Source organism: Pezoporus occidentalis, unplaced genomic scaffold (genome assembly GCF_034315485.1).
Source record: "Pezoporus occidentalis ecotype Australia unplaced genomic scaffold, CSIRO_AGI_Poc_V1 ctg45, whole genome shotgun sequence".
NCBI lineage: Eukaryota > Metazoa > Chordata > Aves > Psittaciformes > Psittacidae > Pezoporus > Pezoporus occidentalis.
Window position 1 is genome coordinate 6,219,519 of NW_026915780.1, and position 71,146 is coordinate 6,290,664.

Sequence of the window (71,146 nt, forward strand, 5' to 3'; positions counted from 1 at the left end):
TCACAGCAGCACAACAGTGGTAGAATTTGCTTGATCTTATCCATGCTGAGGTTCCAGTATGAAATACATCCTTATTGTTAGACAACACCATGACTCACTTCTTCAGTGTCTCTAAGGAGCTTTATTCTGGCACAATTTAAGAGGGGGAAAAAAAGGCATTGAGTGGAGATTTGGTGATATTCATGTACTCGTACAGAACGTGTCAGGCTTTTTGCCTGAGCAGTAAGGTGGTGTTTAAACTGTTTGAATAATAGCCATTAATTACTGTATAACTTACATTGTACAGTACGAGCTGGTTTCCAGAGGCTGCCCTGCCACTAATACCACCTGCAGGACTGGTTTAACAAGGGTGGGTTAAGCAGTGAAACATTAAACCAGCACAGAGATGGAAGAGTCCAGAAACACTGCGCTGTGCTTGTGGAGGCAACCTGCAGGAGTCAGTGCTGGAGCTGATTCTACATCTTGCTTCAATTCATCCTTTTACCAACAAGGACAAAGGCTCCTGCCCAATTGGGAGGAAGCCAAATTCCCTCTCACTTGGTGCTGTCTCATGACTGAGATTGTGTGAACAGGAACTGCCTTTTTCACTGCAGTTCTAGTCTAAATATGACACTGGTTGTTGCAGCACAGCCACCCTGGCCCTGTCCTTTTCATCTCTGCACACTCACAGTAATTCAGGTGTTTATACTATAAACAGGTTTTGTCTATCTTAAACTAGCCCAGCTTGATGCCCTTTCAGATAACCTTTATTTGAACACTAAGCTGAGTATTCCTGGTTTCATCTGCCTTGTGCTACATTAATATGAAGTTAAGGAACTGAACAGGAGAAAATGAAGTCTCTGATCAAAAGGCAGCCTGGCTGGAGCACAGCTGGTTTGTAATGTCATCTCAGTGCTGCTTACAGCATGGGTCGAGGCACAGTGCCATGTGAGACCATCTTTGGTATTTCATAACTATTGGGCAATGCCTAAGCTGGAAGGACACAGCATGCTTGGGTCCCCAAGCAGAAGGCAGGGAACCAGTGCCCCAGGTCAGCAATTCATTTCCAGGGGGATCTGTCCTGAGTGTTGCAACACTGGTTTTGTAATACGAGTGATTTTACAGCTATTGGTATCCTGCCTCACAGGACTCTCAGGCTGTCAAAGTCACTGCACGTATGTGATGTTTGTACAGACCAGTTTCTCTTTTTCCTACCTAAATAATGGCAAAGATTTGGAATTTCCTGTCCCTCCTCCAGCCCTTCACAAGTCCCAAAGCTTTTAAGGAGTCCTCTCATCACGTCTATGACTAGCCTCCTTGAGGCCAGTGTTGCATCAGGGCAATGATAGAAGGATAGAGGATCAAGTCATGTATGTGTCCCTTGCTTGGCAGGGGATCTTATGTCTATAACATCACTAATATGCCTATATTAAGAAGTCTGTCATACAGTATTAGTATAGAACATTAATAAGATGGGGAGGGTGCAAGGCAGGCAGAGCCCAGCTGCTCCCAGTGGTGCCTGGTGCAAGAACAGGAAGCCATAGCCACAAACCAAAACACAGAAGAGTCCCCTCTGAGCATCAGGAACCACTTTTTACCATTAGGGTGACTGAGCATTAGAAGCAGGTGCCCAGAGAGGTGGTGAAGCCTCCCATCCTTGGAGATACCTGGGACATAGTCCTGACCAAATGAGTCCAACCCCTTCCAACCTCAACGCTGCTGTGATTTTGTGACTCTCAAGATGACCTCCCCATCTCTGAAACCTACCCCCCCCCAGCCCCAGGGTCCCACATCCTTTCACATCACAGCCAAAAGCCACCTTTTGATTCCACTTTTTTATTAAAATAGCTCCTGTATATTGCTCACATTAAAATACAGCAGTAGTTTAATTTTAAATAGAGCCACAAGTAGAGACACTCAAAAAACCCAAACCCACAGCACTGTCATAAAATAAATAAACCAGATCTGTTTATTAAAGTCTCAGACGGTCAGGGACAGGGGAGAACCATTTCAGACGCACCCAGAAGCTCTAAGACACTGTTACTACCCTACCCCTATGACACTATTTTCTCTGAACACCACGTGCAGCCTACCTACAGTACATGGACAAGAACACCAAGGCACCGGGGTCTGCAACGGTGGGTACAGTCACAAACCACAGCATAGCAAGGTCCTGCTGTACAGGAGCTGTTGGGTGATGTCCTACACTAGAACAGCATGGCAAGGCATTGCTGGGAAAGGGTGGTTAAGGTAGATGTAAATCTTTTGACACACATAGATAAGGGTTGGGGGGGCGGGGGGCTTAATCCCATTCCCAGCACGAGCGGATGCTTAGCCTGCTTTATCCTGCCAGTATGCAAAGCTTGAGGTGGTAATGAATTTGGTTTTGATTGGATGCTGTAATGCAACACTGATTCCATGGAACAGTACATTTGCCTTCTCTTCTAGAAGTTACTTGGACTTTTGCATCTGAACAGTTAGAATATAAGCACAGAGAGGGACACAATGCCTGAAGGGCAGGTACTGGCCTTGTCTTGCTTTATACAGTGATAAAAAATAAGAGCAAATTGCCAGTGTTTGAAATTTAGGAGAAAAGAAAGAAATCGGAATCTCTTCAGCATGGGCAAGACAATGAGAGGACGTCTGCTCCATCTCCCCTCACCTCAAAACAAGCGAGAGGCCAAAGAGATCTACGGAGTGGATGTGCCCCGCAGGACGGTGGGTGTTTCAGGTGGCATCGATACGCTTTACGTGGACTGAACGTGGCCCAAGAGGTGCGGAAAGGAAAAGACAGCAAAAAAGGAATCTTCATTTCTGGTTAACATAATGCAATGGAACAGAAACTCATCCATTCCCATTGGAGAGGCACAATTCATAGAAAGCTGCATCTAAAACTTCAATGGAAACAAGTAAAAACACTAGTCCAAAAATAAATAAAGTGTAATTTACCGGTTAAGTTCTTTTGCTGGTGTAGTGCAAGGTAAGTAGTAAGGTCACAGAAGTGCAGTTTCACCTTTTGAGTATAAATACTTTCTACAAGAAGTCAGAAGAGCTACAAAATTAGTCTCCAAAAATAACTGTGCAACACATATAAGACGGACAGCATGCTTAATACATCCCAGTGTCTAAGCTACCTGTTTAAATAGGGGCTTTACCGTGCTCATCTCACCTGCCTATGCTTGGTCAGAACCAAATTCATTCACATCTCTCACTGCCTGTAAACAAGTTACCTGTATTATTGATCCCAGTATTCAGTAGCACTTCATGCCACAGTGAGTCCTGATGTCATATTCTCTACTATTGTATTAAAAGCCACAACTAAAGGAACACTTCCTAAAGGAGCAACTAGATCTGAATGATCCGCGTCTGGCATTGGGTGAACATCGCTCTCAGTTCTTTCTGTTTAATTTCATTGAGAGCTTCTTGTTCTGCAGGGCTCTTCTGGACCTTTGCCACAGCAAAGTTAATCCCTTGAGTCAATCCTGCTTGTGTGATGTTAGCAACCTGGACCATGGAACTGCGGATCTTAGCGAAGGGAGACACAGCTCTGCTGCTGCTGCTCTCGGCTGGAGAGGGAGTCATGTGGAGTCCTGTCTCGGGGTTACCAGATGCAGATCCTGGGCTCTTATGAGATCTGGTGAAGTCAGACCCACCAACAGCTAAGAGCTGAGGATTTGGCTCAGAAGACTGTACATCCAACTTGGATGGCCTGGAAGGAGCATCTCCGATAGCTTCAGCCTTGCTTTCTGCTGCCTTAGATGTATTATTGCTGCTTTGATTTACTGTGTGATGGGGCTCTTGAGAACCAGCCTCAGCCTCCAAAACATCGGACACCTTGTTTTGAGCATCGTGCACAAACCTCTGGCAGTACTCATCCATAGGTTTAGCAAACTCCATCTCCACGTTGTCAGCAGAAGGCATGGCTACATCTTCACAGTCAGAGCGGTCACCCTGAGACACGTGGATCTCGGAAGGAACGTGAATGCTGATGTTCATGTCAGTGCTGCTGATGGACTGGGAGCGGCTGCCCAGCCGTGGTGCTGAGGCAATGATCCCACAGCTGGGCAGCACATAGTCTGCCTGCCCTATGTTCTCCAAGGAGTCAGTCAGCTGGTTGTCCTCATCGGATTTAGAATTGGTCAGGAAGTCATCCGAGTGGAAAGAATCATTATCTGACCCTTCTGTATCAGATTCCGTGTGGACTTTAGCATCTCCCACCGGGTTCTCTAACGTTTCAAGGCTACTGTCTGATTTCCAGAGATTCACTTTCAGATTTGGTTTTAAGAAATTGACTTTCACCTCCGGCTTGGTAAAGCTGCCCAGCTTCCGCAGGTTACTGATGTTCACGTTGGATTTGGTTTGCTTCACTTTTTGATTGAGAGATGAGAACTTGCTCAGTAAATAGTTCTTGCCCTGGGCCAGGGACCCTCTGTTCCGAGACCGGATGCCAATGATGTCTTCATGGGGTTTACTGCTCTTCCTGGAAGAAAAAGAAGGAAATCTCTAATGCAAAAAATCAAGGCAGTCTCATAAACAGCAACTATTTATCATCTTCCAGTCTGTTTCCATAATACAGATGGACATTTTCATTGAATTCCAGACTGGTTTGGGTCGGAAGGGAGCTTAAAGCTCATCCAGTTCCAACAACCCTGCTACAGGCAGGGACACCTTCCACTAGAGCAGCTTGCTCCAAGCCCCATCCAACTTGGCAAATTTGCCCTTTCTAGTTTTGCTCCTGAAAAAAGGCCCAGAGTGGAAAGGGAGCAGAAAAACCCTGACATTTCAGAAACTAATATGTAAATGATTTCCTCACTGTTAACACCTCATCAGTATTTGTACATACAGGTTACTTCTGTTGATATACAGACAACTGAGTTATTAGTGAAAACTAAACCAGACTAGTAAGTATTTCTCAAGTACTGTTAAGCTTTCGTGTGCCCTCTTGTCTGAACAGGCTTGCAAAACAAGAACTGCTCCCCTCTGACTAACACTGAGGGGTTCAGAAGTTTAACTTCAGCCATCTCCTTACACAAGACCTGTAACGTGATCTTGATTTGTTAAACACTCAGCTGCAGTGGCATCCAAACCAGATTCACCCTTCAGTTTGTCTTCTTACTACAGAAGCAGACATCAAGTTCAGACAGGAAAAATGAAATTTGACATATTAACCATGGTTTGCAGTGTGTTATTTACATTTGGAAGTGTCTATAAGCACACAAGTATAAACCAGTGTTCTTGCTTATACTTCTAGATAAGCACCTGCAGGCTGTTATCATTGGAAGCAGCACATGGAGGAATTAACTCCCAGCACAGTAGCTGGATCTGAATGTTCCTTTCATGTATCCCATGCATGGCTGTTACCAGGTACTGTTAGTCACTGAGAAGAGAGTGAAAGCAGGGCACAGAAGATTCACATCATTGTAGTACTCACCTCTCCAGCTTCTTTTCAATAATGGGCACATCTAATCCCATCGCTTGCTTTGTGATTCTCAGCATTTCTGCAATGCACTGAAGAGTGTCTGAAATTCAAGTAGCAGTCTGTCAGACCCTTAATAAACCCTCAACACACCATATTCCAAAAAGCCACAGAGAAATAAGTCTGGTTTTAATGTAATTAAATTTGTTTGGTTTTTTTCTTTCACCCTACAAGTTGTAACTGTGATTTACAGATTACAAAGTAAGCTTGGAGAATAGACTCTCCTTAAGCTCTAAATACTGGGTGTAAGTGAATCACTGCCACGATCCATCATTTGTGGAAGGAAGAGAAGCAATTATACCCATTCTAATCCTTGTTGACAAAATTCAGTGCTCCAGGTCAGAAGTGCTATTTTTTCCTTATTAGTTTTCATGTAATTCACTTAAACAACAAGCAAGAACATTTTCAGCCATTGATTTCATTAAACAAATCAATTCCTTCCGCTCTTTAGGAGCTAATTTTAAGTTCATTTAATCAGGTTTTGGAGCAGTAAAGATCTGGACATGGAAATGTCTCCATCCTAGAGAGACATGTTTCTTTAAATCCGTATCTAAACCATCTTCCTTTGTATTAAAAGCCACATACAGTGTGTTTGTGGATTCCCCTCCCCATACAGTTGGATTATATTAAAATATATCCTTTAGAAGTTATTCTAAGAGCAGTGGAAAGTGTTTCCTAGAGAACACTTGAATATGCTTCTATGTATAAAGCTTTCCCATATGAAACAAACCTTTTCCATCTTCTTCTGGGCTGCGTACCACAGCTCTAAGAGTGTGAAAATAGCCACTCATTTCTTTGTATTTGTAATGCAGCCTCATGCAAGAGAACTTGGGTTTGCCAAAGAGAGTAGGCTCAGGCCCTGAGAAATAAACCAGGAGGTTAGAAACCTTTAACCAAACAGGGAGATATTGCAAAGACTGTACGTAAATGTAGGTGTTGAGAGTCTTTTTCAGCATAAAATGCTTTGATTTGTCTTTGGAGTAGGATAGACAATTTTGAATGAAAGATTATCACAATAGCCAAACAAGCACTTACACAAAGTAATCAGAGCCTCTCCATATGTCTATTATATTCAGCCTGATTGTTTATTACAGATCACCCTTTCAAATAGAAGAGAAAGAAAGTACACCTATTATATCCTGTATTTTAGGGTATGCTCCTGCATGGATTAAAGGGAAAGCCAATAAATTTTTACCAAATGAAGTGCTTCCACTCTTCAGTGCACTGTATTATATCTTTGTTTGCTTTTATAAGGTATTTAGATGTTTCACCTATATTCTGTACACCAGGATGTGTTACAGATCTCCACGATACACAAGTGAGACCCCTTTCACTGAACTGTTAGCAATTGCACAAAGACAGTGAAAGCTACAATAAGGAGATGATGAAATCACTATGCATTGTGTAATGAAGGAGTAAACTATCAAAGGGAGGGGGGCAAACACTGGGAGCCACAGAAATATCCCTTCATTCTCTCCAACAGGAGCACCCCTTTCATCTAGAAAGCCAAAAAATATTACATCTTTAATACTTTCAGCTTAAAATGCTGGATTTAGCCTGCAGATGTTAGTCTTTAGCCAGTAAGTTAAATTGGGATAACAAGGCGATTTCATAACAGCATGTTTCTTACAAGATCTTGAGAAAGAAGAGTTTTAGAAAGCTATGAACCAGATCTAAAGTACAATTCAGAACCAGCTGCTGTATTTGGATCAAAGAGTGCACAAACCTGTGATTTATTCTAGAAGCTGATCCAGTTATTACTGTCATTTGATAAACTGTGAAGTCTGTTTTGATGAATCCATGGGTTTAAGAGTTTGAAAGAGGGAAACTATCAGATCCCCCCTATTGATCAAAGCTTCTATTTCAAGCAGTAGCAAAGACAGGACTGAGAGAGAACACGAGCTCAACTCTCACATCCATTATCAGCAAGAAAGCATCTTTCTAGCTGTGGTGGACCACACAGGGTATACAGTGAGGCTGGCTGTTTCAATACGTTTGTAAGATGCTCTGATAAGAGCTCAAGCTATTGTTAAGAGCATTCAAGAAAGGTATCTGGTGACTACATTCTTACCTATTTCTATTTTTTCCAGCGCTTCAAGACTTAACCTTTGGTACTGATTCACCTTGTCGATTTCATCATCATAACTAGAAGAAAAAAGAATCAGAATTTAATGCCTTTACCGTTCTAAAACAGAGCTACTAGAAATAAACTGCACATAGTAAGGCAAAGCGGTAACTTACTAGGCCACGTAGTAAGCAGAATTAGAAAGTAACAGCAGAACATCCACATCCTTATGAGTGGCATCAATGAGACTAAGGAAGGGGAAGAAGAAAAGGAATGAATACAGAGAAGTGTATTTGCAAAGCTGTAACCCACCCCTAGTGTATTTTAGGGAGGCTCTTACACTTGAGGGCACTTTACAACAAGAGGTTTCAATTATGGTAGGGTAGCTATGTGATGCTGCTGCCTCTTCAGAGCCACTGGAAAAACCAAGGCTTGTGAAGTGCCTCACCTAACAAGTTGTGATGTGTCATTAGACTGCCATAGAATAAGTGAATCCACATAAGCAACACTCCCTCTTAAACCTGGAGTTACCCAATAGCTCAGATAGGTCAGTAGCAGGTCCAAAACTAAATAGGAAGCCCACAAGCTATTGCAAATGCTAACAGAGAAATGGAAAAATGCCTCAGACTTTGTTAAGGTGACGAGTGTGTGCTTTGAATAGCTGCCATAACGTCCTGCTTTGCTATTTTTAGATGCTACAGCATAACCTGCTGAAGATCTAATCACTACCTTTCTTCTACAAGTTAGAGAACTCTGAACTTGATAAGGAGACTTCTGAGTGAAGTTCGAGTTCACGCTCACTACTCTTAATGAAGAGAAACCTAGGCTTTCCTACTACTGACTCATTACACAAGAATCTAATCTGATCAGATATGGCTTTGAAGTTAAGTTACACTTTCCCTGTAAAGCAATAAGGAACAACAGCTCCTCAAACAGCCTCTGTGAGAGCAAAGGGGAGTTTAGAAGTTCTCTTCATGATGCCTACCACATTTTGGCAGTATCAACTGAATGCATGCATTTCCAGGTGTTGTCTCCAAGGTAATGCAGGTAATTCCAGCATGCACCATTCTTAAGGCATTTGGGAAAAGTAAATGTTTAGGTAACCTTTACTTCTACAATTACAAGGATTCAATCCCTTCAAGAACTCTTGTCATTCCACCAAACTGCCCACTTGTATTGTGTTAACTCATCAGCTACCAAAATCATTTAACACCAGTAGCATTTAACAGAGGTGCCATAGTGGCAGCTGAACAATTACGACCTTATTTGACAAACCTTGGATCACAGTCAATAAGAGCCCATCCTCCATGGAATTTTTCATCATCTGGTAAGAGCAGTTTCATGTAGCTCTGCAAAAGCTGGCTGATCAACTCCTGATGGCTCCTCAGGTTCTCCTTATGCAGAGCTTCATGCTCTTTCTCTTTTGTAAATATGGAGTAAAGATCCTCTGTCACAGGGATACCCTGCATCAAATCTAAATGAATCCCACAAGGGACCAAACAAAAGACCAACAGTTAAAAGTGATGCACACCAACAGTCTGTTGAGTACTTTGTAAATTCCTCCCAATGTTCCATAGTTAAAGATACTGTTGGGAAATTGCTATTCTTTCTGAATAGAATGTTGCCTGACACTGAACACTCAGTAGGTAGAACACTATTTTCTCTCAGTGAAAAGCAAGGGCTAACTTATCATTTTAAGAAACACTTGCTACATAAATTTAACTTTGTCTAAAGGAGCAGTGTTACAAGACAGTTAATGCTAAAATGGAGTTAGGAGTAAATTCTAAGGTGTATTAACTGCATGTAATCCTTGTGAATTGAGTGCTGTTTAATCTCCAAATGGAGAGTGACTGCTCAATGCGTCCACTACAGAGACCTACTGAATGTCTCTCTCTATATATATTGAACAATACATACACTCACTGAATGTCTCCGTGTATATACAGAACAATATATACACATACTGAATGTCTCTGTATATATATATATATTGAATACATGCACATACTGAATGTCTCTGTGTTTATATATTGAACAATACATACACTGAATGTCTCTGTACATATATATTGAACAATATATACATTCACTGAATGTCTCTGTACACATATATTAAACAATATATACACTCACTGAATGTCTCTGTACATATATATTGAACAACATATACACTCAAGGTGCTTTTAATCTTCAGGAAAATTAAGTCAGTGAAAAAGATAAGCCAAGATGATTTTAATAAACTTTGCTAAATTGGATAGTTCAGCAGAGTTGAAATTCTGTTCTTACCTATGACTGCTTGCCTGTAAGCATCCCTGAAACGATTCAAGTAGTATCTGTTTGCAGAATTAACTCCATCCTTCATGACCCCTGCCAGCTTTCTTTCACCGGTCCTTGTGAAGTCACCCTGTCACACAGAACATGGGAGTCACGCACATAAGCGGCTGTGAAGGAGCAGCCTCAGCTCAAAAGCTTTGGCATTCTGAAATTTAGGGTGGTGAGGCACTGGAATGGGTTGCCCAGGGAGGCTGTGAATGCTCCATCCCTGGCAGTGTTCAAGGCCAGGCTGGACAGAGCCTTGGGTGACATGGTTTGGTGTGAGGTGTCCCTGCCCATGGCAGGGGGGTTGGAACTGGATGATCTTAAGGTCCTTTCCAACCCTAACTATTCTATGATTCTATGAAACTCTGAATAGATGACAGCTCAGAAGTTACGTTCAAGTAACTATTTTATACAAAAAAATACTGATTTTCAAAGAGCATCTACTTCTTACGGCGTTGTTTGACTCTGCTGAGAATCTTAGGCTTGTGACGGACATGATTCTATATGAAGTCCTAATAGAAAACAGTAATATGGGCATAAATGCCAGCTAACATGAAGGCAGAACTTTCAAGATATCAGTCACTGCAATACTTGAATACCTCAAAAAGAATTATGTTTTGGCCTTTAACGTAAAAGGAACAGTATTTGAGCAATGAAGAAGACTGGAACCTACTGAAAACAGTTTATCATCTCTGCTTCTGCTACCAAAACAAGACAAGCATAACATACTAAAATACAGAACATATCCTCATGAGCTCAGAAACAGGAGTTTCTAAATCATGGAAGGCTTAGAAAGGGAATAAAAAGCAGTTTTGGTAGTTGCACTTCATTAGAGGATTCTATTTTCAGAGATGCTCTGAACACTGGCACAGTGCAGTTCTAAAAGCCACAACAACCACTATGAAGAACATTTCCAGTGTTTCACTTTCAAATTAAAAAGAAATATCACAAGTTGGAAACAAATTTAATCCATGAACCTCAAGAGGGAGTAGAGAAATCTTCAAGCAGAATGGCTGAAAATTTAGATGTATAAATAGAGTTCTATGATTCAGATTTAAATACTCATAGTCAAGACAAGTCCCCACTGCAGGGGGGTTGGAAAGCGATGATCTCAAGGTCTTTTACAACCGAAACCATTCTATGATTCTATGCCAGGCTGGGGTTTATTATATTTTCTTTTAAATATTAATGTAATAGACTAATCAGTTCAGTAGAGAGATTTTTAAAAGATATTTAAGTGTAAGCATTTCCACTGTAAAGGTTTTTCCAATGCCAAATACCAGGAACACTAAAAATTGTTCCATCAACCATTAAGATCATCCAGTTCCAACCCCCCTGCCATGGGCAGGGTCATCTCACACTAAACCATGTCACCCAAGGCTCTGTCCATCCTGGCCTTGAACACTGCCAGGGATGGAGCGTTTACCACTTCTTTGGGCAACCTATTCCAGCACCTCACCACCCTCACAGGAAAGAACTCCTTCCTTATATCTAACCAGCTTTGCATCTCTATGTAACACTAACAGAATGAAGTTAAAACTACAGCCAGCACTGCCTGGACACCCAATTCTTCTCCAATTCACACCAAGTGTGATACAAAATACCCCTCTATTGAAAGGTCTCATGTCTCTCCAAAACAAAACCATGCAGAGTATTTGGCTAACTTTGTTACATATCTTTGTTCTCCATGGGACATAAAACCAGGAAGATAAGATACTACTCATCATCAGAACAGATCACACTGTTCACTCCTTACCTTTAAGGCTGCTGTGCCAGCATACTGCCGGCTTATGGCATCTCCATTGTTTGCCCACATTATCTGGTAGATTCTATTGCATTTCACTGGCAAAGGCTGCTCTGGCGGCATCACACCCAGTTTTTTGAGCTGGAATTTGACAGACACATTAATATAAGGTTCAAGATAAAAATCATTCTCAATAGCAGAGCTTGATAAAGACAATGGGAACACTGCCAAGCAGTTCATTGTTAAATTTTATGAGATCTGAAACAGAAACCCATTCTGCTAATTTGTCAGATTAATTGTTAGCAAGGAATCCCTAATTCGTTGTTAAACATCCCATCACTGGATGCAGCAGTAATATATTCATTATAAATGTGGGAGTTAATCTTCAAAAAGACTTGCTCAGGTAAAACAAGTTGCTCTAAATTACTCAAGACAGGAAATGTTCCTGTTCTCTATAGAGAGCTATCAAAAGAACACACATCACAAAACTAGCATGGATAAACAAATTAATGTCTTCTATTGCAAAGGCATTTATGACCTCAAAGGTCTGAAGATAAAGAAATGGAATCTTTTTCCAGTACAAGGAAAAACACACTGGAATCTTTTGCTTCTAGACACTAAATCAAATGTAGCAGCTCCATCTTCAAACTTACTCCTCCTCCTAAATAAGCCTTAAAGCAATTTTATATGTTGTGTTTGTTATTAATGCTTGTGCAGTTTGGACAGTTAGTGTTTGACACCACAACTAAGATATTTTACTCTTCAGAAGAACCAGTACTTCAGTTTTCCCAGGATAAGGCTTGGGTACAATGCAAACTTTAGTCTTCTTACACATACTAAATTGATAAAGCAACACATATGTAACTGCAATGTAGTCACTAAATGTTAGGCAAACTGCACAGATAATTTGGACTAAATCATAGGCAAACCCCAATTTACAGCCAAGAAAACAACATTCAAGCACTCTTTGCAAGTAAGATGAAAACTGATACACATCTGTTGATTGACTCTGAAAACCCTATCAAGTTTCCAGCTGAGAGAAAACAAGTCCTGTGGTTCCAAGGAAGTGCAAAGGTAAGGTACATGTGACCCTCAGTCTTCCACTTTGTGTCAGTCACCTTCCAATGCTTAGGACATTTCCCAGTTATGAATTGATTCTGAAGTACTTCAGCTATGAGAATGATGTAACCCAACACAAGATAGTACTATAGCCATGATTACTGAAGTCCTCTTCACAACAATCTATGCAACTCTTGAACTCCTGGAGTTCATATATATAGAAATCCTATTCTAAAATAACAACCACAGAATCTCTGGTCCCACCCCTTGTCCCCATTACTCTTTCTGTATCAGGAACTCAAAAGCAGATGACAAACAGGAACTGCCAGATATAATGGATGGAGCCATTCACTCTTCATCCTATCAAGGACCCACTTCATTCTTTATCCTTCACTCCAGGCATAGTCAGGTTTGCTCATTTTGGGCTGAGCTGTAACTGATGCTTCAAAGTTTCAGTTACAGTACTATTTAAGTCTTCACAAGGGAAGATATACTGAGCTTCTATATCAAAAAGTAGCTAGGGAAGCTAGTAGTAGGGAAGCTAGTAGTAGGGAAGCTAGTAGTAGGGAAGCTAGTAGTAGGGAAGCTAGTAGTAGGGAAGCTAGTAGTAGGGAAGCTAGTAGTAGGGAAGCTAGTAGTAGGGAAGCTAGTAGTAGGGAAGCTAGTAGTAGGGAAGCTAGTAGTAGGGAAGCTAGTAGTAGGGAAGCTAGTAGTAGGGAAGCTAGTAGTAGGGAAGCTAGTAGTAGGGAAGCTAGTAGTAGGGAAGCAGGGCAAAGAGGAGGAAGACTAAAGGAAGGACCCTCAGTCTTTTTGGAAATGCCTTTTCTATACAGGGAAAACTCTTCCCGAGCATAGTAGTCACAGCCATTTGGGATATTTACACCATGAGTTAATTACTTCCCTACACAAAGAAGCGACAACCAATCTCCCTAACTGCTGCACCACAGTATATCACTTCAGAGCAGCTAAAATTGCATCCAGAGTTTAGACCTTTAACATGTTGTTTGGGCCAGGGATTCACTGGGGATGGGAGGATGGTGTCTGTTTTCAAACTCTGCATTACTGCATAACTTAAATTGACCAAATCAAAAGAAGAATATTCTCTCCAAGATGTGGACAGACACCAGTCATTACCTCTCTGAAGCATGACATCGGGCATCACTGGCGTGGAATGATTCCAAGTTTAGTTGTACATACTACTTCCAGTTTCTTAGCTCTCCGAGTAGTTTGCAAAGATCCTTTGCAGTGGAGGTTACTTTAGCATTGTCAAACACGCAGAATTGCCAGTGAATAACAATGAATTGAAAAAGTACATTATTTATACATGCCTGCTGTTCCATGACCACTCTTGCAATAGCCGCCTGTACAACATTGGTACGATCCAGACAGTCCATGCAGTTAACTCGAAAAATTCCTTCCTGCTTACAAATCACGCCAGCTTGGTCAACCCTTGCAACAGAAAACATAGAGCAAAAGCATACTGAGACACTTGAAATCCAGTGCAATTTATCAGCTCCTACAAACAGCAGAAAACTCTACACATGAGGTACTATTTATAGTTGCATCTATCACCCCAGCAGAACCTCATTCTGAATGAGCTACTCTTGTTCCCACCTACCCTCCTCTTCAGTCTATACTAGATATCCAAAGTGCATCCTGCTGGGGCCATAAACTTGATATATAATTGGATGCTGAATTCAATTCATACATATATAATATGAGCTTTCAAGAGAAAAAGCATTTAATTTCAAGAACACAGAAGCCAACAGTAACGACAGCAACACCTCACTCACAAAATGCATTGAACTATATATATATGGTAATTGAAAACTGCAGCCATACTCACTACTGAAATGCATGAACTTCAATCATCAGAAACTAAAGGTCAAACGTGCCTACAGTTTTCAATAGGAAGATTGGAGTTCTAGGGTTTGTGGGTCAAATGCAAAGTGTTTTATACTAAATATAAGAAACCCTAACAGCGTTAAGTGCAGTAAGCCCCAGGCAGAACATAGCATCTGAGAACTTTTGCTGTTACTTCTGTAGAACATCACTGCTTCAGACCACAGAAACTCTGACACAGGCTGGGCATCAAGAGAAGAAGATAAAACAGACCAGTTATGACAAAAATCAAGGCCTCTGAATACGTACTGGTTTATTTTTTAATACAAATATTCCATACTACTCTAAAACCAGTCAGTACCTACCAGCACCACTTCATGTCAAGAATAATATCATGAATGGCATCAGTCAGTGTTTGAACGTTTTCAAACTTCATTCCTCGGCTAAAACACAGAATTTGACAGGAGTTAGTTTGTACTACAGCAGTGGTTTTTTTTCTTACTTATATTACTTGTAACGTTAACCAAGTTACACAGACATTCCCCTTTAAATCACAGCCAATATTCTGAACTATTTTAAAGCACCATTCAATATCTAAATCCAAGGAAAGAAATTAAGCTGTTTAAACTCACAAGAATTTGCATTCTTGAATGCTGCTTCCATAAGGAAGACAAAGTGCACAGCTCTTCAAGCATGTGCAACATTCTGTTCTCATTTTAGGCAGTCTCAACAAAAGCAACCACTATAGAAACTGGGATGGCTTGCGCTGCTTCACCGCTGTTTCTACAGGAAAATCACCTACAGACACAACATTCTCTCCTCTTCCCACCCAACCAGGGGGTTTTCAGCATTGCTCTCAATTCACTTATGCTAACAGTGCAAAAAGAAAGAGTCCTGGTCACTACAGCAGTTCTTAGGAGAAAAGCAAACAAACAAAAATGAAAGCTTATTTGAACAAAAGTATCAAATCAATTCAGGATGCCAACAGTCATCTAGAAAAGGCATCTCAAAGGCCATCACTATTTTGATGGGGTTTTTGCACTTCCCTCCCCCTCTTGGACAGTATCTACTACTGACATACTGATCCAGGCAGTAATGCCTTCCCAGGCCAGATGCAATCCCTAGATTAAGTCAGGAATTGAAGATTAAAACATTTTTTAGACCCCATATCAGTGCACAAATGGAGCCTGCTGGAGGGAAGCATGAGAAATACATGCCCGTGTGAGAGGTCACATGCCTGGGCATGTGAACACTGCACGAGAACATGTCAACATCAGAGTGGAGTTACTAAAACAGCAGCTAGCTCTAATAGATTAAAGTAAAATCCAGTGTGTAACAGAAAAACAGCATCAGGGTCCTGAAAGAAACCAAACTTGAACTTTCATGGTGATTTGGTTTACAAAATATATTTGTCCTATCTGAAAGAAGTGTTTCATGCAGAAATAGAATAATAATAATAATGCTTCTCCTCTTTCCTACTCTCCCTTTATGCTAACAAAAAAAGATGCAAAGCGACCTCTGTAAAAGGCTTCTTACCAGTGTTCATGGAAGTCAAACGAAACGTAAGTCAGATTTGCATTATTGTACAAAAGCACTTGTTTAAGGTAAGCATCTCCAATAATCTTCTCTCTGCCTGTCTGATCCACCAGATTAATAATAACCTGTTCAAAAGTTTAAATGATTAACACTTGTCATCTGCTACACGACTTGCTTAGATAGATATCATGGAATAACAAATAGCTCAAGAGGTTTGTAAGCAGTCCCCCTGAAGTTACAATCTTTACTAGGTTGTACTCAATAAGCTCCAACAGCTACCTGCCTACCCGAAGTTTCATGCAGAGAAGCTATGAATTCACGAGACAGGTACACAAAGTTGGTCTTGCATATCTGTAAGTTATTGCTGGTTCTAGCAATTACTTACAAGGATACTTGAAAGTCTAGTAAAATTCAGTCTATGTAGCAATTTTCCTATGTGAACAGCTTCGAAACCATAATACGGATACATAACGTATCAGCAACAAGAAAAACAAACTAAACCATTAACTTTCATCCCTTACATTTCCATTAGAAGACTATTTTACCATGTAGCACTCACCTGCTTCTTGTAATTTTTCAGCTGCTCTTCAAAATGTGCACGAAAACAGGACACTGTCTCATTTTCACCTACAAGGCAGAGAGAATTGTTAGAAGCAGCCTGTTGAGCAACAAGTCCCCTTTGAAGTATGGCATCATGCCCAAATCTATACTTTAAAGAAACTAAGATACCTTCACTTCAATTACTCGTACACACAACACATTGTACAGAATTACTTTTAAGGGTCTTTCATCAATTTGCTCCACACTGTTGTTCTACTACTACAGCGTAAAGGAAATACCAGTCTTAAATTTTGCTTTATTTGGAGGTTTTCTGCAGATAGGACAAAAATCTAACTGTTAATAAGCCTGTTTAATCCTTCTATATATGCACCATACACCCACATGAACATCACTTCCAAACGAAGAGTGCTTGTATGTGTTTTGCATCTTTTGGCAAAGCAAACTGAAGTACAAGGAAGGTTTGCAATTTGCAAAGGGGGATATGCAGGACAGGGGGTAATACTGAAAGTGTTATCCAGCTCTAGAGGATGAAACTACTTGTAACTAAAACCAACCATCCAGTTGATTTGAGGCATCACTGACGCCTCGAGGTCTTAATTCCTACTTGTAAATCTATCAAATTTAATGCAATTCCTCAGTATTTTTTTGAAACTATTCCTATTAGAAAACAATAATAATGATAACAAAAAGATGGTCAAAAGGAACCCCTCAGCTCTACAAATGGATGTCGTGGTACAACATTTCAGTTTGAACTAACCAAGTGTTGCTTCCAAATATCAGGGCAAGGGGGTGGAGGTATTTGATTTTTATCCTTTATTTTGTTTACTTATTATTTAATTTTTATTTCATTATTATTTCCCTCACTTGGCTTTTACTAAATATTTCCCTTTCTACGGTGTGGCAAAGAGGCATCCCTCTTCAGTCACCTCCAGGTTATTTGGCATGAAAATCACAAGAAGCTCAAACCTACTGATACACCTTTCTTAAGTTTGTAATGACAGTAACTGCTTGACAACTAGACTTAGGTGCTTAGTCCAAGTTCCTAAGCAAGCTGAAAGACCATTTTACTAGGTCTTACCCAAGACACAGGAAAAACAGTCCTTTAACTTCCAACATCGCAGCCCCCTCTGAAAAGTAGAATATTTTCCGCTCTAAAAATAGTCATCAATGGCAGAAGACCAGACCTGCTAGTGCTAGAGAACACAAAGCCAATACACAAGCTGGACTTGCAGAAATACATATGTATGATTCTAGGATGCCAACCAACCCAATCCAGTGGGAGATCATAAGCATACTAGATTCCTTCTGAGAAAAGTTTCTGCTTTACAATGCTAACCCTACAGAAGATTCTGTTGACCTCTCTGTTTCAAGGAAGTAAAGACTATGAATGCTTAGTTCACACAAGCACCCAGATTTGTCACTGTCTCATAAATATTCTTACATGTTTTAGCTTTTCCATTACCTTTAAGTGGAAAAGGAAGCAATTTCGATCTGAAAAACCCACTAGATAGTACTCCGTTTCAGAGAAAACAAAAGCATGTCAAAAACCAATGTCAGAGCCAGCCTTTGATGCCAGTGACTGCTAACACATTTATGCACCCAAGGCATACAGACTCTGCTGAGGGGCACTTACACTGGAAGCTTCCAGGTCAAGCAACTAAAGATCTTTCAACTTGATTTTCACTTTGTTTCTAAGTGTCCTACTGAGAATATCCAAACTAAAAAATCCTGGTATGCTGGATATGATTCCTCCAGATAGCAGGATAGGTATGTGCAAAATGATGACATAGTTCTATAAGTACAGTTTACACAATAGGGAACAAATGATTCCAAAAGTCAATGACAGTGAAGGCGAAGACCTCCCAGTGTGAAGTACCAGAGGGGAAAACTTTAAGAAGACAAAACTGGTGTTAGAGGAAATGTCTATGTTTCCCCACATTGAAATAGCAGCTCAAAACGCAGAAGGAACCTCAGCATAAGTTCCCTTTGTGGACAAAGATATTTGTAAGACACCAACGTCTAACGAGGCTTTCAAAAGAGGAAACTAGATTGTCTCAAGTCCCATCCCAGAAAGCACTACAACAAATAAGACTACACATAAACCAGGCTCTTCATTAAATATTGATGTTCAAGACCTGTTGGAATTTACAATGGACAAGAAGTCAGAGCTCTACATAATTGGAATTAGAGTAGGAGTTAACTGGAGTCAAGTCATTACTGTTACTCCTGGCTTCTAAAAGGCTACAGGTAAAATAACACTCCAATGAGCCTATTTCTAAGGGAACTCTGATCTTCAGGTATTCCACGCAATACTTACTCTTGTCCAGCCTGGGCCGCGGGTTATACCTATATCCAACTTGGCTCCAGAAAACAGGCACAGAGCCTCTTGTTTGTATAAATGAAAGAGTATGATTATGAACATGAATCAGTTGCTCTGTCTCAACATAGTTTGCCACGTTTCCATTTTTATCAACACCTCTTCGCTTATACCGCATTCCTAGGAAGAATGAGAATGAACAATTCATATTTAAGTATTAAACATTAATAACTTTTATTACCATTTCTGACAACAGAAGATAGCTCTAGCCAAAAGCCATGCTTAATGGTAAAAGTAACTCCTATCTAAGACTAATCCCCAAAAGTTATGTTGACTAGATGGACAAAGTTTATTTGCTGGCATACTATGAGCAGCAGAAAGTAAGTTCACAGGGCAAGGCAATCTACTGGCACTATAAAGTCACAAATACATTTAATCCACCCTAAAGGATACTGCTAAACTTGACAGAACAGGAAGTAATGTAAGTTTTACTCTAGGTTCATAGGAAATACCAAGCACTAAAGGCCCTTTTATTGACAGATGTTCTGCTTCTCACAATAGGAGATGCCACAAGCAGCCCAAGATGACTTGTATCTTCCACAAAACAGAGGACTTCCCCACCTTGTTTTAACCTGTATAACTAATTCTGCACATTAAGAACAGATATCACTCTTCCAAATACACAGTTTTTGCCTATCCATATCTGATTTGATCATTAAGCAGCACAGGTGTTTGCATTTTGTTTACTCAAAGGAGAGCACATCGGTATTTCAGAGAGGATGCAGGTGGTAGCAAGGGATCAGGAAGGAGTAAGTAAAACGGGTTGGAGAAAGCTTCAAGACCATGGTTTGTAGCATGGAAATTCAGTTCCACAGAATTGAAACAACTATGTTCCAAGTCCTGAAGTAGCACCTGAATCTCACAGCACTAAGGATTATGGGAAAGGGTAGAAACAAGGAAGCAAAAGGAACAAAAAAAATATCTCTCTTAGGTACCTTTATAGGGTTACAAAACATCAAAGCAGTATTACAGCCTTTAACCAGCAGAGGCTTTTAGACTAAGGCATCAGACACCCTTTACTTGTGTCCCACCACCAATAGTGGTTTTTCAGTGGGAACTGAAGTTAATGCATGAAAGGGAGCTGTGGTACAAGGCAAGTGCCATGTCAGGGTCAGCTGACCAGTTTACTTTCTCTTGGGTTCTTTTGAAGTGTTAAACACCTGACCAGGCAGGAAAGGAGTTGGAAATAGTGGAGAGTGGTTTTTTTTAACCTGATAGACTGAAAAGGCTTAGAGTTAACAGGACCTACTAAATTGTCTTTCTTTCTGTGTTCCTAAGGACAAGGAATAATTTGTTTGCCTTGCTACTATTAGAATAGATCAAACAAGGTGCAAGACCAAAGCATGGTTGTTATTTCACACCCTGTCCCTATGTAAATATCTCTTGAGATGTAAACACACACACAAACACTCATGCTTTTTCAAGTCTCTACTGAGCTGCTGTCATAGCCCACAAAGGAAGACCTATGAAAATGTAACTCCCTGCCAGCGTACTGCAAAGATGGAACTTTATCTCAGAACTGTGACCTCCAAAGATGCATTCAGTGCTCCAGAGGAGACTAGTGAAGCTCACTTAGTAACTGCTCTAAGTAACAGCTGTGTAGTGCTATATGTACTACAGCCTTTTCTTTTCCTCCTGTGAGCAGGAATGGTTGTAGTGTATACTTTGATAACAGTTGACTCTGCTGAGCAACACAACATTCTGTCAAGTTTTATCCTTTGCATCCCTCTCCAGCACTCAGGAACAACCCCAGTACCTTGAACTATGTTTGCCTACCAGCTCTGTGCCGACTCCGGCGTGAAATAAGTGCCACCAGAAATGTTGGATGAACATCATCTACACAAGTTGATTCCTGAGGAGTTTCAGGACTGCTCTTATCATCATCAGAAGATTCACTATAGTTTACTACAAGTTCTTCAATCTGCACAAATCCTTGTATGATGGGTATAATCCAGAAGTCCACTTCAGCATTCTAAAGGTTACAAAAAAAAAAACATTCACATTCCTGTTGGTTCTACATTACCTATAATAATTCTGTCATTTTGCATGTTCATAAGCAGTTACTTTGCATGTTTTTCATGTTTTAAGAAGTTTTTGCCATATCCTTGTCTTATTTCTGTAAGCATTTTATTTCCATTAGTCATAGGGGTTTTAAGTCAGGAGGAAGAAAGAGAAAGCAACTTAAGAGACTTTTCCTTGGAGATGGAGGAGTTTGCAGTGCAATGGTACATCTGATGTTTAAGAACATTAAAAGCTTAAGCAGTAACTTCTCATGTCAAAGACAAGGATAGGCAGTTCACATACAGCAGGAAATATACGTAAGTTCCTACCTAGTTTCTGCTTTAAGGTTAGTTTTATAACCTCTGTGTGGGCATACAGTATATTACATTTATACAGGTAGATAAAAAAAGTGTAATGTTGTTACCCTGACTTCAGCAAAACATACTAGCAAAAGCTTTACATGGGCCAACCCAAACCACCTGCTTCAGGGCTCTGCATATTAGGTGCTTTGTCACCCTAAAACCTCAATTTCTCAAGCAGAATCAAGACCTGAATTCCCTCCTAGTTCAAGGTTATCCCTTTATACCTTACAGCATGAAAAATACAACTAGTTAAATTCCTGCATTACACATAACTTCTCACAAAGCATCTAGGTTTACCCTGTTCTGTCTACTATAATCACTAGAGTATATAACTTTATGGGTTAAAACTTAAACAGGGGAAGTTTAGGTTGGATATAAGAAGGAAATTCTTTCCTGTTAGGGTGGTGAGGCACTGGAATGGGTTGCCCAGGGAGGTTGTGAATGCTCCATCCCTGGTGGTGTTCAAGACCAGGTTGGATGAGGCCTTGGGTGACATGGTTTAGTCTGAGGTGTCCCTGCCCATGGCAGGGGGGTTGGAACTAGATGATCTTCAGATCCTTTCCAACCCTAACTATTCTGTGATTCTATAAAATTATTAATGAAAGTTACAGGGCATAAACTAAAATGCCTTCTAATCTGAAATAATCTAAGACATGGTCTAAAGTGGCAAATACTAGTTATTAACTCAGTCCTTTATCTACAAGGTTAATTTAAAATGAAGTGAGATCATATATTGGTCTCACTTCATCAGTGAAGTGAGTGAGTGAATGAGTGAGTGAGAAGAGTGGTTGTTCTGTTTCTTCATGTGCTCATTAACCAGGAAAATGCTTTACCTGCTCTGAATAACTGCTCAGAATAACTTGTTCTATGCTATTGTTACATCAATCAGCTGCTCTGTTCAAGGAGGGAAAAAAGTAGTCTCCACATAGGAAGACGAAAATCTTAGCTCAAGAAAACTTCAGAGTTTCTTTTCTGGCTCCTCCTTATGAAGTTTAGCCTTGTCCAGGGATAACCCATTTCACAGAAGAATACATCTTAAGTATTCAGAAATCAGCACAGTTGTACCACACATAGAATCTTAGAATAAACCAGGTTGGAAAAGACCTTTAAGATCATCAAATCCAACCATTACCCCAGGACTGCCAACACCTGCATTGCTTTATAGTACTAAAATGTTTAATTCAGCTGATGTTCATTCATTAGCAGCTGGAAGGCTGGCTGGGGGGAAGAAAGTAATGCCAGCTACTCAGCTTCATAAGGCACAGTCCTAATCCTGACCCATCTGCCAAGCAGGTTTGTAAGTAAACTTCTGAGAAGCCTTAAGTAAACATTTCAACTAAAAGTAAAGGTTCTCATCATACACATGCTATTGTTCGGAATAAGACTCACATCAATGGTGATGAGATCTTCGATCATGTGCTTGTTCCAAAAGAATCTGTCATCAACCTGTTTAAAACAAAACCAGCAGATTTTGCAATATTTTCAGTAAAGTTTGGCAATATCTTTGGTAAGGACACCAGTGTTATTCACTACAACTGTACACACAAGTCTACTGTTCACTACATTTGAACGTAACAGCTCAGTTCAAGACATGCTGCTGGAGGCTTTTGTTTCATTTTCTTGCACTGAAGTGGGTTCACACAGGGCAAGATCTTCAGTTGCAGTAAACTATACCTGCAGAGAATGTGACCAGTCAAGTTTGGACCACATACATTATTGAACACCACAAATCCCAAAAGAAGGGGAATAACCAAAACAAGAAGGCACCCACACACCAAACCCAAACCATAACTTACTTTTCGCCACAGTGGTAAGTTGATTTTCTCACACGTACTCTGCCTCTGCACAGAATTTGTTAGGTCATAGGTGAGGCTGTAGTAAAAGGAGTCTGAATCCATGAACATTTTAAACAATTCCTCCAATAATCTCTTCTCCAGCTTCTCTTTCTCTTTGCTTTCTTTAATCTGAAAGAAAAGCAATGGCTTTCCTGTATCTTTCACTTTGAAAAAGACTCCAGCCATATTGCTAAATGCCATTTCTAGCCTTGTAGGTCAAACATTTTCCCACTGAGGAGCAGGATCTTAAAATTCCCAGCAGAGAGAAACGCAAGGGATGGCATCCTCAGAAATACCACGCTATTACTTTAGCAGTTAAGGCATTCAAAGCACTCAAACTTCTGGAGCTTACATTCAAGTAGCAGGTTTCAGTCTCAAGAGTTTAAGAAATCTTGCATCTACTTGTTCTGATTTTAATAATATTATTTGGACTTTCTAATCCAAACCATTATTGTGTTAAAAGTTTTTTGGTATGACTGAATGGCATTCTCTGAGGAACTGTGCACCAAATTTTGTCTCTAATTCTACATTATATGAGATGCTTATGCAGAGTGATTTTTATTGGATTAGAATCCCACTAGAACCTAATCCTGGTAAAATTTTAAAGTGCCTAAAAAAATGCACTTTATTAGTAATTCTACCCAAATTCTATAATTACAAAATGAAAGATCATACAGAGCCACAGTTAAAGTATCAAAAAATTATATGGAACTTCAAGACAGAGCAGCTCCACATCCTGCAGTTTTTCACTACTTCTTTTCTTAGGTCTTCATGCTCCATTTGATCATCCACCACAACCTTTGAATTATCAACTAAGCATTTGGGAAAGAAACAAGGAAACGGTAGGAAGCTTTACCTTCTTTTTGTTTGGAGCAGACACATTTGATTTAATTTGAGTAAGAGTCTTCAGCAGAAACTTTGTGTCATCTGGGGACTGCGTAATCTTCTCCGGCTTGTTTATCCCAAAATGGTGCTTTTTACAAAGCTAAATAATGATATTGAATTAAAGCCAGTACTTACATGCACTTTAAGAAGTTCAAGGAAGTTGTCATTAAAGCCCATAAAATGAGACTGTAATATCCACAATCCTAGGGCAGACACTTAGAAATACAGGGGGAACATTCAGATTTTCATCTCCAGTGTACTCAATAACATGGTATTTATAAAGCACAGAGTGCTTAATACGTCTACATATATCACGAGATAAGATGAATTTGTTTAACTATTACATCTCACATTCAAATTTCACTGAAGCAGAAGGGGAGAAGTCAGAGTTCATAGAAGACAGTCATACCTCTAATTCCAGATCCTGAGGTTCTGTTTCAGAAAGTGGAATCACTGCGATCTTTGTTATTTTGCAAACCTCATGGTCTCCTGGAAGTTTCCCAATCAGTGCTTTCTGACGAATTAAAAGTAGCCACCACGGTAAATCTGGGAATAAAAGATTAGCAAATACTTTGATTTGTCTTGTCAGGCATTTACATGGATTAATCTGGCAGAAGCTTCTCCCCAGTGTAAAACCCTTGCCAGGAACCATTTAACTAGAAAATGTCAGTGAATGACGATTGACTATTGCTGTGTTGTTATGCACTGTAATAAAAATACACTAAAAATGCTTATTCAGTCTCTAATATAATAAGGAAATAAACTATTTCATAGACTTATTCACTGCAGGTAAAGTTAACACTGTTTCATCTATAGCAGTTAGGCAATCCCTAGGATGATGCATACTTCCACCAATGTCACTAATGGCAGTACAGTTTGAAAAGAATAGCTAGAACTCAACAGCTAACACTTCCCCTTTGTACCTTCTGTTGTGTATAAAACAGCAAACAAGACAGACACAGGTAACATCTGATTACAAGATTCACGACTTAAAAAATACGGTGAGCAAACATGGACTATGTGATAAAGCAGCTCGTGCATGTTTAAAGCTTCACATCATTCCTGAAGCATACACATCTAAGTGGTAGGCTTTTCAAAGGCATAAAACATGGAACAATCTACTGCCATAAGAGTGAAAGCATATTTAAATCCATCATAGCAGGCTTCTAAAGCCTGTATATGATCTTAAGGCCCTTTCCAACCCTGACCATTCTATGATTCTATGATTAATGAAGATACTGCTAACAGGTATTAGCACATACAGGTGCAATCCAAAACATCTGCGAATCTAGCTTTGACACTTTAAATAGACAGGGGAACAGAACAATTGACATTCCCACTCATTGCTGAACAGTGTCTGGACATGAGCTTCCTAGATTTTAATCCCTTGGTTAGATCAGTGGTATGCTGGGCTTTTATAAGCCAAAGTGAAAGTTCTGTTAAGAGAGTTGTAAAAGGCACAGGACATCTTAGGGACACACATATACACTACTTCTCCCAGTTCAGAAGCAATCGAGTTTAACTGAAGAGGTCATATACCGGCATTACGGGCTATAACAGATTTAAATATGCTTCCACACTGATGACAGTACACTGCATCATGTATTATGCCTTTGAATATAATATACAGCCTTTGAAAAGCCTATTTATAGTCTTTATAGCAAATACATCTGTTTTCGTTGTTCGGTACATTCTAAACAGCTCTTTATCTTCTGAGTGCTTAGGAAAAATCAGGATAACTTGTTCGAAGCCCCAGGCCACCCAGAATTGTTCTCTTTCTCAGAATTTCCAATGTAGTCTCAAAAGATAATTAAAGCTCTATCAAGGTTGTGAACATCTTTCCAATAACTACAGTTAAATATCCTTGACCACATCAACCCAAATTTGACAAGATATATATAAGCAGCAGTTTATAATTATTACTTGTTTTCTTTAGGTAGAAGAAACAGACTACAGTACATTATGACATTCCACTCCTTTCTTTGATTCTATATTACTATTTTTAGAAAAGGGATGTGCTTATGTTGGGTACTAAGAAGCCTTTAAAAATTACAGATGCTCATAACTACAAATGCACTGTGATAAGCAGAGCCTGCCCCCCATAATGAGAGAAGGGGAAAGGTAATGAGGACATATTTAACATATGTGATCTTCTATAGGGAGTCCTGCACTGCTTCCTGAACACAGCATCAGGGTCTTTATCTCTCTAGGATCACAGAGACAAGTCAGGTCGGAAGGGATCTCAGGATGTCACCTTGCTCAATCAGGGTCAGCTCTCAGGTTGGACCAGGTTACTCAAAGCTGTGTCACGAGCCTAGTCTCCCAAACACTGGTCAAAGGATAACAAACAAGGGCAAGAGACTGACAGCAAATGTCATCAATACAGGTATCCTCACTGACAGCAGATGTTAGAACAGCTTTTATATAGAGGTACAAGCAACAGGATCTGACAAACACCTACCTTTGCCTTCACCATTCCAGCTAGCAACTATGAGGATAAGGGGGAAACAAGAAAAGGGAAGCTGAGGAAAACAGGGCAGATTCTATGCAACAGTGAGAAAAGCAATGAACAGGTAAGAAAAACCTTTTAAAAAGAGGAAACTGAAAGGCTACCAAATCAACCATCAACAGATGAAGATGACTACTGCTTCACTGAAAATGAAGGTCTACCATATTGCTTTCCAATAGGCCAAATCAATACAGTCTCTGGAAACCCACAGCAATCCAAGCTTAACAGAAGGGTAGTACAACAGGGCATTCAGACAGCTATTCCTAGTCCTATCATCTCATCTGTTCCCTCCTACAGAAGGTTAGCTATGCTACTTACTCCTACGAGATCACCAGTGTATGTCAACAAACTAAACAGATACTCTGTTGAGAAAGGATACCATCCAGAGCTTCAGTTAAATAATCAATATGATTTCACTGGAAAACAAAAGCATAATGTGAAGGCATTTTAAGCAAATTCACTTCAGCAAAAACTGGCAAAGAAAAAGCCTCTGGCTGCTCTTCAGTTTACCTCATATTAACAAACCCTGATAGCAGTAAGTAAGAACAAAAGAGCTTAATACAGCCAAGTGAGTTCTTTAGCCTTTTATCCTTTTTAAAAGGGAACTCAAAGTCATCTTGGTGTATACTTCAAAACTTTATTTGTATTATAGCCAGAGCCACAGAACACTGAAAGAAAACAGGAATTCCCCTGCGGATCAAAAGAGAACAGTCAGGAAGTAATTATGCAGATAAAGTATGCCCTAAAGTGAAAGCTTCAACAATAGTCACAGAAGCAGCATATTATAATTGCCAGTAATATTTAAATAATTGAACCCCTAAACAGAGTGTGTGCTTCTGCAGTTAAAAAAAAAAAAAACCACATTAATTCCATAGAATAGCTTTAAAACAAAAAAAAATTAATTATTGTCTACTCAGTGTGGGAGGTATGGGGTGTACAGCTATGTCATTCCAGAAAAGTGCACACTTTAAATCATCTCTTAACACCTGATGCTCTTTTTTAGTGTTTTATGAACTATGGCAAACAGATGACAATGAATGATTTCAAGCACTGTATCTAAAGTAAGTTATTCCCTCCCATTCCTCACTAAAACAGAAACCTAACTCCTCTTCTGCTTCAACACTGTCAGCACACCACTGCTGCTTTGCTCTAACACTTCCTAAACAATTTAGTATTTAGCTTCTCCAAATGCTGTAGCTTTTGGAGAACTACTCCAAATAGCAGTAGCTACTCCAAATGGCAGTAGCTTTTCTTAAACTGTGCTGAAGCTGACTATAAATGCTGCTTTTTGCAAGTATTTTGATTTTAGCCAAGAAATTTCATGTTACATTCTCTTATTTTTTGTTACTTGAGTAACTTAGAAATCAGTTGCATGCAAAACAGAATGTTTTAAGTTATTGACTGGATGACGTTTGAAATGGAGCAGTTACATCTCACTGAAGATATGTCAGATGCTGAACCACCACCCTTCGTTCCTATCAAGAATTAGAGGCACGCTAACAAAAAAAGCTTTCCTTTCCTAGGGATAGGGAAGGAGGAATTCCACTTCTCTTCTCTTTTCCAAGTCTACAGAACCTTGCCAGCAGCGTTTCATCTGGGTCTTAATTAACCAGCACCAGAAGAGCCCACCACACTGATACAAGTACAGATATCAAACTGCACAGGAGAGTGCTTTGACCAAGAAACAGACATGTGGTGGCAATGAATGAGTTAAGTGGAAGCTGCTGGAACTGGTTAAGAAATCCAGCTTTGGTTATAGTTAGATCTACAGTATTAACTCTGGCCATATGCTAGTTATTAACTACAGTGTTTGGTCAACTTGCTAAGTAGTCTCTGATCAAAAGTGATTCAACTTCAGCCTACCATAACTATTTAGTGGATTAAAGTATCTACTTCTCAATCTATTAATGAATAATAAAAACACCTCTTTAGTTCTTTATTGGGATTTTGATGAAAAGAAGTTGAGTGCCTACATTTGTATCTGTATGTACTGACATTCACTAAACCACAAAACAAAATATTACATAAAGGAGACACTGTTTATGTGCTTGCTTCTGCATGGGAAGATCATGCAGAGACAATCTTGACTGTCCATCTGTACCAAGAATATGTGCAATGTTCTGTTTCAGCAACATATGTCCACAACACATCCTAAAATCCTTTTCTTCCTATTCCCTTTTTTACCCCCCCATTTTGTTACAAGTCATCTTGGGATGAGCCAGAAAAAGGTAAGAGACCATCTATTTGCATCGTGACATTCAATTAAAGTTTTGTTATTTAGCTTCCCCCCCTTTTTCCCTCAAAGCATCTTAATGTTTAAGAAAATTCAGTATTGAGGAAGAAGCAGCTGATACACGAAGTAGATTTTCACCTCCAGTGTGGGTGTACAGTTAGGTCCAGATGTACAACTGACCTTCTCAAGGCAAAAAATCTTCAAAGAATTCAAAAAAAATAAGCCATGTAATATTGGCTGGCTGGTTTCTATGAGACTGCTTCTCTGCCACAGAAGCTTTCCTACAAATTCTGCTGTACTAGGCCAGCAATACAACCAGCGAGATTAAAAGTAAATTAAATCCCATCCCTACTTACAGCATTTTGGCAAGGGTAATTCAATGCAAAATTAAGGAGAGCCCAAGACCGACTATGGGACATTTCAAGGTCATTTTAGGGCTACTCCAGCATTGTTGCATTAAGCAAATCTTTCAAGAACATAAAAGGATCTATCTATGCCCAAGACATTAAAGCGCACATAGGCTTAGTGACAGCTTTATAGTGGACTGGTAGAAACTTCAGTGCTTAAAAAGGTATTGAAAGTTTCTAACATTAGTCAGTGTGTGCTAAGCATTTTAAGACATCAGTACTTCTTTCCAACAATAGCTAATAACAAGTTTCTGAGGAGGGCAAGCCCATACAGGACTCTAGTTAGCCAAAAGAGCTGAAGTTTTCTGACCCTTACAATGTGGGGGCAGGAGAGAAAAAAAAAATCAGAGCACCAGTTCTGTCTTAGATCATCTCTGGGGGGGGAAAGAAGCATTTCACCCAGCTTCTGCAGCACAGTTCTCTTACCAGGTCCAGAGATAATGGTCCAGCAATGTTAAATATTTATACAACTTCTGCTGATAAAGTTTCCAGGGGACAAAGATTGATAGAAGAATAAGTAATGAAGAGGTTACTGTTACAGTATGCTAGATGATTCAGCTAGAGGATTACATGAAACTACACTTGAATCTGATCAAGTGAGAGTTCATCAGAAATAACAGGTTCCAAGAGACCTTTGACAAACAACTCAGCCCTGTTGTTTTGACTCCAGCCCACTGGAGCACATACATCAACTGCTAGCAAACTTAACGGAGCAGTAGTTCTCAGAAGAAGAATAAGGATAAATAGCTGGTGACTGTTCCTTCAGACATTTCATGGTAGAAAATAAATGTCTGTTCACAGGACAGCTGCATCCCTAAATACCAGAACATCTACAACAAGGACAGTCTATGAACAGTTTGTGATCATGTCACCTGAACAAAGCAGAGAGGAAGCAAAATGCTTCCACCAGCCTGAGCAACAACCAAATGATGAGCAACATTGACTCAGCAGCTCTATAGGACATGTGGAAAGACGACCAGGTTTATCACCTGATGATCTTAGTTTACCTGAGAATAGCAAGCTGGCACCTGTTGAAGTATCACAGACTGCAGGAAGTTTTAACTCATGCTGTCATAAGCAGAGGAAGTGTCTCACAGTAAGCACGCATGCAAGGATATTTGGTTGCCATAACATACTCGACCTTCCAGAATGGATTTGATAAGGTCTTTCTCTTCAAAGGCTTTTATACTGGACTCCCTAGGGAGAGGCGGGGGAAAGCCACTGTGTACCCAAGTGCTTGGGTTTTTGAAAAAAGGCTAAAAACCACGCTAAAAACAATCATTGAGTATTTTCCCACAGCAGAAATAAGTCATTGCTGGAGTTTAGCCATTATTCATCACAACCAGTACAGATAACCTGGATGGGGAGAAGAGAAAGTGGGATGGCAGAGTCTGAGCCACTTCATATTATCAGATTTGAAAAGGATGGCTGAATAGGTCTGCAGAATGAGCACAGTCAAAAATATCTGGTGAAGTTCAAAGAAGATGAAGTGATACAGCTGAAAGAGGACACGATTCTAAACTTTATGGAGAGATGGGTTCTCAGCTAATACTCTCAGAAACGTGACAGTAACTATGCAGCCAAGCATTTCCCAGAACTAGATCTGTCACAAGCTCATGCAGTGGTGTACCAGTCCCTGGTTTTTTTCCTCCCCTAATGCCAATATGCCACTGCCATCTTGACTAAACTGTTTCTATTCAACAGATGAAACATCTGATCCATTTCAGCACTTAATCCATCCTGCTAGCCTGGAACACACTTGAAACTTTACCTGTATTGATCATATTGCCGGGCACTACTTTAAATGCAGGGTCTAAGCATTCACAAAAAGAACAAGCACACAGTAAGTCAAGCAGTTTATGGCCGACTTTCCTACCTGTCAGTAAATAGATATCCAGAGCTCTGCTGGCAAAAGAATCTTTCTAGACAAAGCTGGCATATATCAAAATAAATATTTGCTATGGCTACAGGACTTTGCAGCTGACTAAAGCTAAAGGAGCACTGACCTTATTTCACAGGAAACAGTTACTTGAATCAGTTAACATTAAATCACAATACATTCTATTTCTCTTTCACCTCATAGCTATGTCCTACATCTAACTACAAATAAATTCAAGTGCTCCTTTTCCTTTCAAATAGTCACCTACCAAGGGAGTAATTGTTCTTGCGGTTTCCATACAGCATTGAGAATTCACAATGTATAGCTCTGTGAAAACTTCCATCATTATTTTTTGCACTGTACCACAGTAAAACAACAAAAATCCACTTGAAAGGATTATTCAAAAAGGTGCAAGAGTTTCACACCTCTCACATGTCTCAAACACTAATTTCTACTCTATGAATGCAGCTCTCCATTTTTACAAGGCAGCGACAAACCGAAACACACACACTGGAAAGCAGAGGGGATTTGTATCTGCAGCTATTATATATTCACTTGGATATGGTTGGGGAATACTCCTCCATTGCAAAGATCACTACGTAATTGTATTTGAACTACACAGTGTTATTTGTAGTATCACCGACCTCAAAACAAAGTATATTAGCACTGTAAGGAAAACACGCAACAAAAAACCCAGCATTAACCACCTACCTGTATGGAGCTGAACTTTACCAATGACTCCCTCTACCAAGCCCAGGCAAATGGGATTCCAAGCCAGAAGAAGATCAGTGGCTGCAAAAAAGAACAAAGCACCCGGTTTTCTAAAGTAAACAGGACAGATAACCCAGTGATGGGCATTCTCTCTACTTTACCTACCTTAGAGGGTAGAAAAACACCAGTATTCTTGCAATAAGATGCATCTCCTGTTCAATGGTAGCTTATTAACAAATAGCTACGACCAAATGACTAAGTTCCTAACTAATTTATTAAGTACAAAGTACTAATTTAAAGCCCTGCCCCAGATATTTCAGCAAAAATACATGTGATTGTACTGGCCACAGGAATTCAGTTTAATGGAGGTTCAATTCTTCTAACAACCATTAAAATTTGTAGCTTAACTGAAATTTTACATGGCTATAGTGAAATTGAATACAGGTCATTAAGTTGGTAATGTAGCTTCAAAAACCTAGCAGCTGTTAACCTTCAGCCCCAGCTCTCTCCCGTACCTATCCCATTACTATTAGTTTCACGCTGTCTTTCTGTATACATGCGTACACACACATACTTCCTCTTCTGTTAAAACACTCTCAACAACTACATGGAATACCAAAGTACACAAAGTTGAGTTTTAGGTTTCTGTGAAAAGAAATTTCAGTGAACCACATAAGGAGAAGAGAAAGCAGGAAGGCAGCACTATCAACTGTCTAATCTGTGAAGCCTACTCCTCTTAGCATGCACTCAAGCCATCATTTGATTCAAGTCAGTAAGGCAGTGTAAACATGAAGAGTGAGTATCCTGTGGTCTCACAGACACACACTGTTGATACTCAGCAAGAGTTTCTAACAGTGTAGTACTACCTGTTCAAGACTATGCAAAAGAACACGTTTTGTATAGCAAATCTTTAAAGCGAAGCCAAATCCTCAGAAACAATTAACATCTGCATAGGAGAGAACAAACTCACAAAGGCAAAGGAGAAGAGAGGGGTTTTCTACACCAAGAAGGACAAGCAGCTTGTTATTATCTACCAAAACTACCTGTTCCTAGGCGGAAGAGTTTCTCCAGTTTAACTTCCAGGCACAGGGTACATAGATGAACATTTGAAAGAACAAACTCACACGACATCTTCAGACATAGAAGGGTACAAATCATCACCCGCACATGCTTTATTTACAAGACCTCAGCTTCTTCTTGGAAGTCCAAGATCCACAAGTGACACCTGATAGTCAGATAATTTTTATGTCCTTGCTCTCAAACACTGTATCCTCCATGAAACATTTGTAATTAAGACTTTGGTATTCCCAGAACATACATTTACTCCTAGCTTTCAGCATTAGACATTTAAACCAGACTCAGTTAATTTCAGCACTAAATACAAGCAATTAGATAAGATACAGTAGAAATGGTTGAAATCAAGGTAGATCTAAATTGAACTGCTTTAAATGGGATATACCACATGTGTTTGTATACAGACAAGAAAGAAATAAGAGCACATGGGAACAGAATTCAAAGCAATGTTTTCAGGAGGCAGTACAGAGCTACAATTCATGTGTGTAATCATGCTGTACAATTTAATGGACTGTATCTGCACAGAAAATCCTGGTTCTTCTCATTTCACTGTAAGAGTGCTACAGACAGTTACGTGGTCTGTAAAGAGCCCAGTATGAATGATGCCATAATGAAATGAAGTTCATGAGGAGACTAACACAGATAGATGCGCACCAGGAAACAAGCGTCTATGACAGTGGGAACAGTTTAACCTACCCTCAAACCTTGCTGAAGTACCCAAACTTATTTTGTATCAGTATGACAGAGACTTGTGCTCATATAAAACAAGTTTAGGACAGCTTGAGCTCAGAGTTTCAGTCCGGATAACATGCTGAATGGGAAATCTGCACTATCAAACTTACAGGGAAGAGGGACAAACAAGCTTCCCTCAGTCAAATCTACCACCTTCTTTCCCAGTTCATCCACACAATCCCAGAATCTTGTGTTCCTCCCCGGTTCTAAAGCTGTACTGTCTCAGACTTCATCTGCTTTTTGCCGTCTTTGCAATTGATTTCTACATTCATATTCCATTGTGAGAGCTAGAAACCAGCTAGATATATCAAGCAACCAAAAAAGCTAAGCACAGGAGGAATTTAAAGAACCAAACCACTGAAAGTTCACCATTGCTACTACAAACCCAGCTATCTAGAATACCACTGAAGTATTTTTAAACCACTGATTTCCTGCTATGATAAGAGATATTAGCAGGAAAGCTCTGCACAGTAAGTGAAGCTTTCTTCTAGGAGCTTACAAGTGATAATAAGAAAACAAGACTTTGTTTTAATTACAGATATAAGGAAATGATAGTTTCAACTTGCCTGCAAAAGGACACAAGGAAACTGGTATCAGGGACTGTAGAGCAAGAGGGTCTTACACTGTTGTTCTATTAGTTTTGTGGGTTACTCTGACATACGTAGCCCTAGACATAAGCATATAGAACATCCATAGGAATACATCTCCCTAGTAGTAAAAAGGCACAATGAGAACTGGCTCTGAACTTCGATTCCTGTGTTCACTTTAAGTACAAGTGAGCTTTGGGAAAAAACTGCATTTGGAGTTAAATGCACTTTGCACTTGGAGAGTTTAAGGACAGCAGCTATAGATCCACCAGCTGGGCAGCACTGGATTTCTTTGGTGACAGCATCATACTTTCTGTCCTGTGACAACACTGAGGCAAGCAAGTTGTTTTAACTAAATATAACACATCTGGTTCTGACCTTCTGACTAAAACTTTGTTACTGGTTACAGCTCTATTTCCTGTGTGAAAGCCTTATCTCAACTCAGAGACAACCCCCAGCCATGCTGAATATACATCACTACAGTACATACTGATGAACGTCTTGCTCTTCAAGAGTATACTCTGGAAATGGAAGATGGATGAACCAAGTTAAAAGGTTTACCATCATTCATGCATCCACCCCCAAAGATGGGCTTTCGTGTTGAGCACAGTCCTAGTTACTCTGGTTTCAAAGAAGCTGTCTCCATCTCTTGTCTAACCCTGTAAAGCTGTTCAAGCCTGTTCACTTGCAGTCATTTAGTCTGTCCGGCAATTCAGGCAGCAGCATCTTCAGCCACCATCTGTATCTTCAAAAATTATAGCCAATTAATCTTTGCTTAAGTCACAATGTTAAATATAGAGAAATCCAAAAAAGCCAACCGCAAGCCTGAAGATTAGTTTTTGACTGCAAAATATAGCAGAATTTAAGAGGCAGCATAAGTTGGTAGACAGTGAGACATGTTACAAAAGGTATTTAGGTCTTTTTAAAGCCAATGGGGAAAGTAACTATATAAGACAAACCTGAAAATCCTCAGTTGATAGTTTTTGGATAGCATATATAAGAGACCTAGCCACACTTCTGACTGCTGAATTCTGAAACAACACTTGTCAAATTTGATTTTTCTAATATAAATGTTTTTATCGATAAGAATTAACTAGCACAAGGTTCTATCAAAGGAAACACTGGCCTTTACACACAAAACAGACTGAATGCTTTGAGATACTAAGTACAACTTATCAATACAGTTATTCTTCCTTCCCCACACAAACCTACCTTCCTATAGATGTCATACTAGTCACCTAGTGATCCCTCAAAACTCAGCCAACCAGGAATAAAGACTTCTCAATCTGAAACTGCAACACGGTGTTGCTGAAACAGATTTCTTGCAGCATTGTGCTGGTGATAATGACCACTGTCAAACTATTCAAAAGCAGAAAGAGTCACTACAAGCAGTGAGCTGAGGCCCAGGAAGCATCTTCCTTGACATGGGGAGTTCTCTGGTGTCCTCAGTATGTTTTAATTTGAGAGAACTGCCAGAATCTGACATGTCTTAAACATGCCCTTAATACTCTGAGGTATGTACTTGCTTACCAAGTTGCCATTGTGACATTCAAAATTGTTCATTCTTTCCTTTATTCCAGTAACTAAATTCAAGCTATTGAAATAAGCATCGTCTCTTTCTGCCAATTCCTGTTAGAGATTAATGATCACTGATGATACATTTACCAGTCACAGTGATTGTATCAGTATTGTGGCTGCAGCACAATAGAACTTCCGTCATCAATTCAGAACAAAACCAGCTTTGATGTGATTACTTCCACCACCACCCCTCAGAGCTTACCAGCAGTGATGCAGGGCCATGCAATGCCCAATACAGTTTCTTTAATTCTCTGTGTTTACACAAATGTAACCCTGAAAAAGCAGATTCAGAAGCAGGTTGGAAGAGCATCAAAAGCCAAAAGTACTTTCTAGTTCTTTCTCCAGTCTGCCACCAGCAGAACTGATCCTAGGTCAGGCATGAATTCTGATAAGTAAACAAGCTTCTGCTTTGGGATCAGCCACTTGCTCTGCACTGAATGACTATGCAAGCCTGACGGGTTTAAGGAGGCAGGCTGTTAGGGAAAAGGCAGGAAGAATAAAAGGTTTCATCTGTAATCACTTGAATCCAGCCCTTACTAGCGAACCACTGCCTGGTTCCATTTGTCAGATAGCTTTAACTATTTATCTTCCAATGTTGCTATAGCTCAGGGAGTATACTCTTACCTTCCTCAAATGTTGTAGGCTTTCAGGAATGCACCTTGGTTAGGAAGTGTTTCCTGTCAGTGCACTTGGTACAAAAACATACAAACCATCACAGAGCTTCAAGCTCAGTTTATATGTGAGTGTATAAACACAGACATGTTATTTCTCAGGAATTCTTTCCATAGCTTTGACAGAGCAGTAACTCTCACAACATTCAACACAAGCAAGAGACATTTATATACAAAAAGTAAATCTGAGTAACTCACTGTAAATAACCAAAGTAAATCTTTCGGCTCTGCTAACATAACTTCTAACACCTGAAGCATTAACTTCAGGGGGGAGAAAAAGCTCATCTTCAATACTATTTTTAGATAGAGTGTTTTTTCTATAACTGTGTCTGCTTTAGACCAGAGACAACTTATTATTAGCACTATGTGACCCCTATGACCTCTCATGGCTTTTCAACAGAAAGCTTGCTTCCAAGTTCCAGTTCATCTTTGAACTGTGTTCTGAATTATTAGCCAGGATTAAGAGATTATCTATTAACTGGGAAGACTTAAGCATATAAACTTGAACTTCTTTCTCTAGTAGGAAATAAAGTACTACTTATCCAAATGAAACTTGGCTAATTGAGTTTTCCTTTCAGCACAGATTTCTAAGGTTATATTAGCTGCTATAATTACAGAAAGATGGAGGAGTATGAAGACATTTAGTATTACAAACTCTTGTCATGAAGTGTCCACTTGCTTGGATATTCTCCCCCAAACTTTAAACAAGTTATCCCTTCGGCTAATCACCTGTTTGAATTACCTTTGTCACTTACACAGCTTGCAGTGTGTTACAGCCTTGAGAGCCCTCAATCACTTCGAATTTAAATGCTTTGCTTTACTAGACATGTAAACAACACTGTTCTCTATTCTGCCTGCATCCTCACAACTTTAAGCAGCCTCCAGCTAGGCTACACTAGGAGGATTTCAAAACATCCCAGTTAGTCTCCTCATTGCTACTATATCCTACAGCCTTGCTAGAAAGCCTGCTTATCCTCCCATCTCCAGTATGGTAATGCAATGCAAGTTTCTTGCAGAGCGGCGGTCTCTCCTGTCAGAAGCACAGCACGCTACAAAGTACACATCCACCCACTTGTATCTAAGAAAATGAAACGGCAATTTAGTTTCTTTGGACACTTTGCTTCAGTATCTCAAAGATCGACTAGATGAACAGGAGCAGTTCAAATACAATTCAAGCACCAGATTTGAAGCAGTGGAGCTGGGAGTATACAAAACAAGTTTGTATTATTCCTGCAAAAGCAGGATGCAAGTCCCAGAGAAAGTCCCTAAGAAAAGTGAATCCTTACCATTCATTCTGATGAAGAACACTTCTTTGTATTCTGTTGCAGTCATAAAAATCCCGAGTCACCAGGCACTGCTCGGGAAACTTAAAAACATACGGAGAACGTTCAGAGAGCTCTGAACACTTGGAGAGTCTGGAGAGCTTCCAGTATTACAAGTAATTGCACAGGCAACTCCTGTACTAGAAGTGGTAGCAGACTCTGTCAGCAGCTGTTACCAGGTGAAACATCTCTCCAAATGGGATTTGACCTTCTAGGTCAGCGGTCGCCAAACTTTCTTGGCACATACCACCACATCACTAAAAATCAGTTTAACATGCATCCCAAATATACATATATTTATCTATAAATCATAGAATGGTTTGGGTTGGAAGGGACCTTAAAGCTCATCCAGTTCCAATCCCTCTGCCACATGGGACATCTTCCACAGGACCAGGTTGCTAAGTAATATACAAGTTCTACTGCACTAATATGAAATACATAACAAATACACAGAAATACAAGTTTTAAATGGATGAAATAAAGATAAAATAACACTACTTTAAAATGATTTTATTAATGCTACAAAATATTTCTTCCCACACCTCAATGCATTGCCTTGTACACTCTTTTAAGTGTGTGCACCCCACTGTGGAGGCAAAAGGTGTGCCAAACTGTGTGCAGCAAGCTGTTAAGATAGGTTTCAACCACTTGAAATTAGAATCACCTCCTCAACCCATTCAGGTAAGTGCCCAGCAGTGACTCTCTTAAAATGCTGATAGGCACTAAGCCACTGAAGTTCAGTGGTTTTGGCTTTTTTTTTTACTGTAGGATTTCCTTTTGTTCTTCTCCACTGCTGAACTTTGCTAGTAAACATAACCTCTATCACTTCTAACAAAGGAAATAATATCTTTCATCCTTCCCAAAGTAACAAGAGCTTAATAATGTTATTACAGACCAACACCACCCCTATCTTCAGCTGGTATTTCAACAAAGCTCAACTTGTTTGTTGGTAAGGATACCTTCAAGCCAGGAAAGCAGCAGGTTGTCTGCATTTTTAATCCTATTTACTTTCTAAGAAGGAAACTGTCAGAAAGGCAGGAGGAAGATTTACCTACTTCTAAAACCAACAAACACTACATTCGGTCCTTCTGCAGACATGCTGTTCTAAAACATTTACTCAACAGTTTCACCTATACTAAAAAGGTTTGAATATTAACACTAATTGAGCAGAAGGGTTTCTTGATTATGAAAAATAACCTCCTTTACTTATCACTGAAGTGACCTATGTTAACACTTCTTAAGAGCCATGAGAGCAATACTGGTACAAGCTGTGGTAAGCCAAGTCCAACCAAGGCGAGGTTTTCCCTCACTGTCACCTTTCCTTCTCACTCCATAATTAACTTCCCTGACTACACAACCAATCCAGCTCAAAGTAGATAAAGAATTATGGCTTGGGAACAACCATTTCATACACTGAATAAGGGAGTTATACTCAAGAACTTGGCACATGTGTTTCAGGAACAGAGAACAAACCATTTCATGCCACAGGCACCACATGCTTGCTTCCTTCCTTCCCTCCCTCTGGGGAACAAATTGACTATCTAATCAAATGACAACAAGCAATGTACCATAAATATGTCAGGATAGGGAAAAACATTTAAGCATCAGCCATGTGTTGCTGTTTTTCCTAAACTGAGAAACAGACAGCAAAAAAACAAACTGAAAGTTAACAATTAATGATAGAGCATCACATCTGCCATGTACGTTTTGCAACCAGCTCTCAGGCAAGGCCATATACTTTTAAATTCGGCTCAGAACTGTTTCGCACAACCCTGGCATCTTTTATGCAATTTACTTCAGCATCTCAGTATGATCTTACCTACTATCCTTTGTAAATTATTAGCGATAAAGACTTCATTACCCAAAACAGAGCATAGGCTTTTGAGCTCTAAGTGTGTTCAAGTGCCCTGTTTGCAGGTTTCCAAAGACACAATAAACACTGTTCCATGGCTTCTATTCAGGTAAGGGTTTTCCTTTTAAAGGAGAAATCTAAGTGTTCAAGTGGAATTCCGTTCATTTTGGTTCAGCTTTTCAGGAAAAGAAATCCTCTTCCAGTTCTCACTGGGGAGAAATCAGATGTTTGGAACAAGAACACGCAACCGATCACTGAGCATTAATACTCCTGTTTGCTAAAGCAGAACTTTCAAAAGGAACAGGGGTCGTACTGTTTCCAGTTCCTCCACTAGAAATCTGTCCAACGATTTCTTCTCCCCTTGATACTCAGCTCCTGTGACTTTGTTTCCTATGAAGACATGCGAAATGATTTTAACAAATAAGGATATAACTAGATCAGCTGATAGATCTAATGACCATCAGCTGGAAGCGTTAGCTCCACAGACAGGAATAAAAGCACCTCACAAAAGGTTTAAACAGATGAAAGGAGAAGAAAAACCTGCACATACCCATAAGCACACCACTTCCCAGTGGACTCCGTTTTCATATTCTACCTTACAACAAATGTTATTTCCTGGTTAAAATTCTTGCAAAGGATTCCTGCAAGAGCGATATGGCTAATTCACAACTGAAAATAAACTGGGAAAAGTTCTGTTCTTGCTGTTTAAGTCAAGAGTTAAATCATACAGATCAAGTTAAACTGCCACAGCAGGGCAGTGGGTTTTCAAGACTGACAGATTTGGTTTTGAAAGTTTCTCAACTGGAATAACCATATCCAAATTGGATATCCAATTATATATATAATATATAGAGAATCCTAGAATAGTTAGGGTTGGAAAGGACCTTAAGATCATCAAGTTCCAACCCCCCTGCCATGGGCAGGGACACCTCACACTAAACCATATCACCCAAGGCCTTGTCCAACCTGGTCTTGAACACCGCCAGGGATGGAGCATTCACAACCTCCCTGGGCAAAGGGACATAACCATATCCAATTAGAATAACAAATCCAGAATCTCAATGAACAGAACTACTTTTTAAATCACAAGTTTATAGCAAGTTTAACACTTGAGAAGCAAATTTTGAGTTATCAAGTTTGTACCTTATTCTCTAAAAACCTCCATGTGTATTAAAACTTCCTATTCTTTATAACATTAAGCATGAAACCTCTAAACAGTGTAAAAAAAATTTTTGCCCATAGTCTCAAATCTTCTAGACATTTGAAGAGAAAAAAGTAGAGTCTGCCAAACTCTGGGCCTCAAGTCTCAATAGACAGCTCTAACAGGAAGAGTTTCTGAAATACATATAATTGAATATGTAATTAAGCTATATTTGAGACCTGTTTGATATTGCACTGAAGGATTTGCTTCTAAAAGAAAATTCTAACCCACCATCTGAGAAGCCTCATAGTTCAAGGGAACTGTTTGGTGGAAGTTATTGCAGAGTCCCTTAAGAAGCTACAGCATTAACTATTCTTTCTGGGGCATAACTTCAGCAATGTAAGAGCTCTCCTGTATGCTGAATAGTATCAATTAAACACCATTAAACAAAACACATTCCAATCTACAGCAGTTGTTTTGAAAGAACATAAGCGGCATATCAAATAAATGGTCCCCTTTTACTGCAGTTCAAAATGTTAAGTCACTTAAAGTTTTAATGTTTCCTTACACATACAGCTGAAATATCACCCACACTGCTAAACTGTGAAAGAACCTAATCACAGTGTTCACAGATTGAAAAACCACAAGCCTTTGATACAGACCTTCTTAACTGAAAATATTTTAGTTGTAGTTAGTCTGTAATTTCCTATTCACCATTTAGCTCATATTAAGCCATGAGATCAAAGATGAGCCCAACCTCTGCTAAAATATGAGCACAAAAATCCACCTGAATTACAGATTTATTTTAATTGTGGTAAATATGTTTGAAAATCCTACCTCACAGTCAGAAACAAGGAAAAAAAATGGACTACTGTACATAATATTCAATCAGATGAAGGATTCACAGCAGCCCACCCCTCTACCCTAGTCCTTTCTATTCTCTTTTGCAAGAAGGAGCAAGCAGCAACAGGGAACTAAATGCTGAAGATTTTTTTAAGCATACATTCTTGCTGGGTTGCAGCTAATACAGATCAGATCTAACATCTGGTTTGTCACATACACCACAGATACGTTGTGCTGACAACTGAGAAAGGGTACAGAAAAGAAGGAACAGAATGAGCCAGCAAGGGGGAGAAACAGTTCAGTAACCACTGCAGCTAAAGAAGTGTCAAAAACCAGCTTGAGGTTCCTTAACAAGTAACTTGGAATATGGATTTATTCCTAAAGCTACAACTACCTCCTCTGGAATTCATTTTCCAGAACAGACAGGCAGTTCTTAAGACATAGTACAAAATTCAGGAAGCCAGTTTTGTATGAAATACTTAATTCAGTAGCACGAGTTCACACTCAGGCCAGCATCAGGACGATTCTGTAGGCTTACACCTACCAATCCATCTACAGGTACCTGTGGCATTATTCCTTACACCGTTCATTACACCAAGGCCTTCACTTGTGCATGTACAGGCATTAGACTTCAAACAAAGGTACCACTCTTCTCCAGCCCACAATGACGAACAGCAGCTCAGGAATTCTGACAAGCAGTTCCGACATGACTCCTGCAATGTCTCTGAGGAGTAAGGCAAGCACACATAACACACTAGATGGCCTCACTATTTGTGATTCAGGGAAGATTTCACACTATCAGACTAAGACACCTGAAATCTGTCCTCCAATACTCTGACATACTGTTTGGTGACATGCCCCTCATTAAAAGCAAAACATTTAAGAGGCATTGCTTCAGCTGCTGATTCACAACAGATGAAAGTCAGTGCTGTAACACTGATTTCCTAAGGCATTTAGAACAAACATGCTCATTTGCCTCTAGTTACAGCTCCAGAAGTAGGACACACCTTAACAGCACCTTACTCTTGCAGGCAGAGGTGATGGAGTCTTAGAGCATAAGTGCACAAAAGTTGTGTTAGGATGATTCCAAACCACATATCATTCAAAATACCTTGGAGGCTTTTTCCTGCAGGGTGGTGGGAAGCAGCATAAGAACTAGTAATAGTTTTAGTAACAACTCCAAAACTTACGGAGTCTGGCATTACTGCCCAGGGTATTATCAAGGCCAACATGATTATAATAGTGTTCACCCCATAAAACAGTCCCATTCCTTTTTCTGCTGATAAGGAGACAGCAAGAATTCAGTGTCTTCAAGACTTTCACTCTTTTCTATATGTGTATACACATGTGTCTATAAATACATAATTTATACCAACAACATCAATAAAACAATGTTTGTAAACTGCATAGAACTACCAGTCAGGAGCAGTCAAACAGAGCATAAACAGAGTAAACCAAGAGTGAAATCCCGATCAAGAGCTGATGTAAGGTGTTTAAAGCATGGTTGAACAGCACATGTTTTTCCATAACACTGATGAAAGTACACTGTAGACTGCTAAATTCCTCACCAAATCTATGATGCCAAAGTGATTCATAGATTTCCTGCAGGTGACTCATTAGTGCTTTCACTTCAGAGGGGAAAAAACCACCAGAAACATCTTGTAAACATAGGCAGAAATCCTTCAAACCAGGGCCAACCTCAGATTTTGCTTTTAGCAAATATTTACCAAGGGTTTTTTGCCTTTCTAAATTCAAGCTGTTCTCTCCATGATTCAAAGAGGTCAGAAATACAGCTTTCAAAAATCAGCACATTTCTGAACATGCCTTTGCAATTCAGGGAGCAGAGTTTTATGAGGCTTAGCATCAGCCCTTTAGATTCAGACCTATCATAGAAAGCAGTACTCTGCAAGGTTTGCCAGCGTTATCTATTTCAATCTGTGAATGTATAAAGATCACTTCAGAGCAACCTCTTCGAGACAGAATAAAACCAAGGCCTCCAAAGCTGAGCAAAGACACACAGTTAAATTACAGCCTTTTGACAGACTATTAAACATGTCAATGAACACAAGTTATGATTTTAGGATTTTTAATGCGGCAGTGACTCATCACACAATAATCCAGTTACTCACTTCCGGTCAGTGGCCTTGATTAATGAAATTAACCTGTAATAAAATTGTAAACTTGAGGATATCCAGCTTTGTCTTCATATATGCAAGAGCTACTGAGCCAAGAAAGACTTCTTGTCAGAGAACCATTTCTGTCTTGGGCTTGCTTTCAACACTTTAAGGTATTTCATTTCACAGCCCTACAGCCCACTTCCATGAAGATGATCCACAAGCATGGTTGGAAAAACAAGACTACAAACACACTGAAACAGGAAAGGGTGACTAACGTCAAGAGTTTCAAGCAGACTAAGCTACTTTGATATCATGTTACCTTTCATTCATCCGTAGGTCAGGCATCACATGTATACTGGCTGAAAACCTAAAGGAAAGCTAAGGACAGAATGCTGCTGAGCAGCAGAGGCATTACTGGGCACTGGCAAAGCCTCCATGAGGTTCATGGACTTTGAGAACACAAAAATGTATTAAAAAAAAACCACAGCAACGGCTGCATGAAACAAGTGATTTTGGTTTTGTGATTCTGATAAAATGTTAAAAACTGATAAAAAAAATAAAATTTTGTGATTTTCCATTATTTTGATAAAAGTATCAAAAAATTGATACTTTTAAAAATAAAGCTTTCAAACACCGATGGCCATAACTACAGTTCACTGTTTTGTGCTTTCATTAGCCTGGGTCAAGCAAGAGCTTTTATGCTTTTGCAGATGGCTATAACTTACAAATCTAAACCTGGAGGCTTCCCCACACACACATACACAAAACCACACATTTCGTTGACTAGCAGTATTGTTTGCTAGGTTAACATCAAGTATTCTGTAAGGTGATGTATAAGCCAAAGGATTACTGGACTTTCAACTGTAAGTGAAACTGCTGGACAAGAATAAGTCACATTAACTTGAGGCAGACTGTAATTTTATCTAAGAGATGCAAAACACTTGCACTGACAAGACATGACCCAACTATAAAACCATAACACAAGGCAGACCAGTCTGAAAAACAGCTCTTTGGATAAACACAGATAACAATGGTATTTGATGTTTATGTACAAAGTTTTTCCAGCCTTTTATGAAAGAGATCATGAAGTGTGCTCTGCTCAGATGGCCAACCTGGTCATATGCATGCTGAACTGGCTCTATCAGCGTAAATGGATCCCAAATTTAGAAGACTTTTTGTTTGGTGAAACATCCAGCTATTTAGAGTACTTTTAAGTTCTAAGCAGGTACACTGTAGTCCTTTACATCTAAGGTACATCTATTTGTCAAAGCAAGCTGATTTCACTGGCGCAGGTTGCCCAGAGAAGCTGTGGCTGCCCCATCCCTGGCAGTGTTCAAGGCCAGGCTGCTCCAGTGGAAGATGTCCCTGCCTATGGCAAGGGTTGGAACTGGATGAGCTTTAAGCTCCCTTCCAACACAAACCAGTCTGGGATTCGATGATTCTAAGGATGGTATTTCATTTTATAGACACTTTTACTGACTCACCTCCAGGATAGGGTATCACCATTACCATTGTTTCAAGATTTCTGTAAAGCAACCCTATGCAAACATTTTTGTTAACACAAATCCACAGTTTTTGATCCCACTTCCTTCTCTTCAGCCTGATACAGATACACTTAACCCCCTCTGTAACCATCACTTACACTAATGAAATCTGAGAGCAATTTAGAAGTGTAGAGCCCTGCTCAACCTCTCCTCAAAGAGGAGACACGGGGACACATTTGCCCCAAGACGCAATCACCGTTTGCCGGGAACAGTGGCCAGCATCCCTTACGTAAGGCTGACACCAGCACAAGATGGCCCTTCTGGTTTGGTGATGTTCCCCTGAGGGTGCCCAGATCCATTTCCAATATCAGGAACCACTCAGGCTCCCCACGGAGGGGGGGGGTGGCAGACGCAGCCCTACTTGATTTTACACAGAAACAAGCACATGGTACAATAAAACCCCAGTTCCTCATTGGAATTCCACGCGGGGCGAAGACACGCGTGACCTCCCGCCCCGCGGGCACGGCTGCGGGCAGCGCGGGGCCAGCAGCAGCCGGGGCTCACCCTCCGCGGGGCGGGCGATGGGGCAGAGGCGGTTCCCGAGCCCGCGGGAGGCTGAGCCCCACCGGACCCACCCGCGGCACCACTACAGAGCCCCCCGCCACTCCTCAGCGGGGCTCGGCACCGCCACTGCCCTTCCCTCAGCGACCCTCTCCCCGGCCGCTCTCAGCCACCGCCCCCCCCCCGGACGAGGGGACCCCGGCCCTTCCCCACACAGGAAGCAGCGCCAGCGGCGGGGTCTCACCGGCTCTCAGTTGCAGGCTGCCGTCCCTCCGGCTGCACCACAGCGCCCGCTCCCCGCTCTGCAGGATGTAGTGGTCCTTGGCTTGGAACAGCTCCATCTTCGCACACCGCCGGGAAGGAGGGCGAGCGGGGCGCTCCCGCCGCTCTGCACCCGTGCGCGCCGGGAGGAACGCGGCGGGGCGGGTGGGAGGGAGGTGTGGAGGGCCGGGGCGCGCTCCCGAGCAGAGCGCGGGTACGCGCACGCGCGCCACCACACTAAGCCCGCCGAGTCCCAGCGCCGCCGCCGCCGCTCCTGCCGAGGCTCGCTCCCCCGGGGTTCCGGCCCCGCCTCCTTCTCCGCACGTGACGCTCTCGCAGGGCTCTCATTGGCGCAGCCCGGAATAGGGGCGGGGTTTGCGGAGGGCGAGGGGCGGAGCTCCCGCTCCCCTCAGCCCGCTGCTCCGTTCAGCGCAGCCCCGTGGAGGGAGGCGGCCCGGGACTGCACAGCCACAGTGAGGAGCGGGCAGGGGCAGGGCTGAGGTGCTGTGGCGGGGATAGCTGGTACTGGAGCGGGTCCAGAGAAAGGTAACGGAGCCGGTGCAGGGCCTGGAGCACAAGTGTGTGAGGAAGGGCTGAGGGACCGGGGTGGGGTTTAGTATGGAGAAGGTTCAGGGGGACCTTTTCGCTCTCTGAAAGGAGGTTGTCGTGAGGTGGGGTCAGTCTCTTCTCCCAAGTAACAAGTGATAGGGCAGGAGGAAACAGCCTCAAGCTGCACCAGGGAAGGTTTAGACTGGATACTAAGAAAAGTTTCTTCACCGAAAGAGTAGTGAGACGTTGGAACAGGCTGCCCAGGGCAGTGGTGGAGTCGGCATCTCTGGAAGCGTTCACAAACTGTGTATATGAGGCCCTCAGTGATATGCTTTAGTGGTGGCCTTGGAGATCTTAACTGCCCTTCCAACGTAAATAATTCTGTGATAACCCCTGTGCCGGCAGCGCCTGGAGCTGAGTCTGAGGGAGGAGCGCTCTGCGGCCCCTCAGGGCTGCCGCGTCCGGCTCCCCGGTGGCCCTGGCTGTCCCCGGCCCCTCTGGCCCTCTCTCGATGTGTGCAGGGGTACCGGAGCCCCGCAGGGCCTGGAAGCCTTCAGCAGCACAAGCCGCAGAGCCGCAGGGGGTCATAGCCGGCCACTACAGGCGAGGTGGTAACAGCCAAGGCGGCATCCCCCGAAGTTTTCCTGCTTTCCCCAAGAGGGAGCAACTTTAATAATTGGTGGAAACAGGCAGGAGCCGATACAGTGATCATAGGAAATCTTAATACCCCAGCACTCATGATTTTAAATATTTATACGAAGAAGAGCACCTCCTGGTATAAGATATTAGTATAGTAGTTAGTTACACACTGTCTCCTCTCCAGGCGACACTGGAAAGCATACCAGCAAGCCTGTCACTGCTACAGGCTTACTGGGTGCTTGTCCACAGGTTTCCAGAGCTTTTGTTTGCTTATAGAGGCTGAAGTCCCGCTCCCTATAAAACTGAAGCAGAAATGGACATAGACAAATAGCATCCCATCGTGACTACCGCCATTTGGGTGCAGCTTGGTCTGTTGAAAAAATATGTTCAGTATATCATGAAAATTAATGGTGCACGCAAGTTTTACATCATACCAGAAAACCAATCTTCCCATATTTTCATTTATTTCCATCTGCCCTTCTTAAAAGAATTTATTTTTTAATGACTGTACTGGATTTATATTATTTTGAATGCAGTTTAAGATTTTTCTTTCAAATATAAGGTCTGAACTCTGATGTTGCTTTTTAAGTATACTTAAATAGTATAGGAACAACATGAATGGAACTGAACTCGATAATAGAGGCTCGTATCTCTTAACATTTTCCCCAGGGCAGGTATACAAAAGATGCACTGTTCTTGGCTACAGATCCTGATTTTAAACATGCTTACACATCGTGAATGCCCTATGGCTTCCAGTGTAGCACTGTCCTGCCCAGTTCTTGCATGAGGCAGTCAGTGCCATTGGCAGACTGCTAGTAATTCAGATCACTCCTGTGAGTACTGGGCAAGAAAAAAGTTTGAATGGCTTCTCAGCATTTTAATAACTAGATCTCTTTTGAATTAATTACTTCTTGACTTTGCATCAAACATACAGAGAAATGCAACACAGGGATGGATTGATCCGTGGCTTGTTTCCTACCAGAACAATGCAGTGCTGTTTCCTCACTTGTAAATCAATACATTTATAGTGCCATAAAATGAAGCCTATCCCAAGTGGAGAAGGCATTGTGAAATTTCAGGTCAAATAAGTGGAGAACAGAGCTGTGATTGCAATGGGATGTATTTTTTTGTCTCTAACTGAAAGCTCCTGGTGTGCAAAGAAATCAGTGTCCGTCTTTCAGTTTTAGCTGTCTAAAGGGAAGAATGAGGAGCAGGAAGAGCCTCAGGTTGTTCAAATGCTCAGTTCAGTACAACCCTTTGTGCATCTTCTGTTGGAGAGCAGTCCCTCTGTGACCCTGCAAGAAAGCTGGCAGTTGTCTGCTAACAGAGATTCTTGAGTTCTGCTCTTCTCTCTCTCTTCTCTGCCTTGCGCTATAAGAAGGGCAGAGGGACAGCAGTCAGTTAAATGAGTCACAGGCAGCAGGCGTCTTAGTGGCAGTAGCTGCAGCAATCCCCTTTTCACAGAGAGATGTGTGAAACCTTAAGGAAAAAAGAAATTTGAGAATTACAGTGATACAGATTTACTAACATGGGAGGTGAGGAAGATTTCTGAGACGTTCCCTTGGGCAGAAGAATCTCTTTTAGCTGTCAGTTGTACATACGTGCCTCTATACTTTGTTGTCTTTTCCTGGACAGAGTAAATAAACACATTATGCAGTGGTACCATTCCTTCATTTCATTGTGCAAATGTCAGCAGTTGACTTTAATCGAATTATCTGTGAAACCTATAAAGACTTAACTAAGGTGATTAATATTGTCCTGTAAGAACAAATGATAATCAGTATGAAAATGACATTAAGAAAGATGTCCTGCCCCTGCTACGGACTCCACCCACTCAGAGTAGTTCCATCAACAGTTCACTTGGCATTTGTCACACAACAGGCCAGTGGGAATCTCCAGCTGGGGCATGGGAACTAGCAGCTGAGGGCAGAGATTTCCAGAACGAGCCTGTTCTGTCAGTGGCAGATCAATTTAGGAATTTCATCCCCCTGCCAGAAGTTTCTGCTTCCCTTTATCATGCCAAATCAAAAGTTCCTTTGGACACAACTCTGGCTGAGAGCACTGAAGACTGCTGACAGAGAGGTATGGGTTGCTGCAGAGGTCAGCCTCTTCAAATCACAAATAGATTCACCTTTATTAAATTACCCACTACTGAACAGCACTATTTTGAAGCCATTCTTTGAAAAGATTGGTTTCTCTCTCATACAATGTTTCTCTATTAGTGTATTATTCATATATATATGAGTTATAGAATATAGAATGGTTAGGACTGGAAAAGACCTTAACATCATGTGTTGACAGGACATTAAGAAATGAGAAATGTCCTTACTAAATGTTAATATTCAGGACCCAGGCAAGAGCTTGATTTTTGAAGCATCCAGTCTAGAAAAGTGTTTTAAGTGTATGCAGTCTGCACTATCTTGCTAGAGTATTTCTCACTGCCACTTGCAATATCATCTCTATTCTGCATGCATTTTCCAAATGGTTTGGTGTTGTGTAATGCAGAGAGTTGCCATTAAAATAATTGGGAGCTCCTTGCAGAGATTTGAAGGACAGATTTTGTTTCACTCTTGTTCACCCTTTGATTGGGTTGCTGGTTTGTTTTTTTTTCCCTTAGGTAGTTTTCTGTTCACATTCTGTTTGTTCTTCACAGATTCACAGCTGGTCAGTGTGTTTGTGAGCCTGTCAGCTTCAGTTAGCATATAAAAAGAAGACTTGGAAAGGGAGCTTTTCATTTTTGCAGTTCATTGTCAATAGTTAATGGTGAGGAAATGCAGAGGCTGACGATTAGTCATGGGCTCTCACTCTCAGTATCACCTGATTTCAAGTTCAAATGTTAATGTGAAGTGCTGATTTAGCAACACTCTCTGCTTGGAAGTACAGTTGTCTGGATAGATTGAACAAATACACATCTTCCTGGGATGAATAATACCCATCTTGGGAATGATGTTGTGGAGGGTGTGAGGATCTTTATTTCTAAATGTCTATGATTGAGAAGATGTGGAGCATTTTTGTTTGTTTGGCTTTCATGCTCCTGCTAGCTTTCCATCAGAAAAATCTTCCTTGACAGTGAATACACCTATAATGTATTTGAAGCACTCCTGTCAGCCTGCACAATATCCTTATAGGTAGCTTACTCCTTTGCTATTAGCGATACTAACTCACAGGTGCAGTGGGTGGAGATTTTATACTATGAACATTTGCTGCTTTGCTTTCACCTGACTGGTTAAGCCATCTATTCCACAATGAGAGGAAAGAATTTTTGCTGCCTTGTTGCTTATTGGAGGTATATTTAGTCTAGTTATTTACAGGATTAAGTGCCATGAAGATGACAAAAACCAATCTTGCAGGGACATCAGCACTTCTGGATGCATCCCATCAGGTCCCAAGGACTATTTGATGTCAGTTTATTCAAGTAACCCCTAATTCAGTCATCTTTTACTGCTGGTAGAACTTCTGTAGCCTACCTTTGCTCTTAGACACAGAGGCAAGGGAGGCCTGAAAGCAGATCATCCAGTAAAACCTGAGGTAAAAAAGGCCTCGGCCTTTTCTGTGTCCTCACCCCGCTCAGCATTGAGCTTAAGTTTTCTTTGGTCATCTTCTTGATGCCAGGGTAACTATAGAAGCCTGCCTTGTTCCCCTTCATACTCCTTGCCAGTTTTTAATCTAGCTGTGCTTTGTCATTCCTATTTGCATCCCTGTGTGCCCAGGCAATGCATCTGTATTCCTTCTGAGTAGTCTCTACCCACTTGCACCTCCCATATGCTTCCATATGCTTCCTTTATGCTTCCTTAACTGAGCTTAGGTTTCTCCATTCAGTTGTCCCCATTCAGCCTCCTATTATGCCTGCTGGTTATCTTGCAGACAAGACAAACTGGTTTGCCTGATTCTGTAACTCAGATGGTTCTAATGTGTTCCTACTAATACAGGAATGTGAGTAATTAATTCATGATGCTATACTCTTAATATCTTAAATCACATGCATGGATCAGGGCTTCTACAATATTCCAGTCAGATTCTTTAATTTCCCTTATTCTTCATCACACAGTTACTAACCTGATAGCTCCCCAGCTGTGTGGGATGGTTGATAAATTATCATGTGAGAAGGACTCTTGGGTTACCTTCCTCTTCTGAAATAGGGTTTTTTAAGGCTTTTATGTGCTTTTAAAGAGGCTGTGTCATGTATTAACCAGACACTCTGAAAAGCCTGCTTTGAGAAGGAGCCTCCTCAGAACAAAAGTAACGCAGTAGGTTCTTCACATTGGCAGTATAGCAGATAAAAAGAGATTTGTTTGTGACAGCCAACAGTTGCCACCAGGATACTTCTGAAGTACCTGTAAATGTACTGTCAGTATTAAATACTCTGAAAAATACTTGTATGTTGTGTTTTAGAACAGAAAAATACAAAACCACTGGCATGAATATTAGCTTTTGGCAAGAAAATGACAACTTTCTCAAACCCAGGGAAAGCAGTTCAGCATACAGATTTCTGCCCAATTTTATTTTAAGCTTTCTTTCCACTGAAATAACTTTTTCATATGGCAGCTGTAGTTGTTATCTCTAAAGGAAGAGGGACATTGGTATTTCCTCCTTCCCCATGAAAACCTCTTGCTTGCCAATGAGAAATTTCCACTGACTTCACAATCTTCCCTGAGCACAGAGGAAAACAATAACATTTTCCCTTCAAAGCCATGTGTATGTGGTTACCATCTGCAACGTACTACATGGCTTGTGGGTAATGTATTGATTTCCCTCTGCTGCACTTACTGTTACAATCAAATCAATGAGACCATTTGCAAAAAGAAATGAGAATGTTTTGACTGCCTACAATTCTTTTATTCTACAATTGCAAACTTCACTTTGCAGTCTATCCACCTAACACAATGACACATGAAAAGCTTCCTTACTGTGTTATTGATCTGCCTTCATCAGTTAAAATACTGTTTATGGTATACTAAGGCCACATTTAATTCCTCATTTCTCCAAGGTAAAGGAGACTGACAAAGAAGGAGGAGGCTCCAAGCTGACAGGCTGCTCTTCATGGCCACTGTAATAAACACCACAGCTAATTTAAAACAGATTCTACCTGCTTTTCCTCCTTTGATGACCTGGGCCTACTGTTTTCAGTGGTTTTAGGAGTGGACAAAGTAGACCAGGCACAGAAAATCCTTCACCAAGTAGACTGAATTTTTTACTCCACTTTCTGTCTTTTCATTGATTAAAGGTTGATGAATCCCATTTGCTAGAAAGTATTGAGGAAATCTGTACAGCAGACTCATTTTTTCCAAGTGTGGGGTTTTTGCACATTTGCCTTACAAGAGACTTTTCCTTTCTAGAGCTATATTTGATCACAGAAAGTTTAAGTGTGGGTGGTGCTAAACCAGGCTTCCTCACAACCATATGTATCTTTATTAGGGTGGCATGAGGTCACAGTTGGGGCTCCTATGGAAATGTTCCAAAACCAACTTTGTCTTGCTGGTGGTTCCAGCTACAAATCAGTATTTAACTCCGTGTCTTGGGAGTGGAGCAGAATACATTTAGTAAAAATGGGATGGAATATTACAGAAGAAAGCCCCAGTTATCTTTATAATGCTGTTGGGGTTCATTGAATCTAGATTTTTCCAAAAGATTTAGCTTATTTTCTGTCTTATGACTACTCAGTTTCTCTGAGTATTGCAGCGATTTGGTAGTAAAATCGCGAAACAGATGTATTCCATTCTTCATATAACTAACTCCCCCTGTTGTGTATACTGTTGAGGCTGAGCATCAAGTATTGCCTGAAGAATAGCAATAGTTGCCAAGTACTGAAGTGTTATTACATTTCTCTGTCACTTTTCACCCCGTTTTTGGCTGTGCTATGAAAAAGGAATTTATTAGTTATTCACTGCAAAAATCTTTGTTGGTTGAACGTGATGGGAATAAATGCAGGATAAGCTTTACCTTCCCTGGGTTTGGTTTCTTTTAAAATTGCTTTCCTCTTGCTCCCCTTTCTCATGGCACTTACTCTTTTGTACAATAGTTATTAATTATTATGCATTGATTACATTACTCTTGTGCCCAGGAACTCTTGTTGTGGATAAGGACCTCTGATGTGCTATACTTTACAAAGCCAGTGTGGAATGCCTATTCACATTCCAGAGGTTTAGAACCATTACAAAAGACAAGGAACAAGGAGAGAATGAGAGGTTTAAAGGATGGAACACAAGCTAATGAGACATTATTGATCAGCCTGGAAGCCAGTGCTTTCAGCGCTCCAAGATTTTAAGCACTACCAAGTTGTGATGGAAAGCGTATTGTGGTACTCCAGTTATTACATTTTTAATACAAACCATTTCTATCACTCCAGTTGACTTCATTTTCTATATTGTGACTAACATGCTTCTTAAATAGCAGATGTATTTATATAGTTACAGCAAAAGTCTATGCAATAAGTGGATTTGGGGTAAAATTCTTTCCTTGCCCCAGAAGATGTTCCAGAGTGAACTTGCAGAGTAAGGTTTGCCATGCTGTGACATTCAGCAACAATTCTGCTAACGGCAGCTTAAATAATCATTTCCTCCTTCCCAGCTGTGTGTTTCTATTCCTGTACCATGCCTGCCCTGTACAGCCACAAGCATTTGTGCAGCACATTGTGAACTGAATTCGGGGAACTAATACAGATGCAGAATAACCTTCTAAAATAGTGTTTATGAAACTGGACTCCAAATAACAGTAACCAGAGTAATAGTAAACTTGCCTGGTCCTTATAGAACAGAAACAGCCTAAGTTTTTAGGCTTAGAATTTAATTCACTTGGCAATTCACTCTGAGTTTAAGGTTTGATCTAGTTTTGTCCCTTCCGCAACTGGAGCACCAGTCCTGGAGTGCATATTCCGGTTTTGTTTCAGTGGTAAGGACTCCATGTGCTCATCCAGACTTGGAGCAGCAAAACCCTGTGATAAGACGCAGAGGTGCCATCCAAAAGAGCTTTTCCAGTGACCATTATATCACCTTCCCAAATTACACAAGCTGGAATAGTGAGGATAGGCTTCTGTAAGACTTGCTGTAGCTCAGCCAGATTCACAGCACAGATAGGCTGGCTGGAGAGCCGATTATTTTTAACACTGCTAGTGAAGTTATTCTAGTAGACATCTAAAGCCATAATGAAACCTTACTGACATTCATACTCACTGCTTTCAAGTAAAACTCATCTTTACAGAACCCCAACCTCTACATAAAGCTGTATTTTTACTGCAGATAAACATATAAGTATTAAAGAGTAGGAATGTATGAAGTTCTAAGAGGGACACTGAATCCTTTTCTCCCAAGAGCAGAATCTCGAGCTGCTAAGAGATAATTCAGGTCAAAACCGACTGAATCAGCTTTTCTTCATCTGCGGCATGTGGATAAGAAAGTCCTGTATAGATTCTGCAATCCTCAAGCTCTTGATGCTCATTAAGTACTGTACCGGTAATTAGAATTCTTATGACTCTCAAAGGGCTAAACCAGAAGATTAAAAGAACTTTCTTTTCCTGTGAGAGGATATGTTTTATACTTGGATAACTAGGATAGATGATGATTGCTGATGGAGAGATGATAGAGAGGCTAGAAGTGTTTATTGCTGGCTTTGCATTTCTTGAGCAATGACACATACGTCATTGTAAAACCTAGAGAAAGAAGATAGATGTGGGACTGAAAATCAGGAAGTCTGAATCCTTGACCAATCTGCCTGGCCTTGGATAAATATCTTAAGCTCTCTGTACCTCATTCTAGCATATATGACTAAAGGTAGTATTTCCCCTACTATAGGAGGTGCTATAGCCTGATTATATTAATATGTGTAAAATGTTTTAAACTGCTATGGTGAAAGAGTTTGTGCTCATATTTATATGCAGATAAATGAAGGCAAGCTCTATATTTTATGAAAAAATTAAACTATACCTCAGACAAACCAGGGAAGTTCTGGATTGTCATTGGAGTCAGTCAGGTTTTGCATTTGATGAAGGGGAACGCCAGTGAGAATCGAAGGTGGAATCAGAGCCACATGTAACACTTGGTAGTTACTAATGTGCTTTTCATTTTGTTTGACATTTTAATTATGTTACAACATATATATACATTTGAATAATATATATACTGCATATCTGTAATAGCTTTACACCCTAGGTGTATGACTATGTGTGATAAATGAGAGAACTGTAACACTGTGACTGATAGCTACACAGATGACTCAGCTTTACCAGGAGATGTTTCTAAGAAAAGGTCAATGCCATTCCTGAACAAAACCTTAACATTTTCTAGAAACTTCATATAAATAGTCAATGACCTCTTTGTGTGAAGAGGAATACAAAATATTGCAAGACCCCATTTCATTTATTAAGGCATCATAAACTTGCCATATACACCATTACACCATACAGAATGCAGGAGGAAATAGATCTCTGAGTAATTACTGAAGGGAAGAATCACAAGCATGTGTTGTTGCTGCAGGAGCCTACACTATGTCATCTATCCAGTAGGACCAGGTGGAGACATGATAACCTTGGAGAAGTAAGTATTGATCTTTGAATACTAACAGAAGTCCCAGAAAGCAGAAAAAGTATTTGGGCTTCTAATTTGCTACTGTTTGCGCATGTCAGTGAAATCTGAACCAGTTAACACAATCAATTTAAGATGGAATCAATACCCTTTATTCTTATGCCAGTCCTGGGCAACAGTGTATGTCTGTACTTAATATGACCTTTGATCCTGTCTCTTATGGTTTCCCCATAACTATCTAAGGAAAAAGGGTCCAGTTACAACACCTCCACAGTCCCAGATAGTTGGGAAGGTTTTTTTGCAGAGTGGTTACTAATGGTTAACTCCTGAGTTAGTCTTTACCGATGGCCCCAATAATGGAATAACAAGTGTACTTATTGAGTTAGAAGGGCCTGAGAGCCCACTGGGTATCAGGATTCCATTATCAGATTATTGTGGCAAATTGAAGAAGTTATTTGAAATGAATGAAATTAGTGGCAAGAGGAATGATCGTCCTCATCAGTGTTAGCTCAGGAACAGCTGGATAATCAGGAATTCTGGGGTAATCCCAGATCATAAATTGATCAAGCAACCAGGAACAAAACCAGTCAAATAATCCAGTTATACTAAAATGAATTCACAGGAGCATTATCCAGGAGACCTATGCAGTAATCCTTTTACTGTGAGTAAGACCTCAGTGGGAAAGCTATATTCAGTTTGATACAACCATTTCAATAGCTACCAACTGAAAAACAGGCCAAAGGCCTGTTTTTATTCTGAATAATCTGAATTTTAGAAGCTATGATTTATAGTCATTACTGTGGGGATCTGTTACGTTACTGTGGGGATCTGTTACAGACCGCCTGATCAAGGAGAACCTGTGGATGAAGCACTCTATAGACAGATAGGAAAAGCCTCACACTCACAGGCCCTTGTTCTCATGGGGGACTTCAACCACCCTGACATCTGTTGGAAGGACGGTACGGCCCGGCACAAGCAATCCAGGAGGCTCCTTGATTGTGTGGAAGACAAATTCCTTCTGCAAGTAATAGAGGAGCTGACAAGGAGAGGTGCCATGCTTGACCTCGTGCTCACCAACAGGGAAGGGCCCATTGGAAATGTAACTCTCCAGGGCAGCCTTGGATGCAGCGATCACGAGATGGTTGAATTTGAGATCCTCAGGACAGTGAGAAGAGCGTGCAGCAAGCTCGCTGCCCTGGACTTCAAGAGAGCAGACTTTGGCCTCCTCAGGAACCTCCTTAGTAAGGTTCCATGGGATTTAGCCTAGAGGGCATGGAGGCCCAAGACTCTTGGTTGATATTCAAGGATCACCTGCTACAAGCTCAGGAGTGTTGCATCCCAACTAGAAGGAAGTGCAGCAGGAGGGCCAGGAGACCTCCTTGGATGGATAAGGAGCTGCTGAGGAAAATTCAAATGAAAAAAAGAGGCTTACAAAAAGTGTAAGCAAGGACAGGCAGCATGGGAAGAGTACAGGGATGTTGTCCGGGAAGCTAGGGACCAGGTTAGGAAAACTAAGGCCCAGTTAGAATTAAACTTGGCTAGGGTTATTAAGGATAACAGGAAGGGATTCTACAGGTACATAGCAAATAAAAAAACAGACTAGGGAGAATGTAGGCCCCCTCAGGAAGCTCTCAGTAGAACTGGCTACACAGGATTTGGAGAAGGCTGAGGTTCTGAATGACTTCTTTGCCTCCGTCTTCATTGGCAAAGGCTCTGACCGAACCACCCAAGTCTTGGAAGGCAGACACAGAGACTGTGAGAATGAAGACCTTGGGCTCACTGTAGGAGAGGAACTGGTTCGAGACCATCTTAAAAATCTGAACGTGCACAAGTCCATGGGTCCTGATGAGATCCATCCGCGGGTCCTGAAGGAGCTGGCGAATGAAGTTGCTAAGCCACTGGCCATCATATTTGAGAAATCATGGCAGTCAGGTGAAGTTCCCGATGACTGGAAAAAGGGAAACATAACCCCCATTTTCAAGAAGGGGAAAATGGATGACCATGGGAATTACAGAGCAGTCAGTCTCACCTGTGTGCCTGGCAAAATCTTGGAGCAGATTCTCCTGGAAGGCATGCTAAGGCACATGAAAATCAACAAGGTGCTTGGTGACAGCCAGCATGGCTTCACTAAGGGGAAATCCTGCCTCACCAATTTGGTGGCCTTCTATGATGGGGCTACAGAACTGATGGACGGGGTAGAGCAGTTGATGTCATCTACCTGGACTTGTGCAAAGCGTTCGACACTGTCCCACACAACATCCTTGTCTCTAAATTGGAGAGACATCAATTTGATGGATGGACCACTCGGTGGATAAAGAACTGGCTGGATGGCCACACGCAAAGACTTGTGGTCAATGGCTCAATGTCCGGCTGGAGACCAGCAACGAGTGGTGTCCCTCAGGGATCGGTGTTGGGACCGGTCTTGTTCAACATCTTCGTCGCTGCCATGGACAGTGGGATTGAGTGCGCCCTCAGCAAGTTTGCCGATGACACCAAGCTGTGTGGTTCGGTTGATACCCTGGAGGGAAGGAATGGCATCCAGAGGGACCTCGACACATTTGTGAGGTGGGCTGATGCCAACCTCATGAAGTTTAACCATGCCAAGTGCAAGGTCCTACACCTGGGTCGGAGCAATCCCAGGCACAGCTACAGGTTGGGCAGAGAAGAGATTCAGAGCAGCCCTGTGGAGAAGGACTTGGGGGTGTTGATTGATGAGAAAATGAACATGAGCCGGCTTCAGTGTGCGCTCGCAGCCCAGAAACCCAGGCGTATCCTGGGCTGCATCAAAAGGAGCGTGACCAGCAGGTCGAAGGAGGTGATCCTGCCTCTCTACTCTGCTCTTGTGAGACCTCACCTGGAGTATTGTGTGCAGTTCTGGTGTCCTCAACATAAAAAGGACATGGAACTGTTGGAACAAGTCCAGAGAAGGCCACGAGGATGATCAGGGGACTGGAGCACCTCCTGTATGGAGACAGGCTGAGGAAGTTGGGGCTGTTCAGCCTGGAGAAGAGAAGGCTGCGTGGAGACCTCATAGCAGCCTTCCAGTATCTGAAGGGGGCCTATAGGGATGCTGGGGAGGGACACTTCATTAGGGACTGTAGTGATAGGACCAGGGGTAATGGGTTAAAACTTAAAGAGGGGAAGTTTAGACTGGATATAAGGAGGAAATTCTTTCCTGTGAGGGTGGTGAGGCACTGGAATGGGTTGCCCAGTGAGGTTGTGAATGCTCCACCCCTGGCAGTGTTCAAGACCAGGTTGGACAAGGCCTTGGGTGAGATGGTTTAGTGTGAGGTGTCCCTGCCCATGGTAGGGGAGTTGGAACTTGATGATCTTAAGGTCCTTTCCAACCCTAACTATTCTATGAGTCTATTCTATGATTCTATGATTTGAAGAATTAAGATTCTTTTGACTAGTTTCTCATGGGAAACAGGAAAACAGTCTGGAAGTACATGAAAATTGCTGGAAAGAGGACAAAAATAATTTGCTTCTTTGTTCACTGTCACTGAATCATAGAATGGTTGAGGTTGAAAGGAACCTGTGGTACAACCTTTCTGCTCACTGCAGGCTCAATTACATCCGGTTGCTCAGGATTATGTCCAGTGGGGTTTTGTCTGTCTCCAAAGATGATGACTCCACAGCCACTCTGGGCGGCCTGTGCCAGTATTTGACCTCCCTCACAGTGAAAAAGCTTTTTCTTAACTTCAAGTGGATTTCCTTTATTTCTGTTTGTGCCCATTTCCTCTTGTCCTGTCACTGAATACTACTGAGAAGAGTCTGGCCCCATCTTGTTTTCATCCTCCCATCAGGCGTTTACACACACTGATAAGATTTCCCCTTAGCCTTTTCTTTTTGAGGCTAAACAATCCCAGGTCTTATCCCAAATAAGACATAGTGAGCATAATTGACAGCAACTAAGAATTTGGATAAATAAGCATGGGAATAGACTGCTCACTGACATTAGCTGGCCAATATCCACTAGTGATTTTAAGGACAGTTTAAGCAAGGCAGGAATGAGGTAATGTTATCTCTTCCTAGTCACAATTTGTGGCACCCTTATTTCTTTGAATTTCAGTCTCTTTGCCCATCTCCACATTGCCTTAACTTTTTTTCCATCCATCACACTCTGTCTTCTCTTGTGCATGTGTCAGTGTCAGTGCATGTGTCATCAAGCAGTGTCAGAAGCTCCTGTCAAGGCATCACACCACCACAGAACTACAAACACTTCCTAGGGAATCAGAAATTGCAAGATTCATCCTGCTTACCTCTCTTTGCTTGCTGCCCTTCCAGCTGGGTTCTGAGTCTTCAGAGTGATGGCCTTAGTGTCATGTCCTGTGCTCAGGTCTTGTAAGGTTATTCAGTTTAAACCTGCCTCATTGTAAATAACAAACTGAACTTAAGTTCCAGATCCACCTGAGAAGCAGTAGGATCCATAGTGTCCCAATTTCTTGTTTTAATTAAGAAAAACTACCTCCTTCACAGGAATTTTGTTTCTTTCTGTGCTGTTTACTGATGATTTTTTCCTTTGTATCTGTTGTCCAAATGTACTTTCAAACTTGAGGAAGTTATTGTCAATTTTTACCCAAAAAAGGCAATGAAAGAGCAAAGTAAAGAAAAAGGTTCACACACAGAACAGGAAAAAAGAGAAAAAAGGCTGGCATTCCATTTTTCTCCACTCAGCCATGCTTACTTCTTTACAGAAGCAGTAACTTTGAATGTGCCAAAAAACTCCAAACCCCTAAAAAATCATAGAATCACAGGATGGTTTAGGTTGGAAAGGACCTTAAGATCATCCAGTTCTAATCCCCTGCCATGGGCAGGGACGCCTCACGCTAGACCATGACACCCAAGGCTCTGCCCAACCTGGCCTTGAACACTGCCAGGGATGGAGCATTTACCACGTTTTTGGGCAACCCATTCCAGTGCCTCAACACCCTCACAGTAAAGAACTTCTTCCTCATATCTAACTTGAACTTCCCCTGTTTAAGTCTGAACCCATCACCCCTTGCCCTGTCACTACAGTCTCTGATAAAGAGTCCCTCTCTGGCATCGTTGTAGGTGCCCTTCAGATACCAGAAGGCTGCTCTGAGGTCCTCACACAGCTTCTCCAGGCTGAACAGCTCCAACTTTCTCAGCCTGTCTCCATATGGGAGGTGCTCCAGCCCCTGATCATTCTCATGGCCCCCTCTGGACTTCGCCAACAGCTCTGCGTCCTTCTTATGTTGAGGGCACTATTATTTCAAAAATAAGAAAACAAATGTGAGCAAGACCCCTTTCCTGCTCAACTAAAATGGTTTGAAATCAGGTTTCTGAGACCAGCTAGTGCATTATGCATGGGGTTGTTCTGTTTGGCTGATTTGATTTGCCTCAAGCCTCAATGTTAATTACAGTGAAAAGCTAAATACAGACTCGATTTAAATTTGCTAACAATCTTAAAAATAGATGCTTCTGCCCTACTCTGAATCCAGCACAGCATCCACAGGCAAATGCAATTTAACACTACCAAACCCAGCTGTGGTCACAGATTTCATTCTCAGCTGGAGTATGTCATTTTAAGTAGTCATGTAACATTCAGTTTTCTTCAATGTATTTGGATTCAGCTTATGGGAGATAAAAATTGATCTCCTGTCACAGCAGTATAAAGCCTATGGGAAAATGATTTGGGAAGGACTGGGAATTAAAACTCATGGACTGTGTTACTGATACTGGAAATAATTTACCGTACCACTTGTAAACTCAAATAGTAGGTGTATGACCTATCCCTGTGGAGTATTTTATGACTGGAAAGCACTTTGGTATCATATAATTGAAATATTAGATAAGTACACGTAAGAGCGAATTTCCTTGAGATGGAAACTAGGTGAAAAATAATCCCCAACCATTGTGATAATAGGAGGAATCTATGTGGATGGTGCTCCATTATGCAAAGACCACTTTTCACTCTGTGCTTTACATGATCTCTTCTTAGAGCCCTATGTGTTAAAGATAAGGCTACATTAGCTATTGGATCAAAAAGGTTGGAGCAATTCTTACAGTCAGATGGTTGTTCATTTCTTGGCAGCTTGTGTTGCTCATCGTTCCATGCACAAACCTCTGTCCTTCATCAAAAGTATACTTCACCTGGGTGTTGGGGCAATCCCAAGGACAAACACAGGCTGGGCAGAGACTGGATTGAGAACAGCCCTGAGGAGAAGGTCTTGGGGGTGTTGGTTCATCTGTGTGCACTTGAGCCCAGAACCTCCCTCCTCCTCCCCCGTGTGCTGGGCTGCATCCCCAGAGCGTGAGCAGCAGTCGAGGGAAGGGATCCTGCCCCACTGCTGCGCTCTGGGGAGACCCCCCCCTGCAGCCCTGATCCAGCTCTGGGGCAACAGCACAAGAGCGATGCGGAGCTGTTGGAGCGAGTGCAGAGGAGGCCATGGAGATGCTGCGAGGGCTGGAGCAGCTCTGCTCTGGAGCCAGGCTGAGAGAGCTGGGCTGGGGCAGCCTGGAGAAGAGAAGGCTCCTTAAGAAGCCTTAGGAACCTTAGCGTAGCTCCAGTGCCCAAAGGGGCGGACAAGAAATCTTCCTTGTGAGGGTGCTGAGGCGCTGGCGCAGGTTGCCTGGAGAAGCTGTGGCTGTCCCATCCCTGGCAGAGTTTAAGGTCAGGTTGGATGGGGTTGGAGCAACCTGCTCTAGTGGAAGGTGTCCCTGCCCGGCATGAGCTTTAATGTCCCTTCCAGTACAAGCCGTTCGATGATTCTATGACTCAAAGCGGCTGCTTTAGAAAGACGCCGGGTCCCTGAGGCCCCCCGGCCCCAGGTCCAGCGGCAGCACCCGGCAGCGAGCCCCCGGCTTTGCCCCAGGCAGGATGCGGCGGCAGCAGCCCCATCCCCGGCGCTCTGCTGCCCTCTGCTGCTCGACAGGGACCCTGCTCGTCCCTTGTTCGACACCACGTTGGTACTAACGTCATAAACGAAGCTGTATCGGCGACATTCGGGCGGAATGAGCAGTTGGGCCGTATTTGCCACTTGTAGTAATGCAAGTGTATCAGAACGATAATTTGTGACCTTATAAAATTACACAATATATGCCAGTTTTAATACTAATGCCGTTAAACAGCCCATTTTCTGTAGGTTCCTGTTGGCTGTACCATGAATCCTAAATTACTGCTTACTGCCATTGTCATTTTCTTCCACTGACTGGATTTTGCCTTTACCAGAGCACCATATAGCAAATAAACTTAATTAGAATCATGTTTCTTGGCTCAAACCCAAGTAACTTTTGGATTTTTAGGGTTTTAGATTCTAAATTTGAAAGATTCTCCGAGGTTGGTTGTGCCAAGATGCCCCTTCTGCACATGACCTGCTCGAATCACACCTGAAATATCCATATGAACTCATAAAAAATTGTTCTTTTCTTCCTCCATCATTTACATAAATGTACTCAGATTTTGATCCAACTTCTGGCAACAACAGAAGCTTCGGTTGTGCAATCCATGGGACAGAAAATCCACCAGGGAGAACAGAGAAAATTACAAGCACACAGAGCTCCCTGACATTCCTGCCTCTGGATGCAGGAGAAAGAATGCTTCAGGAGTAGGCTGATGGATCAGGCTCTGTCAACAACTACTGGAGACTCACACATAGTTCCCAGTGGAAAACTTATGGATGAAAAGCAAAAATATCACCAGGGGTCACTGGAAGAATGACACTGGAACATCCCTCTTGGATGGTGCAAAATCTGAATCATTGAATCTGATACCATCCATTTTAAAATAAGTGCTTTGAGCCTCCCTGTAAGAATCTGAGAATACGTTTTATTTGAATGGAATTACAACAATCTAAGGTGATTTCTTAGAGTGGTGAGCATAAGGAACACATCGTTCTCTAAGCAACCAGGACCAGCATCATGTTTTCTTCTTCCATAACCCTTCTCTGCATGCCATTTACATACAGATCCTAAAGGTCAGTGTGTCCTAAAGGTAACAAAGCACAGGCAGAAGAGAGGCAGTTTGTACCTCCCAGCTGAGCCAAGAATCTAAAACACCCTTGTGAGTTATGCAGTAGTGCATCTTTCAAAAACTACTACCAAAAAAAAAGTACTGGTTTATCACAGGAAATCTGAAATGATTTACAAATAATAAAGACATGGCTGAATTCCATGTTGCTCATTGAATAAAAGCACAAATTCAAGTGAATGAATAAAAGCTGTCAGCCTTTTCTAGATGAACATAGGGCCTGCTTTTATAATGGGCTGACTCATTCCCTCCTATTGAAAAGCCAGACCTACCATACAAAAACAAACCTGTTAAATCTCAAAAGTAGGTGTTGCTGAGGAGAAGGTACTCGAAACTGCACCTTTGCTCAGTGTTTTTTCCACTTTAATTTAGCACCTTTGCCCTTAGCTGGGTTGTGTTCAGTTCTAAGCCTGCAGGAGCTGAAGAACTGCTGCTAGTGTTCAGCCCAGTGCTGCTGGAAGCATCCAAGGCTTGTGCTGCCCGGGGCTACAGGCTTGTATTTCTTTTGAGGCAGGTAGAGATTGATGGATTGTTGTTAGTATTCAGATTCGGAATGAGAATTAGAGTTGTGGATATGGAATAAAGAGGTGCAGGTATGAGCCAACGGTTTTCTATTTGGTTTACAAACAGAAAACCAAACTCTAATCCCTCTGCTAAGAGACTGATGTCTTCAGCACTCGGCACTGGTAAGGCTGCACCTGGAATCCTGTGTTCAGTTCTGGGCCCCTCACTATAAGACACTGAGGTGCTGGAGCGGGGCCAGAGAAGGGCAATGGAGCTGGAGCAGGGCCTGGAGCACAAGTGTGATGGGGAACAGCTGAGGGACCTGGGGGGTTTAGTCTGGAGAAGAGGGACCTTAGTCTGGCACAGGGGGGACCTTACTGCTTTCTACAACTGCCTGACAGGAGGTTGTAGAGAGGTGGGGGTCGGTCTCTGCTCCCAGGTAACAAGTGATAGGACAAGAGGAAACAGCCTTAAGCTGTGCCAGGGGAGGTTTAGGTTGGATAGCAGGACCAATTTCTTCATCGAGAGTATGGTCAGGCACTGGAACAGGCTGCCCAGAGCAATGGTGGAGTCACTGTCCCTGGAAGTGTTCACAAACCATGTAGTTCAGGTCCTCAGTGATCGGCTTTAGTGGTGGATTTGGTAAGCCTGGAGTAATGGTTGGACTCAATGATCTTAAAGGTCTTTTCCAACCGAGTTGATTCTATGATACATGTAGGTCCCAGACTGGAAAAGGTTGTCGGTTTTATGCAAAGCTTGAGAGCATTGTGTGTAAGGGAGGTTCTACAAAATCTAGTTTGGCAGTCAAATCTGAAAGTACCTCAGGTTTTAAAAAGCTGGATACTCCAGTGTTGTTTGTTACAAGTGGGACTGCAGGAAGCCAGGGCCTCCAACACCCTGCAAACCTGCATTAACCTGACACCTTTTATAAGCTTGGAAAAAAAATCATAGGAATGTCGGCATCTACTAAAGCCTGCCACCACAGCATGTAAGCATCCTGCCAACATGGTTATTCACTGCTGTAATGAACACATGCATGATTAGAAAGTTTGTTTAACTATTACTGGAAACCATTTTCCATCACAGTCCTTTCAGCTGTTTTACAGCTACTGCAGGAGGAAATTCTGCCTTTGGGCTCATAGGCTTGGAACGTGCCATGGTGGGGCAGGAAGAATTAGGGGGAGCTCCTGATGGGAGTGCACTGTAAGTCACTGTAAGAGTGACATACACGAGTATTAAGTGACATGAGCAATGTCAAGGGAAGTCAGACTCACAGCCTATCCTGGTTCTCCTGTCAAACGTCATGTAATGTACCTTTGCCATGGCATAACTATATTCTGATCGCAAGCACCATAACAGGAATGTGTGGACATGAGTGAGTTGATAAATCAGAGGCAGAGGAGGAACTAGAACTCAAGTGATGCAGAGAGCCAGTTTCTCAGCTCTATCAAATGCGTATCCTGTAATTCATAGCCTCATATTGTTTCTTAGGGTAGTCAAGCATAAACTATTTAAGGCAGGGATCCCTATGCATGTTAATTGTGTGTTATGTAACAAGAGTGGTGTGTCTAATTGTTACTGCACAAAAAGAAGCATAATAACAATGATGATTGCTCTGATTTCTGCCTTCCCTCATGGTGCATATTTTCCTTGAAGTAATCAGGGACTTGTTGCTAGGTAGTTAATATTTAAGGTACCTTAAATATTTTAATGTGTCTGTGCCTGTCGTTTCTAGGCAGCAATATTTGTTTATGATATTGTTATACAACCCTTTCTACCTTATAGCCTTTATTCAGTGTAATCTAATATAATAACCCATACAGTTAAATTTCAGTCCTGAGACTTGTTTTTCTCCCAGAGTAGCATACTGAAGTATTGAAGCTACTGTTAAGAATGATAAAATATCTCTGACGTAAAAGATTTATTCTTTGTCAGGACGTACTGCTAGCATTGTTTTTGTTCTTAGTACACTTCAAAAGTGAACAGAATACTTAAATAAGGCCATTTACTAGTTGGTAACGCTTCTGTGCATTTTCAGCACCTACTGCAAATGCTTACATGTTCCAAAAGCAGAAAATTCCAGAGTTTTAAAGTAAATCATCAGTGGTTTGGGTGGAGAGAAGCCCAGTTTGAACTGAATTACAGTTACCTTCATCTTCGTCCTCATGCTTCCAGGCATATTGCATCTCTACAGCTGGCTTTCTACCTAGTCTGCAGGCATGCAGGGATTGTGATAAATGGTTGAATTTAATGGCTGAGGATCAAGATTACCTCTAGTTGGAGAGAAATCTTCACATGCAAATCTGTTCTATCGCACTCTTTCCTAAGAGACCAAGAGAAGGAAAGAGGTTTCATGGTAGTTGGAAAGGCAGTTAAATGGAGAAGGAGCGGACATGAGACAAGGGCTCATCAGAAATAGTGACTCTTAGGGAAGGTCCTGAGGACCAAGTGATCACCTACACCTACTGAAATGTTTAACCAAGGGTATGCATTATCATTTCATCAGTCCTTTGGAATTAAAAATCAACATATTTCTGTCTGCTGGGCAACACTGCTGTAGGTTTTTCTTGGTGTAATCTCAATTTTATTTAAATAGAAAAACTCTAAAACATTTAACTTGGGATTGATGTTGTATCTCTTGCTAACGGGTTTTGTCCTCTGAGCTTGCACTTGGAGAGGCAAGAGACTCTGCTGACTCCTCATGTTCTTTGCCACAGATCTATATGGGCTGCAGAAAACATACATCATCTACCTGCCAAACCTGTGGGAAACACAGAAGAGAATTACTCCAGACAGTGCTCATGTCTGCAAATGAAAGCTGAGCTTTCCTGACAAGACACAAATGGATGGGAACTCAGAAGTTCACAAAATGCTGAAAAGCAGAAATCAGGGCTTCAGGTAACCCATGCTGATGGTTTTGCAAATCTAATCTGTTCACTGTCAGGTGCTGCAGCAATACAGTAAAGCCAGGCAAAGTCCCAGAGCCATTGCTGCTAAATTCAGTGTATTTCTCTTAGTGTTTTAAAACTAAGATAACCTCCATTTCTTAAAATTAATCTTGTATTTGTGGAGGCAGCTGAACAGCCCTGCAAACACATCCTCTATCTGCAGTAGATACAATAGAAGTTCAGAGTTTGTTAGAACAAGTACCATTACTCATTAGGAGAAGCTACTTATTTTCATGTCTCTTCAAGTCTCCAGCCTCTTTACTGAGACCTCCAATAACATTATCAGTTAGTGCAAATTCTAACAGTGATTTCTGTATTTGTTGCAGAACACATCACAGAACACTGCATGGTCCTTGTGTAACAGCACAGTTCAAATGTAATGGACCAGAGGTTAACGACTCCATATACCATGTTTAGCTCCGAAACATGAGGTGTGTCTTTGCCAGTTGGTGCCCTTTGGAATCCTTTCCTGAAATGTGTGTGCCAAATGCACTTTTCTTTTTCTAATCTGAAATTCACCCTGAGATCCTCTACTCCTGCTTATCCTGCAGTTTGCTGGTGCAAGGGCATATAAAAACTGAAGGCTAGACCTGTTCCTTCCTTTCATGTAGACTCTCAGCTTCTGGGGACAGCAGTGACAATTCTGGTAGGTAACAACTGAACTAACGTCTGATTTTTACCCTCTTTTAAAGCTTAGTTATAAATTCTGGAAAGGTATTTGACTGAGAATTGGTATGTTCCACTGCTTTGTAACCAGCTTCTTGCCCATCTTAAAATAACTCTTGCTTTGGATTACGCTGTCTGGCATACAATTACATTTGTATCTAGTATTACAAAGAGTGGACAGACCATTTGCGTTCACTTGGTGTTTCACAGGAGTGTAGACTGATGCCATCCACAATCCTATTGCGTTGTCTGTGTAGAGCTGGGAAATCCCAGTTATCCAGTATAAAAGGCTCTTTCTTTGTGCCCGAAGGTCAGTGTAGTTTAGTGTCATCAGTTTATCTGTAGGCAAATGCTTTATCTTAAGAGCAAAGTGGTTTTAAACAGACTGGTTGATTTGGATCTCCAGTACTGTTATGAGATACCCTACCTGCATAAATAGATGAAAGTGCCAATAAGATCGTCTCTATTGCTAAAATGACTGCATTCATATTTCATTAATGAAAATATCATATATCCAGAGAAATTTAGCTTTTTCATTTTAGGATTTACATTAAAGCCCCAGGAAATCGTATTTTGCATGGCTAACTTGTGGCTTCGATCTGTATTCTACAGCCAGCACTACTGAGCTCAGATGAGCATGTTCTAAAGGCCTCCTTTACCAAAGTGGTCCAAAAGGACTGGATTTGTTTCTGTCAGAAAAACTACATTATTGATCAATAACAGCTTTTGTAACAAAACCAGAGCTTGATCTGATATTAAATGTTTACAGTTAATGATTTACTTTAGTTTCATAACACATCTGCATGTCATTACTTGGACACAACAGGACCGAAAGCAGAGTTACTGCCCGTAACTAGTCCTTTAGTCTGAGCCACATACTCTCATGTTTGTATGTGTCACATTTAAGTTCATGATGCAGAAGTGTCTTTTATTTGGTCACCTGCATATTTTAAAAGATCAATACATACACATCTAAAGAGGGAGATTGAAAACCTAGCAAATACAAACCTTCTCATAAGCATACCTTAATTAACCTTTGTCCTCTTCAGCAGCTACATGCCAGCTACCAGCAGCTTTATTATAATTCCAACTATCATTTTATAATGTAAGAAGTGTGACATGATACCCTCACTGAGAATACTGAGACTAAAGCTTTCCTAGGCTGGCTTACATTGCTACTGCAGTGCAGGGGTATGACCTGCCTCTACAAACTGTGTTGTGTCACCTTCCTGCCTTCTGGGTGGAGTTTCACTTGTACTTCTTTCCTTCCCCAACCTGTCTGCAAACACAGCTAAGCTAACATGAAGTTGGAAGTCAAACATATCCCAGATAACAGGGATAGGTACCTCCCACTGGAGAGAGGGTGAAACCACACACCAGAGTGCCACAGTCCTGTCTTGGCATGTTCTTGGGGGCAATGGAACTATCCCCTGCCTCTTCCTCGGGATATGATTTGGTTGTGTGTAAATAGTCAAAATGCTGTATTTATAGGAAACACAATGCCTCGCTGCTGTGATAGTTTAAATATAGGGAACAGGCCACTACTGGCATTTAAAATATCACTAGCTGGACAAGATAGTGCAATAAGAAAATAGCCTAAGCTTTTACTGTGGTTCTGTGTACAGGCTTTTCATATCCCTCTTACTGCTTTTAAATGAATTGAAATGGGATTATTTGCTTCTTGAACAAATTAAATGCTTGACATTTACTCAAAGTGAGTATCAGGCAGCTTTATCTTTTCCTTAATGTAAATCTTTGGATATTTTCCTCTTTTAAAGTGGCTACTGCAAATGCAGTGTGTGCATTTGAACACCATGTATTCCACAGCGCATCTGCCATTTGTTGTGCACGGCTATATTTGAACAGTAATGCAATAATAATGTCATTCTTATCGTTAGTATTAAAACTATAATTACTTTCTACCTGAGTTTCAAAGCCAAGTTCCCAGTGAGTTACTCACTCAGGGTCAAGCCAGAGACCAGCTAGTACTTGCATTGCAGAAGAGCAAGTTAATGAAGAATCCTTTCCCTCTCCTCTGCCAGTTACCCACATCATTGGTACCAACGCAAGGCAGCAAGCAGGCCCTGAGAGTAGGTAGGTCATAAGCTTACAGGGAAGGGGTGGGAATCTTCATCCACTTCCTCCTTTGCTGCTCCCTCCTCTGAGCCCATATGCAGAATTGGTAGCTGTGCTGATGTGCCAAGACATATATGCTGGGCTGGGTGTAGTGTATTCTTGAGCAAGAGAGGAAACAAAGAGAGGCTATGACTCAGAGCAGCAGTCTTCCAGCCAGGCAGCTAAATGCACTTTCCCTTATTAGGCCAGATCATGAAACCTTGCTTCATTTTGAGTGGTACCTAATTCTGCAGTAGTATCATTCCCTTCAAGAATCAACTCTTCAAATCCCGCTTAGCGGAGTGAAGCTCCACCTGCAGCTTTAATTCTTAAACCAAAAAAAACACAACAAACACTTGTCATTTAACTTGACTCCACCTACTCTGCCCAACATTGAATAGTGTAACATGAATCAGGCTCCATTAGCAGCAGATGACAGGTTTGAAAAGGATAGCACCTGCTTAACTTCCTGTAAATGCTATGTTTTTATGACTGTAATCTGAATTGCCACATTGCCACCTCAGCTAATGAGGTGGGTTTGATCTGAGTTACTTTAGTGGGCTACTAAGAGAAACCAGAAAGAGATTGGGCCTCATGCCTCCCACAGACCTCGCTTATAGCTTAACTGAAAGGACCCATAGCTGATCTTCCCTGATTTAGGTATTTTTGTTACATGATGTCAAGAACTGCGTCCTCGACTGAAATGTAATCCTGCAGGAGGGATGTGTCACTGAAGTGAGTTCATATGAGAATTATGCAGGCAGATGAACTTTCATACCTCTTCTGCTAGAATGACTACAATGCTGCTCCAAAAGCTGGAGTAACCAAATGGTTACAAGACATTGTGTCTTCTTACAAGGTGGTGTTGACTATCAAAATGAAACTAAAAGCAGCATCAACCTTCTACCTACAACTAAGCAGACATTCCAGCTGTTATTTCAAAACACTTGTTGCATTATAATTTACATGCTATATTGATATTTATAATAGAGTGACAGCTCTAAATGACCACTTTCAACCTGCTTTTTAAAACCAGGTTTTCAGACAGGTTTAAACTTCATTTCCCAACTAATCTCATGAGTCAAGAGTGTATGTAATTCAATATGTAATCGATTGCCTTGAGCATCTATTTTCCTCATAAACACATGCTCTCAGGTTAAGAAAAGATTTGTTCATTTTACAAATGCAAGTCAAAGTTAACTTCTGGAGTTTG

At 41.2% G+C, this 71,146-nt stretch overlaps 1 protein-coding gene and 1 long non-coding RNA gene across 2 annotated transcripts; one reads left to right on the forward strand and one right to left on the reverse strand.

Annotated features, from left to right (window-relative positions):
- Positions 1–1,799: 1,799 nt before the first annotated feature.
- On the reverse strand, positions 1,800–46,209 carry INPP5F (inositol polyphosphate-5-phosphatase F). Its single transcript, XM_062635301.1, has 20 exons — positions 45,987–46,209; positions 31,781–31,861; positions 24,451–24,587; positions 24,013–24,141; positions 23,118–23,285; positions 22,711–22,767; positions 20,735–20,930; positions 18,899–19,078; positions 16,580–16,647; positions 16,021–16,145; positions 14,850–14,927; positions 13,971–14,091; positions 11,596–11,724; positions 9,807–9,924; positions 8,796–8,994; positions 7,697–7,768; positions 7,527–7,600; positions 6,186–6,314; positions 5,411–5,498; positions 1,800–4,459 (listed from the first exon to the last, which is right to left on the reverse strand). Exons 1-20 carry the CDS (start codon positions 46,081–46,083, stop codon positions 3,325–3,327), a joined length of 3,381 nt encoding a protein of 1,126 aa, XP_062491285.1. The 5' UTR covers positions 46,084–46,209; the 3' UTR covers positions 1,800–3,324.
- Positions 46,210–46,474: 265 nt separating this feature from the next.
- Positions 46,475–54,714, forward strand: LOC134172272 (uncharacterized). Its single transcript, XR_009967887.1, has 3 exons — positions 46,475–46,585; positions 47,468–47,611; positions 54,078–54,714. It is a non-coding gene; the product is annotated as an uncharacterized LOC134172272 (long non-coding RNA).
- Positions 54,715–71,146: the final 16,432 nt, after the last annotated feature.

Coding starts and splice junctions, on each gene's coding strand:
- INPP5F (XM_062635301.1), bottom strand. CDS start 46,083: ATGGAGCTGTTCCAAGCCAAGGACCACTACATCCTGCAGAGCGGGGAG. Junction 16,648..18,898: donor GCGGCCCAGGCTGGACAAGA/GTAAGTATTGCG, acceptor TCTGCCTTGTAG/GTGAAAATGAGACAGTGTCC. Junction 7,769..8,795: donor CTTATTGACTGTGATCCAAG/GTTTGTCAAATA, acceptor CCCCTTCCTTAG/TCTCATTGATGCCACTCATA.